This window comes from Quercus suber, unplaced genomic scaffold (genome assembly GCF_002906115.3).
Source record: "Quercus suber isolate HL8 unplaced genomic scaffold, Cork oak 2.0 scaffold_177, whole genome shotgun sequence".
NCBI lineage: Eukaryota > Viridiplantae > Streptophyta > Magnoliopsida > Fagales > Fagaceae > Quercus > Quercus suber.
Genome location: NW_027069637.1, coordinates 672,867 through 733,949, shown reverse-complemented (window position 1 = coordinate 733,949; position 61,083 = coordinate 672,867). Strand labels below are relative to the sequence as shown.

Here is a 61,083-nt window from a genome sequence, read left to right as displayed (position 1 = left end):
AAAAAAAAAAAAAAAAAAAAAAATTATGAAAGTCCAAATAAGCATTTATTTAGTATTAACAAACATCCAACAAAGACAAAGACACAAAATCTTCGAAATCATCTATGATTGAATCTGTACTAATAAAATAATTGCAGCAATGTCACTTTCAGTGAATAACATCATAATGTTTATCAAGAACTCATCTTCCATTTTGTTGTGAATGTTAGTTTTGATGACATTCATTGCTGAAATTACTCACTATATAGTTGCAGTAAAAACAAAAGAGTAAGCACAAGTGTGAAAGCTCTATAAACAAGCGGGTAGTATTATAATTTTCTAGTTCTCACCATCCATTGGCACAAGTCAAAAACATTATCCTAATTCTTGAACCTTGAATGTTGAACTACATTATACCTATAAAGATCAAGTTCCATTTTCAAATCTTTCCTTTTATCATTTGTGAAGTCTTTTGGATAAAACTTAACTACCAATGAACAAATATCACTAACTCAAAAATATTCATATGCCTTCTAAGGGTCTAGAGTTGAGCTAAGCGTAAGTAACTCCAATGTATGCTCACTAAACCGATGATTTAGTTCCTACAATTGATAATCTATTCCTGTATTAAAAATATCCACTCTATAATGATGCTCATTTCTAAAGTCCTCTTGTTGATGACGAGCTCGACCAAATCTCACAATATAATAATGAGCATTCATATTAGGGTTCTATGTCACATTCCTCACAAAATGATATCACAATAGCAAGGAACTCATCCCGTTTCTCATATCTAAAATTTTGGATAAGTTTCTTAGCAAATAAAACTAAATGCATAGCATTTAAAATGTCTTGAGACTAACTTTGCAAAGCTTGAAAAAGTTTGAAAGCTCAATTAGGGTAGAAAACACTAATGCTTGTTTAGACCCCCAATTTTAAATTACGGCTTAATTGTTTTTACTCTAACTTATCTAAGTGCGAAACAAGAGTAAATCAAGCACAATAAATCAAAACACTACTCTAAGCCATAAGCAAGAACAATAAGCAATAAATTTAAAGCTTAAAGAGTAGGAAAGAGATATGGAAACACAAAGATAACACTGAGACGTGTTATCGAAAAGGAAATCGAAGTACTCAGCAAAAAACCTCTTCGTGACCCTCCAAGCCGAAATCGATCCACTAGTGAATAAGTTGGAGTACACGAATATCAAAAAGACCCTCTAAGCCTAATCTTCCAAATGTACTTGAGCCTTCCAAGCTCCTGCTACTGACGAACTTCTCAGAGTCTTGTCTTCACTAGTTATCCGAATCCCGTAATTCCGCCCGATTACATTTGCCACTTAATGGCTTCTTCCAATGCTTCCCAAAGGCACCAAAACTTCTCTCAACACCTAGAATGGGTGACGTAAGTGTTTAGGCTAAGAACCTCTCAAAGATGTGTAGATGAAGAGGTGGGAGTAAATGGAAACTTTAGAGAAATGATATAGAGGATTGTGGATAAACAATCTCCAACTTTTAAGTGTTTGGCTAGGGTTTTCTCTCTCAAAAGTTTCTTGTGAATACTCCTTCTTCTTCTTACATTTTTTGGGTAATGGGTGTTTATATATCGTTGGTAAAGAGAGGGAAAAGTCACACTCAAAATGCAATCAGACAGTGACTTCTGTGGGTCACTCGTGACTTTGCATAAGTTGCGAATGACTCGTGAAATCTAGCCTGTCATGGACTCTTCAACTTCCAACATATGCTCCTCACGTGGTTTGTTTCGCAGGCCAGCAGCTGCGAGATAGTCACGAGTAAGTCGTAAAATCCACTTCTTCACAGATTCTTCACCAAACTCTCACACACAGCCCTTACATTAAATCCCACAAAAATATAGGGTAATGAGAATTACAATTAAATTTGATACAAAATTAAAGTCAACATAAAACATAGTTGTAAATCACAACTTTACAAAGTTTATTAATGATTCTTATAGTTTCTGTAGATGATAGAATCCACTCAACTTGGTTTCAACAAACACTACAACTAATTTATATGTGAAAGTGAAGGAATAGCTCACAATGGGAGGTCCCAAAGGGAAAAGACCTATAAGATTGATTGCAGAGTTGGCTTGGTACTTGAAATATGTAGTTATCAGGCTACCCGAGGTGGTTTTCTTATTGCTTGACACACACACAACAATGAAGTAAGATCCTATGTACTCCAACTTATTCGCTTGTGGACTGATTCGGCTTGGAGGGCCGTAGAGAGGTTTTCACACTGAGTACTTCGGTTTTCCTGTTCGATAATACATCACGGTGTTATTTTATGTTTGCATCTCTTTTCCCATATTCCTTATGATTTATACTTAATTACTAATTATGTATACCCATGCACCAGGTAGTAGTCCCAGTTAATTGAGCATTGATTACTCTTATCCCGCATCTTCTTGAGTAAATTAAAAGCAATTAAACCATAATTTTAAAATTGGGGTCTTAATTAGCTCTAGTAGTGTTGGTGCAAACACAATAATAATGGAAACAATACAAAGAGAAACTGAATAATATGCTGAATATTATTAATTTGAAAAGATGAACATAATACTATTTGGACTGAAGCGCGACACTCTCTTTCTTTAAGGAGATTCAAGCCCATGGTTGGCTAATCTTTGTAACCGGTTTAAACCTTCCCTAACTTGTCTCTCCTAGGATACAATAGCCCAACAAATGTTGTATGGCTAGAACAACTTCTGCATAAAGTGTTCAAGCTCAAACCTCCACCAGAAGAATACCTTTCTTTGGCCCAAAATCTCTCAAGTATTTAGGAATATTATTGAACTCACTCTCTCACACAATACTCTTTGTTTTTAACTATTTCTCTTCATTCACTCTTGATATGAAATTAGTCCATAGCATAGCCATATATATAGTCTTCCAACCCTTCACATAACCTACATGTTATTTATTAATTTAGAAAACTTTTCTTAATTTATTTAATCTAACTTACATACAAGTAACTCTTTCTTTAACAAATTTGATTCTAACTCATCTCTTTATTCTTCTTCAGTTATTTTGAGTTTCAACATATTTAATTTAAAATGTACTAACAAGTAGTTTTACTATCGAGCTTTGAAAATGATCTTGAGATTTCAACAATCACAATAACATGTTCGGTTTCTAAATTGGGCAGTTGGATTGAAAGATATTTCAATATCAAGTTTTAATGATTTGCATGCATTCATTTGGGTGGAACCTCTCACACGTGAAGAAAAAAAAATGTTATACAAAACTTTAAACAATACTAAACTGTACCTACATGAATAAATCCTACAGAGGGAAATTGCTTTAGAAATTAGTGAGAATGGATCTCTCTTAGATCTAAAGAATTGTAGCTTAATAGAAAAGAAAATCCTGAAGAAAAACTTCAAAAGGTTCTTTAACGTTAAAGGGAAGAGGGGTGCTGAATCTTGGGTGGTTTCCTCTATTTATAGAGGTGGTAATTGCTTAAAAAATAAGTCAGACCAGCTTAAAAAATAAGCAAAAAAATGTAGGGAAAAATTCGAAATAAAAAGATTTGGATAAGAGTTAAGCTGAAATTTCAGATCTAAATACGTTTTAGTATTTTGACCATATCTCTCTAGTCAACACTCCAATTAAGCTACAATTTTGACAGATAAAGGAAAATTTGATTCCCTACAAATTTACCAAAGCCTAGTATGAATTTTGATGTTTACTATGCCAAAAGTGCCCTAAACATGAATTTGAAAACTGCTACTTGATTAGCACGTTTTTGTAGTGTTTTCAACTCTAAAACTGTATTTGACAAATTTTAGAGTTATTTTCATGATAAACTTCATCCCAAAGTGAGAATTAGGATTTTAAAAATAATTATTCTGAAGATAATTATTCCAAAATCTAATTATTTACAGTCTTTAATTCTTATCAGCTTATTGTTTTAATCCCATGTAACAAATCTCATTTTAATAAAAATATTACACCAATCACAAAAATTCATTTAATTAATTAATCAAAATTAATTTCAATTAATCATGTGTGAAAGGTTTCACCCAAATGAATGCATGTAGATCGTTAAAAACTTGATCTTGGAATATCTTTCGATCTGACCGTCCAATTTAGAAACTAAGCGCATCGTTGTGATCATTGAAATCTCAAGATCTTTTTCATGATAAGTGATAAATGAGTTAGTGACTAAAATGCAACCATAATTTTCTGGGGTACATAAATTGGTCATTTTGTTATCTTTCAAGGTTAAATTATGAGTGCAAAATTGAGGGTCTACACACTCATTTACACACATAGTACACACACTCACCACTTTTGCACAAAAATTGTGACTTTTCCAAGTTGAAAATCATGAATTATTTTAGTTCAAAAAACTAAGTGAGTAACTAATCAAGCGTGTTCAATAGAAATTTCCCTAAATATATAGGGCAATACAATTTTGTTATAGCACTTATCAAAACAACGTGGCTAAGATGATGAAGCTTAGATAGACTCACTCTTTCTAGTGTCTAATGTCATTGAGATAGATCATGTACATTTATTCAAAAGATAAATATGTTTATAATTTACAATAACTCTAATAATAATAACCACAACAACAAACAAGACCTATGGTGACGAACATTTTAATCACGAAATATCCTTATTTCGTCACCTAAGACATATGGTGTTGAAACATCATTCATTGCATGATCTTGATCACAGAAAGCCCTAGCGACAAAAATTTTTGTTATTAAATTGTTTAATATTTTTTTTGATAAAAAAATTATTGGCGACAAAAGTTTTTCATCACCTAATATTTTCCTTGCTAAATATTATGTTCAAAGACGAAATAAATTCGTCACCAATTATTTTAATTTCTATTTTTTTTTTTACCATATATGGTGGCAAAATATTTCGTCACTAATTGTATTTTTGTTTTTTTAAATTTCCAATTTCAATGGATTTGGTGATGAAATATTTTGTCAATAATTTTATTTTTATTTTTTAATTTTCTAATTTCAATGGATTCCCTGACAAATCATTTTGACACCAATTTTTGTGTATATTCAGATTTCAACCTGTTAGTGACAAAACATTTTGTTACCAATCACATTAACCTAGTCTTTCCATTAAATTGCCATTACATTACACATTAACCTATTCATTTACAATCATAAACAAATTATTCATACAATCTTTTCTTCATAAGCAAATTGATAGGCCAAGAATGTATTGACCAATTTGGTAACTTAATCAAATTAATTAACCAAGTGAAATTAATTAGATGCAATTGCATGCAATAAGTTTGGTAGCACAAACAAATCACCAAATAACTAAATGCAATGAAAATAAAATTTGACACGGATGATTTGTTTACAAATGAGGAAAACCACCAAGGCAAAACCCCACTAGGTGAATTTAAGGTCACCACTCCTGAGAATTCACTATTATCAAAACAAACAGTTACAAGTAAAGGAATCCCAATATCTTATACCAACCTACAGTTGAACCCTTACCCTAATACACAATTGGACTTGTAATGTAGTGACCATCTCTCCTTTTAATGCACGGCTCTCAGTATGTAACTAACCAATTGATACACGGATCCAAGTACGTGACTAACACACCAACTTGAGAAAGATGTTGGTTGCAAAGTTCTTCAATTCGTCCAGATGATGAAGATCAGGAATTACCGGGCGTACCGGCCGGTACAGAAAAAAATGTTTTTTTTTTTTTTTTTTTTGTGAATTTTTGTTAGGGTAGAATGATAACTTATTTGCATTAACTTATTAGTATTATTTGTTTTCTTAGTATGCAATAATAACTTTTAAGCTTTCTATTTTTTATATTGTGTGTTTTTTTTTTCTTTTAAATGATACTAAAGTCTAAAATTATGAATAATTAGTTTTGAATTGAGGAAATGTTTTATGGTAAACTTTTATATTTATTATAATATATATATATATACACACACACACACACACATATATTTATTTAAAAATATAAAAAATAGCGGTAAACCCGAAACGGTACATCGGTATTGACCGGTATCCAAAATATACCGTACCGCTGGGCAAACCGGTACAGCCTCCGGTACGGTATTGACTCCCTTGAATCTTACACAAATAGCTTGGATATGCGTGAAGAACATATCTGAAAATCTGAATTTCGTAATTCTTGATAGATACAGCTTCTGTCTAGAGCTGTCGAGAATCACATATTAAATCTCGATAGATACATCTGTCGAGCTTTAATGAACATCATTTCTTCACTTGATTTTTGGATAGACTTGCATGACTTCAATACTAGACTTGAACTCTGGTTCCTTGAAGTACTAAACACGTCATAGATTTACCCAATTACAAGTAAAGTGCATTTTGTCAAAAGATTAGCCAATTCTATATGACATATGTTCTAACAAATTCTACATATGTCCTAACACAAATCATCCATACAATCTACAAAGTAAATAAAAAACTGTATTACTATTAAACTCATTGAATTAAGTTGTTCACAAAACAATTACATCAATATATATAGATGAAATGTCTTCCATACATTACAAAAACAAAAATGTGTTCAAGTAGTGCCACAAAAAAAAAAAAAAAAAAAAGTCTTCTTGTCACCAATCTTACATCTGCATAAATATAAAGAAAAATACATCAATACTATTAAGCAAAAACATTAATTATGTTAATAATATTGTAATAACCGAAAAAAAAAAGAAAAAAAAAAGGACTTTAAAAGGTGGGATATTTTGGTAATTGGATTTTGAACAAACCCTAATCACTTTTCCCCTTTCCCCTAAATAGTCATAACTCCCTTCTCCTCTTTTAGTTTTGCCGTTACTTTGCAGAGAGAGAGAGAGAGAGAGAGAGAGAGAGAGAGAGAGAGAGAGAGAGAGTCTCTCTCTCTCTCTCTCTCTCTCTCTCTCTCTCTCTCTCTCTCTCTCTCTCTCTGTTGTTACACTACATCTCTAAAGTCAGAACCCCCAAAGAGAAAATTGGACCATGCTGCCACAACTACATTCTCAACACAACAATTCTTTGCATTCAATTGCTTTGGTAACTCAAACTCAAAATTGGGTCTCCATCAACTCATGGAACAAGCTTTTCCTGGAGTTTCAACTCTTAGCCTTGCCCCCTTACCAACCCTTCGCTCTAGCTTCTTATTCAGAATTGACAAAGGTTGCATCGACAAACTTGGCTTGCCCAAGTCTAGGTAATCACCCTAGCCTTTTTCCATTCTAAGCCTTTCTTAATTAATACTATACACACCTAATTTTATTTATGCGTTTGAGGGGACAAATTCGGAGTATAACATGTATTTTTTTTTTTTTTTTTTATATATAGGATTTGATATATTGTGTTATTTTTGGATCAATTTGTTGGATCGAGAAGCCTATGGGTTCAAGCATGTATAGGGTTGGGAATGTTTCAAGTGAATTACTTGATAATAGAAGAGCTTGGGCTAAATGGATATAGATTACTATAGTGAAGGGATGAGGATTTGGACTAGTTGGACTCTAGGTTGCTTAGTGAAATCAGTTACTCTATTGAATATATTTTGAGTATTCCTTAAATTGAGGTTTCTAGAGAGGAATAAATTAAGTTTAGGAAAAATAGGCTTAAATTGGATTAAGTAGCTTTGTCTAAGTCTATGAATTAATTTGTGTATTGGATTGTAATAGGTTGAACTCCTAATTTTGGTGTCTTTTTGGTATGGCTTTTGGAGGTAAGTAACCTTTCTCCAAATTGGTTTTATTTTGCTTATATGACTGTAATTTAGCTACTGAATATTGATTTACAAATGTTACAATTTTATTTCAATTGTTTTAGCTAGATTGATTTAAAGTAAAGAATAAAGAATTGTCATAAATATATTTGATAATTGAATATATGATTTTATATGTGTATTTGAATGAGATATATTTTTGTTAGAACTATGATTTGATATATATGATTTGGAGAAATCTGACTTTGTTTTGACTCTTCATTGGTACCAAAACTAGTTCTATCTAGGGCATCACGAGCCTATCGTGTCTTTGGACCCAGCTAATGGGGATATACATTAGCATGAAAATAGTTCATCTAAATTTGATGCCAATCATGGGGGTATAGCGCATAGTCATAAAAGATTATTAAGAATATGAATTATGTTTGAGTATTTGAATTGTTTTGAGTCCTTGAAACTGCTTTTGTGTTTTTGAAACCTATTGTAAATTACAGCTTTTGATATATGGAAAACTGATTATTTTCTAATCCATCTATGATATATTTTTAATATTAAAATATTCAATCTATTTACAACTTATTATTTTACAAATCTATTTGCTTGATAGAACTTATTAGGACTTTAGTTACTTATTGAGTTGACAACTCACCCTATTTTCCCCTCCAGTTTCAGATTGTGAAGAATAACAAGTTTTTGGAGTTTTGTTGTTGTGTTGTGAGTAGGGAAAGAAACTTAGTGATTTTGGGATTTGATGGTCTTGTAATAGTTTTATATCTATTGGCCAATTGGCATTATCTACAGGAGGTTTGGATTTTGTTCCTTTTGAATTATTAAAGATCTATTCATAAAGAAATTGTTGAGGTATTTTGAATTTATTTGATGTAATTTTTTAGAATAAATTTTAGTTGCTAAGAAAGCCTTGCACACTTGTAGGGAACTTACTTAATAAGCGTGTGGCCGTTGTCATGTGCCTATCTTTGTAGTTGAATTCGGGGCATGACAAATATAAAACACATTTTTAGCAATATGTTAAAAGTAATAGCGCCCTTGCATATAAGTCACCACAACTGATAAGACAGATATATTTTCTAGTATTATGTAATGCATACTTACACCTAGCTCTCTAACCATAAGTCCTATTAGTGTGCCTAAGTTTGTACATGTTATATTGGACCTGAAAGTTACTCATCAAAAGTCACGTTGTAACATTTATTTCATTTACCTATAAAAAAAAAAAAAAAGACCCCATATATTAAATATACCCATGTTTTGAATTGGCTTAACTACCATATTGATACCTTAAAAGATTTCAGTCATGCTCCAACAATTTGATGCTCTAAAGGCATCCAAAAAACTTAAAGTCTAGGAAATATCATACTCTAGCACTATCATGCTAATCAATTTGAGAAAATTTCTGCGTAAACAACAAAGATGAGACTTACATTCTTCCCTTGTCTCTTTACTTGCACCACTACCTTTTTTACCAACTATCCGCCCTACAAGAACCCATGTTGGACCAAATCAGTAATTAAAGATTTTGAAAAAAGAATAAAACTTATTAAAATGGTTTAGCATATTTTTACAAACTCAAAGTAATTCACAGTTGTTATATCCAAAGCAAAGTAAATTGGCATATTCATGTGACCCTAAAGATTGAGTTTCACTAATTAGGCAAAAATAACCAACTTAAGAACTATTTTCCAATTCTTTTTTTGACTGTACTATTTTCCAACTCTAAAAGTGGATAATATCAATCACTAACCAAGATGTCTTTTAGCTAGTAGAGGAGAAGTTCACATCAGCCATGTCTCATAGAATAAAAATGGCTTCAATGAATTTCACACTTCCCAAATTTTTAAATGAGCCAAAACTATTATAAGTTTCAATTTGTGCATAAAAGAGACATAACTCATGACCATAAAAAGATTACATGCTAAAAGCTCATGGTTCCATTTAGCACTAAAAAACAGCAATCATATCCAAATACACACAAAAGAAATGCCAATATACTCAATCTTTAGAGATTCGGGCAACCAGCAAGTATGCTAGCTCATTGCACTTAACGACACAAATTTACAAGCACAGACTCATATATCAACATCCAGGAACATCAGTTGTACTCTCCACATAAGAAATTTTTATAAAATTTTTTTTTACACTAAACCCATCAAATATTTGAAATAGAAATCTCAAATTCCAGTCTAATCAAGTCCAAAAACACAACTAGAAACATACTAACACAATGAAAATTAGTACCCAAAAAGGAAAAAAAAGAAATTCAAATTCAAATTCATACACATAAACACATGGTGGGAAAAACATGAGCATAATTAGTATAGTGTACCTTAAACAAGAAAGGAAGATCACGACCCCCGTTTTGTAAAACCTTATCATAGTAGGATTCTCTCAATGTAGGGCAAATCCCACCTCAACTAAGAATAAAGCATTAATGATCCTTCAACGGCTACTCCATCTAAATCAATGGGTTCATATTTGGGCAAAGTTTGGGGAAAATGGCTCAGATGCAGTAATCGATGAATTTACCCCCCCCCCCCCCCGGGGGGGGGGGGAAGAGAGAGAGAGAGAGCTTACCGGTCCAAAATAGAGAGAGTGATAGGCGTGAGGTTGAGGTGAGAGAAACCGATTGGGAATTTAGGGTTAATGTAATCTTTTTACTCAAAAAAATAATAAAGGAAAAAAAATTCAGTACTTTGGCGTCCAAAATTGTAATGGGAGCTTTTATTTTTTTTACCAATAGTGACGAAAAATTATTTCCTCACCAATGAAACCTAAATCTTACATATTGGTTGACGAGATTAGTATTTCATCACCTCGGGTATGTTTTTGGTCATGAAAACCTTTTGTCATCATAGATCTCACTTTTGGAGACGAAGTATTCCGTTACCATAGACAATAGTACATCTCATGCCCTTTCCATGAGCTGTAGTGACGAAAAACCTATTTCGTCATCAATATGAACATCTTTAGTGACGAAATATTGATTTCGTCACCATAGTCCATGTTTGTTGTAGTGTTAACCATAAACGTAACCATTGCAATCATTTAATTATTGTAACAAAATCCAAGCAAATAAATTTATTGTGTTTTATTTAATTATTTTTTTCTTACCACTGAAAAATAAAATGATTATAGATTTTGTTTTCTGTGTTAATCATTATCATGCTGATTGTTTAGTACTAACAATAGATTTGTTTGTTTATTTTTTTTATTTAAAAATAATTGGGTCTTGCTCTATGATTTCTTTTTAAGTTCATTTGCTATTTTCATCTTAAAATAAAATAATTGAATATTTGTTTGTTTATTGTGTTAATCACTATCATGTTGATTGTTTAGTATTAATAGTAGATTTGTTTTTTTGTTTATGTTTTTAAATTGATTGGGTCTTGCTCTTGCATATATATATATATATATTTGTCATTCTAAAATAAAATAATTGAAGATCCATTTGTTTTTGGTGTTAATCACTATAATGTTGACCATTTAGTACTAATAGTAGTTTTTTTTTTTTTTTTTTTGGTTGATTTTAAAATTATTTGTTGTACTTTATGATTTCTTATCAAGTTTATTTGTTTTTGTCATTTATCAAATTTGTGTTGACATCTACTCCTTGTAAAGTTTGTTTGATATTTGATTTGTGGACTTCTATAGCAATTGATGGCTATATGTGTGTTATAGCACATTTTATTGATACTAATTAGGCCTTACAAAAAAGGGTGTTGAACTTTTGCTATACGACATAATGATGTATATTTATTTGAAAAGATCTATGAATTGCTATCTATGTGGGGAATTGAGAATAGGATATTTTGTGTGATATTGGACAAAGCTTTTTCCAATGATGTTTCTGTTGACATGCTAAGAACTTAGTTGATAAATAAGAAAGCACTTATTTGTAATGGTGAATTTTTTTCATCTTCATTGTTGTGCTTATATTCTCAATTTGGTTGTACAAGATGGTTTGAAAGAAATTGATGTTGTTGTCCAAAACATTATTGAAAGCATTAAGTATGTTTGAGGCTCACAAGGGATGAATTTTTTTATTTTTTTTATTTTTTATTTTTTATGAATCTGTTAAACAAATGGATTTGGATGGTAAGAAAGGTTTAAGTCAAGATGTGCCTACTAGATGGAATTCTACCCTTCTAATGCTTTAAAGTGTCCTCTCTTATCGACATGTTCTTAAACACCTAGAGTTAACTAGGTGATGAATGGGAAAAGGTAGAAAAAATTAAAAATTTCTTGGCCAGTTTTTTATGATTCTACATTGGTTTTTTTTTTGGCACAAAATATCCAACAGTCAACTTATATTTTCCACAAATTTTCATTGTTTATTTTACTTTGAAGAAAGAAAGTGATAGTGAGGATGAGTATATGAGAAAAATTGGTAGAGCAAATGCTTGTGAAATTTGAGAAGTATTGGATAGAATTTATGTTGAGTTGTCCATAGCAGTGGTCTTGGACCCTAGGTATAAGTTTCTTTTCATAGATTGGTGCTATTGGAAGCTTTATGGGTATGCTAGTTCACTCCAATATTTGAAGGTACGTGAAAAATTATTTTCCATGTTTGGGGAATATGTGAGTAATGTTCTTGCACCTTAAACATCTTCTGGAAGGCTTGGTCAAGCTACTCAAGAAATTGAAGAACAATATGCTAATGGGGGATCTTTGATTAAGATGCAAGTATGTTATTTATTTATTTTTATATCATGCTATTTATATTCAACTTAGATTAACATTTGTTATGTTATTTTTATATGTAGGAATTTGATTCTTTTCACGGAATGGATATGGGTAAGCAAGCACAAAAAACTCAATTGGAGCTCTACTTGAATGAACCAAGAGTAGAAAAGAATGCAAAACTAGACATACTTTCTTTTTAGGAAGGAAATGAATTTTAGTATCCAAAACTTGTTGCTATGGTTCATGATGTTTTGAGCAATCCTGTTTCCGTTGTTGCTTCAAAATCCACCTTTAGTGTTGGGAGATGAGTCATTGATAAATTTAGAAGTGCACTTAAACCTAATGTTGAGGCTTTGGTTTTTAGCAAAGATTGGTTATATGCAGATACAGGTAACATATTTTTTATTTACATGTTGGCATAAGTTTGATATTTTATAGATGTTATTATTTGGCAAACGTATTAGACATTACAAGTTCATTACCAATAATAAATTAAAAAGGTGGCTTTAAGTTTATGGCCCACTTGTGTCCTTACCCATCTAATCTCAATAGTTTAAAAAATATTTCTTATTGTACATAACTGGATAACATGATAAGTAAAATGGATGAAAAATATATCATTGGCTTATATCTGTTAGTATCAGAATAGGCTTTGGATCTTCTTATCATTGGTTGAAGGAAATGAGAGCATCATTATGCATGGGTGTTACTATTTTCTCTGCTTTGTATTGATAATTCATTCAACTATATGTTGCAAATGACTACTATTTATTTAATTAATTCATTTGCTTCATTTGCTTGATTACTTACAATTTCTAAATTTCTTATTTATAATGCTTTAATAAGTCTTTAACGTTTCATTAAATTTTTTGATAGAGAACTTGCACAATCACAATTGGAAGAGCTCACTCAAGATATGATGAACATGAATATCAATAAGGATGAGTACAAGGGAGACACATCTTCATTGGAACCCCCAATCTCTTCTAATCCAATCTCTTAATATGTGATGTCTTTTAGTTTGTGATATGGCACTTGGATGGTTGGACTTAGATTTTGCCATCATGGATATTTTGATGTGTCATTCATTTTGGCTTTTTAATCTCTTAATTTGTGATGTTTTTTAGTTTCTTGATATGTCACTTGGATGCTATTTAATAATTTTGATTTTGATTTATTTTATTTTTAAATTATGAAACTTTGATATATTATTGAATTTGATAGTATGAATGTAGGAACCCTTTGAACTAGTAATTTGATTTTGAAGGAAGGAAAGGATTATTTGCTTTTGTTATTATTACTAGATTAATGGTTGTAAGTTGTAATTGAGTGTTTATTACTTGATTTATGGTTATATTATAATTTTAGATATATGAGAATTGATAAAAGGTTATTTGTGTTGATCCATATAACATAATTCTTACAACTCAACTCAACATGCAAACACAAATTGCCACTCCTACTACAAATCATTGTGGCACTGTGCACACAGTACAACACAGAAATCAACTTACTTTATTAAAACCCAACAACTAACCAATTAATTTTAAAGTTGAAAATAGTCTCAAATTTAGCCAATTAATTCTAAGCACCCATTTGCAACATCCAAAAGAATATAAAAAGTGAGTACATGAACTATGAAAGAAACCCCTGAAAAAATTCTCAAACACCACGAAAATATTAAAAAAAAAAAAAAAAAAAAAAAAAAAAAAAAAAAAAACAAGCATTGGCATGTGATCCATAACTATAGAAGCTAAGCAACATAAAATCAAAAGATTGAAATAAAACTCACTTACATATTTAGCTTAAGTACATGAACTATGAAAGAAACCCATGAAAAAAAAATTAAAAAAAACTTACCACCAAAGAGCTAGGCGAGATTTGAGAATAGAACTGAGAAGCCTAAGGTAGAGAAAAACAAAAAGATTTGGGAATAGGTCAGATTTGGGAATAAGAGGTGCATAGGCAAAGACATATGGAAATAGGTTAGGGAATGAGGAGGCTGAATGGCTAGTTGTGCGTAATGTGTGTTCATGTGTGTGTGTGTGTTTTTGGATCAAATTTGGGTAATACCCAAACCATTCCTAATCATTTCTGGTTTCTGGTATTGCCTTGCCCAATTATATTTACCCAAGATATATCGGATAATACCCAACAATTTCAGGTACAGTAGGGTTGAAATGTGATGGATTGTTTGAGCCTTGAATAAGTTTCTTCTAATGTAGTTTGCTTATGTTAAATTTATGGTTCAAGATGAGTAATCGCTAACACTTTTTAATCTCCACTACTTTTAGGAGTGTGGGGAGCTTGTCTACGTGTCAAAAGACTTCTTGGTTAGCATTTCATTTTAGATTTCTACCATCTTAATTTCAATTAGTAAATATCCAAATTGTATTTGTATAATAACACTTAGGCTTCGTTTGGTTGGAGTGATCGTATGGAGGATGGAAAATGAATGAGAGAAAAGCAGTAAAAAATGGTGTTTGTGTTTGTTTAGTTGAAAATGGAAAAGATGAGAGATTTTGGTGGGGCCCACAAGTTTTCTCTCCTACCCCACCAAACCACAAATTCCTTAAATTGAAGAGAAAATAGGAGAGAAAAGTGAGCAAAAATTTTTGGACAAAATTGGCTGCATTTCATTTTTTACCTTTTTGCTTAACTAGGCTTACATGCATGTGTTGCAGCATCTTTTTTTTTTTTTTTGGGGTTTAATTGGAAGACATTATTTTTTTAGCATGATACATGTTCACCATACACTGCCATTTTTTTGTGAATGTTTTNTATCAAGTTTATTTGTTTTTGTCATTTTGGAATTACTAATATTTTTATCAACAATTTATTTTCTAATTGGTCTAGATGGAAAGTGATGAGATGAAGCTTATTGACACTAAGTATGAAGTAGAAGACATAGACTTAGAAGATGAACTGGCTGAACTTCCTCCGCCAAAGAAGCGTAAGTCTAAGCCTAATAGTAGGACAAAGAACAAAAACTACAAAAAGGAGGACTTCAAGTGTTTGGCATTTCTTTCATATGCTTCCTACAAAAGGTGGAGAAAGTCTACTTGCAAATGAAAGAAGTGTGGAAGGAATATATTGTTGCTGGAGCATATGATACAGGAAATTTAAATCGCCATTTGGAGTTATGTCCTAGAAAAGGCACAAGGGATGTTGGCCAGCTTATATTTGGCCAAAATACAATGTCTATAAGTTAACCTAAATTTGATCCTACAAAATTTAGGGGGTTGTTATGTGCTGCAATTACAATGCATGAATTACCTTTTTGGTTTATTGAGTATACTGGTATAAGGGCAATATTTTCATACTTGTGTGTTGATGTCCTAAATATCTCTAGAAATACTGCTAAGAATGAATGGTTAAGATGTATAAGAGGGAAAAAGAGAGGATCAAATTTGTGTTGACATCTACTCCTTGTAAAGTTTGTTTGATATTTGATTTGTGGACTTCTATAGCAATTGATGGCTATATGTGTGTTATAGCACATTTTATTGATACTAATTAGGCCTTACAAAAAAGGGTGTTGAACTTTTGCTATACGACATAATGATGTATATTTATTTGAAAAGATCTATGAATTGCTATCTATGTGGGGAATTGAGAATAGGATATTTTGTGTGATATTGGACAAAGCTTTTTCCAATGATGTTTCTGTTGACATGCTAAGAACTTAGTTGATAAATAAGAAAGCACTTATTTGTAATGGTGAATTTTTTTCATCTTCATTGTTGTGCTTATATTCTCAATTTGGTTGTACAAGATGGTTTGAAAGAAATTGATGTTGTTGTCCAAAACATTATTGAAAGCATTAAGTATGTTTGAGGCTCACAAGGGATGAATTTTTTTATTTTTTTTATTTTTTATTTTTTATGAATCTGTTAAACAAATGGATTTGGATGGTAAGAAAGGTTTAAGTCAAGATGTGCCTACTAGATGGAATTCTACCCTTCTAATGCTTTAAAGTGTCCTCTCTTATCGACATGTTCTTAAACACCTAGAGTTAACTAGGTGATGAATGGGAAAAGGTAGAAAAAATTAAAAATTTCTTGGCCAGTTTTTTATGATTCTACATTGGTTTTTTTTTTGGCACAAAATATCCAACAGTCAACTTATATTTTCCACAAATTTTCATTGTTTATTTTACTTTGAAGAAAGAAAGTGATAGTGAGGATGAGTATATGAGAAAAATTGGTAGAGCAAATGCTTGTGAAATTTGAGAAGTATTGGATAGAATTTATGTTGAGTTGTCCATAGCAGTGGTCTTGGACCCTAGGTATAAGTTTCTTTTCATAGATTGGTGCTATTGGAAGCTTTATGGGTATGCTAGTTCACTCCAATATTTGAAGGTACGTGAAAAATTATTTTCCATGTTTGGGGAATATGTGAGTAATGTTCTTGCACCTTAAACATCTTCTGGAAGGCTTGGTCAAGCTACTCAAGAAATTGAAGAACAATATGCTAATGGGGGATCTTTGATTAAGATGCAAGTATGTTATTTATTTATTTTTATATCATGCTATTTATATTCAACTTAGATTAACATTTGTTATGTTATTTTTATATGTAGGAATTTGATTCTTTTCACGGAATGGATATGGGTAAGCAAGCACAAAAAACTCAATTGGAGCTCTACTTGAATGAACCAAGAGTAGAAAAGAATGCAAAACTAGACATACTTTCTTTTTAGGAAGGAAATGAATTTTAGTATCCAAAACTTGTTGCTATGGTTCATGATGTTTTGAGCAATCCTGTTTCCGTTGTTGCTTCAAAATCCACCTTTAGTGTTGGGAGATGAGTCATTGATAAATTTAGAAGTGCACTTAAACCTAATGTTGAGGCTTTGGTTTTTAGCAAAGATTGGTTATATGCAGATACAGGTAACATATTTTTTATTTACATGTTGGCATAAGTTTGATATTTTATAGATGTTATTATTTGGCAAACGTATTAGACATTACAAGTTCATTACCAATAATAAATTAAAAAGGTGGCTTTAAGTTTATGGCCCACTTGTGTCCTTACCCATCTAATCTCAATAGTTTAAAAAATATTTCTTATTGTACATAACTGGATAACATGATAAGTAAAATGGATGAAAAATATATCATTGGCTTATATCTGTTAGTATCAGAATAGGCTTTGGATCTTCTTATCATTGGTTGAAGGAAATGAGAGCATCATTATGCATGGGTGTTACTATTTTCTCTGCTTTGTATTGATAATTCATTCAACTATATGTTGCAAATGACTACTATTTATTTAATTAATTCATTTGCTTCATTTGCTTGATTACTTACAATTTCTAAATTTCTTATTTATAATGCTTTAATAAGTCTTTAACGTTTCATTAAATTTTTTGATAGAGAACTTGCACAATCACAATTGGAAGAGCTCACTCAAGATATGATGAACATGAATATCAATAAGGATGAGTACAAGGGAGACACATCTTCATTGGAACCCCAATCTCTTCTAATCCAATCTCTTAATATGTGATGTCTTTTAGTTTGTGATATGGCACTTGGATGGTTGGACTTAGATTTTGCCATCATGGATATTTTGATGTGTCATTCATTTTGGCTTTTTAATCTCTTAATTTGTGATGTTTTTTAGTTTCTTGATATGTCACTTGGATGCTATTTAATAATTTTGATTTTGATTTATTTTATTTTTAAATTATGAAACTTTGATATATTATTGAATTTGATAGTATGAATGTAGGAACCCTTTGAACTAGTAATTTGATTTTGAAGGAAGGAAAGGATTATTTGCTTTTGTTATTATTACTAGATTAATGGTTGTAAGTTGTAATTGAGTGTTTATTACTTGATTTATGGTTATATTATAATTTTAGATATATGAGAATTGATAAAAGGTTATTTGTGTTGATCCATATAACATAATTCTTACAACTCAACTCAACATGCAAACACAAATTGCCACTCCTACTACAAATCATTGTGGCACTGTGCACACAGTACAACACAGAAATCAACTTACTTTATTAAAACCCAACAACTAACCAATTAATTTTAAAGTTGAAAATAGTCTCAAATTTAGCCAATTAATTCTAAGCACCCATTTGCAACATCCAAAAGAATATAAAAAGTGAGTACATGAACTATGAAAGAAACCCCTGAAAAAATTCTCAAACACCACGAAAATATTAAAAAAAAAAAAAAAAAAAAAAAAAAAAAAAAAAAAAAAAAACAAGCATTGGCATGTGATCCATAACTATAGAAGCTAAGCAACATAAAATCAAAAGATTGAAATAAAACTCACTTACATATTTAGCTTAAGTACATGAACTATGAAAGAAACCCATGAAAAAAAAATTAAAAAAAACTTACCACCAAAGAGCTAGGCGAGATTTGAGAATAGAACTGAGAAGCCTAAGGTAGAGAAAAACAAAAAGATTTGGGAATAGGTCAGATTTGGGAATAAGAGGTGCATAGGCAAAGACATATGGAAATAGGTTAGGGAATGAGGAGGCTGAATGGCTAGTTGTGCGTAATGTGTGTTCATGTGTGTGTGTGTGTTTTTGGATCAAATTTGGGTAATACCCAAACCATTCCTAATCATTTCTGGTTTCTGGTATTGCCTTGCCCAATTATATTTACCCAAGATATATCGGATAATACCCAACAATTTCAGGTACAGTAGGGTTGAAATGTGATGGATTGTTTGAGCCTTGAATAAGTTTCTTCTAATGTAGTTTGCTTATGTTAAATTTATGGTTCAAGATGAGTAATCGCTAACACTTTTTTCTTTTTTTAATTTCTTATTTTTTACTGGGCATAAATTTTCTTTTTTTTTAATAAACTTGGGTGAATTTTTTTTTTTTTTTTGGTTGGTTGTTTGCCTTTTATTTTTTAAACTAGGCATCATTTTTAATAAGGATATATGAGTAAAATTATACAAACTCTATTTTCTATCATCTCATTTCTCTTAATCAAACAAAAAAAGTTTTTTATCCCTGCACTTTTTTACTCTTCCAACCAAACACAAACAGGAGAACTGAATTCTCTACAAGCCTACCACTTTTTCATCTTCTCTCCATTTTCTATCTTCCAAACCAAACGGGCCTTAATCTTAGAAATGAGTTCCCAAAGGGAAAAAAAAAAAAAAAAAAGGCCCATAGACCAACACAAATAGCACCCCTGAGTCCAAAGTAACATGTAAGAATTTACAGCACACTAATAGGACTCATGGTTAGAGAGTTAGATGCAATCATGTATTACATAATATTTGAAAATATATATTTGCTTTCTACAACTTAGCTTTGAGGAGCTACAACACAAAAGAAATTACGGGACACCAATAGGACTCCTGGTTAAAGATTTAGATGTAATTGTGCATTACATAATAGTTAAAAATATATCTTTGGTCTTTACAACTTAGCTTTTAGGAACTGTAGTTACTTAAATGCAATGATGTTATTAGTTTTTACATGCGGTTAAAAATGATTATTCTATTATTAATATAATTAATGTTTGATCTATGATCTTAATGTAATTTTCTTTATATTTTTGCAAATATGAGATTGGTGACTTAAAGATATTCTTTTTTGCACTACTTGATTTTTTTTTTTTTTTTTTTGAATTGTTATATGACAACTTTGTTCTTTTGTTGTTGGGAACATCTTACTTGAATGGATGGTTTTGTTAGGGAGATAAACACCTCAAGGCGCTTCTTTGAATGATTAATATAACATATTGAGACACACTTTAATCCAAAAAGCTTTAAGCCCAAAAAAAGGCCTAAGCCCAATGAGTATTATATTATATTAATCACTCATTCTTCGCATTATTATTCAATTTGGGACTTCATTTACATGTGTATACCAATAATCTCCCCCTCACGTGTGAGTTTTTATCTCTCTATGGGTTTCTAGATCTTTCCATGGGTCATGAACGAGTCCTACTTGCTCCCCTTTGCCTAATGGGCTTTTCTCTTCACTAGTGCATCATCCATGGTCCTCCACGTGTCAACCCCACATGTCTTTTATCCTTCATGGGAACCTCGCATCTCAGTGTTGTCTAGCACCATTGGCAATAATACTTTTTTGTTGGGCATTTTCCAAGATCATTTGTGTGGGTTTCAAGGGCTTGCTTGGTGCAATATTCTATCCCCGCTCCAACTACAGAAGAGACCTGCCCTGCTCCATTTGCAAAAGGGCTTCAAGTACACACACCTCATTCCTACTCCAGTTGCAAAAGGAATCTTGATAACCTTACCACCCTTGCCTCACACAATGAACACAAGAATTTACATGGTTCAGCAAACTGCCTACCTCCACAGTAACGACGATGAAGAAATTTCACTATAAAAAAAAGGAGATACAATAGTGCTAAAAATCACTCTCAAGAAACCCAAATCTCAATTCCAAACCTAGTAGCCGCAACATATAATATAGAATAGGAGTACTCTATTCTTTTTTGTATGAGAGAGTGGCAGCCACATAAGAAGAAATAATAGCAATTTTCTTGTTTTATGTGAAAGAGAGCTAGGGTTTAATTGGGTTTTGAGTTTCTTGAGAGTGTTCCTGTGTATTATTGTATCGTCTTATTTTTATAGTGAAATTTATCCATCGTCGTCGCCATAGAGTTAAGCAATATGTTGAACCACATAAATTCTTGTTTTCATTGTGTATTCTTATTATTTAATTTCCGCTTATTTACCGTTATTGATTTAAGTCTTGAGGTGCTATTTTCACAACAAATTTTGAGTATTATAATTGATTCTTATTTACTTTTGGATTTTATAGATGGTTTGATTATTAATGTGATGAAAATGAACTTGTTAATAAAATATGATGGCAAGTTAATTAAGTGAAGATAAATAAATAATAATAGAAAATAATTAAATTTAGAAAACAATTGGTGACAAAAGTTTTTGTTGCCAATACGTTGCAACAATTTTTTTTTCTTAATGGTAACGAAATGTTACGTCTCCTAATAGGCTAAACGAAAAAAATAAAATAAAAAGAAATTAGTGGCAAAATTGTTCGTCACTAATAGGTTGAAGTATGAAAATAAACAAAAATTGGTGACAAACAAATTTGTCGCCTAATCTATTGAAATGAGAAAAAAGTATAATCAAGGACGAAACATTTCATCTCCTGATATGGTTAAATAAAAAATTAATTTGGTGAGGAAATTAATTTTTCGCCAAAGACAACGTTTAGTGAGAAAAAATACTAGGCAACAAAATTATTTCATTGCCTATGTAATTATTATTTTTAAATAATCAAACGATTTTGTCCCCATGACATTTTTTTTTTTTTTTTTTGAGAGAGTTTCAACCTATAGCGTCCGCTCTTGATAATAGCTCTTTATCATCAGACCAAGGCACCAATCAGTTTTTGGTGTAGGAGAGGATTGAACTCTAAATCTCTTATACAACCATCAGAGACTTTACCATAAGTCTTGGGCGATGGAAGTAGGAGATTTAGTGACAACAGGTTTTGTCACTATAGGTGTGATTTATTGTAGTACTTGGAGCTTTGCACTTAGCAAGCCACTTGATCCAAACCCTCTCCCTCAAATATAAACTTTGACCTACGGAATATACATAGAAATTAACTTTAGCTGTACAAGAAATGCCGGAAACACAAAAGATTAGGAAGTTCTCAAGTGCTGCATTTGCAATCTGCTTGGGTTTGCCTTGTGTCTTGTGCTGTTATAGATTTAATTTTTTGGTTAATCTCTTACACAATCCAACAATTCTTCAAGTACCTAATAGTTGAATAAGCTTGTAATCAAAATAAATCTGACACTCGCATCTTCTTGAGACAGGGAGATGAGCCCAGTTTCCTTGGGCTAGCGTATGAGAGAGAGAGAGAGAGGTGATCCACACAAAAAGGCCCAATATGAGGAGAAATTATAAGGTCCTTATAGTAGATAAGTGATGTGGTTCATTATTCTAGTAAAATGCTCCCACTAGTTTAAAATTGTGTAGTTTTAAATAAAAACTAAATATTGACTTAGTAATTTTAAATAAGTGGGAGTCTTTTACTAGAATAGTAGACAAATAATATGGTCCACCATAAATACCGTATAATTTCTCCAATAAGAGAAACTTTTACTCTCTTTTCTGGGTCTGAGGCCCAATGAGTCGAGCGACATTAAAAATGCAGTCATGTGGTACTGGATGCAATCAAGCTTTCTGGCCAATGGTACATTCAACTTCTGCCATTTGTTAATGCAGCCACTGAGATTGGTTTGCTCGGTATAATTGTGAAATGATGACCTGCACTGCTTATGCGTACTTTTTTCGACGAAGCTACATATAGTACTTCGAATCTTTAAGTAGAAAGATACAAATTTATTATTAGCAATAAACGCAAGATTAGGAAGCCCTCATCAAGTGGTGCAACTGCAATATTCTTGGGTTTGCCACATGCCGTGTGCTCTTATAGATTTAATTTTGTTGAATATCTTAAACAATCTAACTGTATAACCAGATGAAATGATGAATATTACTCTAATACAACATCTAATAATATATTCCTTATTGTTAGAGATATATATTAGTCATATTAGCCCAATGTAATAGGCCCAAGCCCATTCCTGCTTGTACTAGTAGTCTAGGGTTTGTCGCCTATATATACTCATGTTAGGGTTCATTGTAACACAAGGTTATTGTACTACACTCCTACACAATAAAGATGTAGCCCTTAAGGGATTCCTCCGTGGATGTAGGCCGTCAAGGCTGAACCACGTAACCCTCGTGTTTTTGATGTTCCTATTCTATGCTTCCTCTTCCGCATCCACTCTAGCATACACAACATGGTATAACACATTGCGTTTGATAATATTCTCCATTTAACATGGTATCAGAGCTAATATTCAACATGGTATCAGAGCTAATATTCAACATGGTATCAGAGCCAAACTCCGTTCTTGGCATCAAACAAAATCTCTGACAATCAAAGAAGATTCTCATATGCACACCACCATTAGAAGTCACACATGCTTCTCTGCTGGATTTAGACTTCATGACATCTCGCAGCCACCGTGGCTCAGTGCTGCGTCCAAGATCCACAAATTCAAGCAAAGCCATGACTCAACTTCTCAGATCTGTGCAAATCCAAGCCTCGCCTGATGAAACCAACACCACAGACGTGATCCAAGACCTCCCGCGACCAAAACCCAGTAACACGGCCACCAACGGCGGATTCACCCGCCGCCACGCGCCGCCAACAGCTCCGGTAGGCCTACCACGCGCCGCCTCAGATTCCTATTTCCAGTTAGTCTTATTGGTACACGCGCCGTCCCTACGGCCTCCACGTCGACCGATCAACAGAACCTGAAATTTCGGCAGCCATCTGACATCGCACGCGCCCTCACGCGCCACTGGATTTCGGGCTTCTTCTCCACGCGCCGGTGAACATGCACGCTCCTGCCACGCGCCGGAAAACTGCGGCTGATGTCATCTGACGTCACCTGATGACGTCATCACTCCACGTCAGCGGCCACGCAGCACGTCCACATCAGCCCTAGTCCACGTCAGCGACACGTCATAGGATGACGTCAGCGGCCTTGCTACTCGATCCGTGACCCGACCCGGAAACCCGGAACCGACCCGGACCAGTATCCGTTGACTTTGACCTGGACCAGTTGACTTTGACTTTTTGCGTTGACCTTGACCAAAAGTCAAAATTTTCGAAAGGGCCTATCTTGCTCAGTTTTTCGCGTAGATTCCAATTTTGGACTCCGTTTCTTCATTTGAAGCTCCGAAATTGGTCAATTGGCACATTCTTCATTGTGGTTTCTTCAAAGGCATTCTTCAAGGCATCTCCAAGTGATCTTCTCATGCTTATCCAACCTCAAGCCTTCATCGAGCTTCCGCCTTGAGTTTGAGGGAGGGTGTTAGAGATATATATTAGTCATATTAGCCCAATGTAATAGGCCCAAGCCCATTCCTGCTTGTACTAGTAGTCTAGGGTTTGTCGCCTATATATACTCATGTTAGGGTTCATTGTAACACAAGGTTATTGTACTACACTCCTACACAATAAAGATGTAGCCCTTAAGGGATTCCTCCGTGGATGTAGGCCGTCAAGGCTGAACCACGTAACCCTCGTGTTCTTGATGTTCCTATTCTATGCTTCCTCTTCCGCATCCACTCTAGCATACACAACATGGTATAACACATTGCGTTTGATAATATTCTCCATTTAACATGGTATCAGAGCTAATATTCAACATGGTATCAGAGCTAATATTCAACACTTATCACCCTGAGCCCCATCAGAATTTGCGGCCGAACAGTGAATTTTGTAACAAATCCCGTGACTCTTCCACTCAAAAATACATCTATCTTGGTAAAGATAATCCACAAACTACAAGATTCACTATTCCACTGTACATTATGATCATTAGTCTCTTATGTTATGAAGCATGCTTCATTCCCTATTAAGAGCCAAAAGTGTATGCGTTTTGGAAGTAGAAAGATAACTTTGACATCTATATAGATGTGGTAGCGAAGTAAATTGCACAGCTTGGATTTTGACTCATCACTCGCACAAAACAAATATAGTGGTCAGGGTTGTGGTGCATGGTAAATAATTGCATTGGCGAATCATTTTGTTTTGATAAATTTTTGAAGATGTTACAACAAACAGAGTAAAGAACAGAAATGAGTCAGAACGCTAGCAAGCTTTCCCACAGAAACATAAAAAACTTTCCATGTTTCACCGCAACATGGCCCTTCAATTGGACTTTCTGTAATTCTGTTCTTCTACATTGGAATCACAAAAGCCTCCAAATCAAGACCCCACTACTTGTCAATCTGCTATAGGGCTATACCAATTTCCACAGTGTCTCCTTGCGCAATCTGCCAAAAGGACTCTTCACATGTCTTTGTTTGTAGTGAATAGAAAAAGCAATTTTAACTCTATGATTACAGTTGGTCCTAACACCAAATACTCACGGGCTCATAATATGCAGAAAGAATATAGTTCCTCAGCTTTATAATAATGCTTCACATGCCATTCATAGAGTGTTAGCTATAACTATTGATGCCCTCCTAAAAGTTTCTCTCACTTCTCTAACACTTGCTCTCATGGATCCAATAATTCTCCTTGTTCTTGCATCTCTCTTCATTCATCCACTTTCTCTAATAGCTCAACCAACAAATCTCATCTCTCGGATTACTGTAGTGGGTGTTGTTTATTGTGATATCTGTTCCAGCAACACTTTATCAAGACACAGCTACTTCTTGCCAGGTAATTAACCCCTAATCCATATCTAGTCTATAGTTTCATTCAATCTACCAAAAAAAAAAAAAAGTCTTGAAAATTGTTGTTCCTATAAACATGTTAGAAATTAATCCTAAAGACTAATTTATAGGTTTAGTATATTAGTGAGTTACCAAAAAAAGAAAAAAAAGGGGGTCAAATAAATATGAAATAATGGGTAAAAAAAATGATTTTAACATGGTTAATTGTAATTCTCAGTTAAAACTCAATCAATGAGTAATTGTCAAATTTTTTACTTTAACCCAACAAAAATGAAACCTCTTCTTCCAAGTTATAAGTGTGGTGTTTTACTGATCAGGTGCAGATGTTCAAATACAATGCAAATTCAAAGCAAACTCACCCAAAACCGCAGAACAGATCACATTCTCAGTCAACAGAACAACAAATAAGCATGGAGTATATAACCTGGAAATACCAACTGTTGATGGGGTTAACTGTGTAGAAGGATTAGCAGTAACAACATTGTGCCAAGTAAGCTTAATAAGGAGCTCATCTGCAGCCTGCAACGTGCCAGTTTTGAAGACAACGTCAAATGTGATTACAGTCAAGTCTAAGCAAGACAATCTCTGTATATACAACTTGAATGCACTGAGTTATAGGCCATTGAAGAAGAATGCTACTCTATGTGGAAATCAGCAAGAATTTTCAAGATCTTTGAATGCCTCAAAGTGCTTTCTTCCTTACTTCCCACCATATGGATTCCCTCTGCCTCCTTTGCCTCAATTTCCATTCCCTCCATTGCCACCACTCCCTCCATTACCCTTTCCTCCACTACCACCTTTTCCATCTTTGCCCTTCCCATTCCCAAGATTCCCTCCTTTTCCTCCAACTCCCTCTCTTTTTCCCCACCTCCTCCACCTGCATTTAATATAAGAGACCCAAGAACTTGGATCCCTAATTTCCCTTCACTTTCTCCTCCTCCACCACCAACATTTAATCTTGGAGACCCAAAAACATGGATACCATATATCCCTCCATCCCCTTCTAACAACCCTCAAAATCAAAATCCATAGTAAGTGCTTTATTTTATTTTTTCTTCAATTGTTCCAAAAATATGTTTAATGCTTAAAGGTTACAAAAGCTTGTATGTTAATGTTGGAAGACAGATGCATATAGAAACTACAATATAATTTGCCTAATTAGATTGGAACTATAGAAAAAATTTTCCAAAATTTTCCAATTTTTTTGTATGATTCTCCACAAAAAAAAAAAAAAAAAAAAAAAAAGGAAGAAGAAGAAGAAGAAGAAGTAGTACCCACATATATGTTACAAATTCTCTATTAAATTTGTAATTCCCTCACCCTAGCAAAAATACAAACAGGAAGAAATTATGAATCTAAAGGTACAGAACCTTCACAATTTAACAAGGATTAGATTTATACAAGATATCTAATGCTTACTAAAGAAACCACAGTGATTGAGCTAAAATAACAGTCACTCTTTTCAAGAAACAAAGTAAAACGGTTGGTACATGAAAAATTTGGAAAGCCTTCAATTTAGGTAGATGACCATGAAGGTCTTCCATATAAGAAGACGTCCTTCCACCGTCAATCAGTCCAGCAATGAGTAATACTAGGGCACATAATTTGGTACAACTTGTGTCACAACTTACTACATGACATATTGTGGTTGGTAAACGTGTGTCTCCACATAACTCACTATCACATATTTACTAATCACAATTCACCACGTGGCGAGTTGTGCCACAAAATTGTGCCAAATTATGTGTCCCTAGCGCGTTACTCGTCCATAAGTACCACACACCTCATTTGCCAAGGGATGAAACACTTAGATTAGACTACTTTGATTCTCTAAGTTATTTCTCTGGCTCTTTGTGGGGCCCTAACTTAAGCGTTAGAGACCTTTAAGTTGGTGCTACACCAACACTACACCCCTCCGATTAGCCCCCTCTTTTCTGTAGGCTCGCTGAACCTTCCATTGCCACTCCTTTGAGAAGACTTTCCATTGACATCTCTAAGACAAGCTACCCAATTAGTGGTGAATTTCTACATCAGTTTCTAAATAGCTCTTTATACAAAACTTTTTTTTTTTTTTTTTCTAAAAATGATTTTCCATCCTTTTTGTGATTTCTTTCATCAAAAATCAATTTTCTCAAAACTCATGAGAAAGTCCCTTTCTAAATACTCCTTTCAAAAACTCATGAGATTTTCAAAAATAAAATACTCATCTTTTCAATTTATCAAAGAATATTAATTTTTCAAAGAATTCTAGGAATATCTCCCTTTAAAAAAATAATAATAAGAACTCCTGCTCTAAAACTCAAGGGTTTTTAATTAAAAAAAAAAAAATGATCTTTAAACAAATCTTTTTCAAAAATGATTTTAAGAGAGTGAGACGTGTCCAGAGTTCACATAAATCGAACCCTTGGCATCCAATCAAACCAACAAATCCTCCCCACGGAACCCAAAAACTACCAATCTGGTTAATGTTGTTTTTATGTGAGAATGAAATTGAAAATAAAATATTTTTTTAAATTGCTTTTAAAGGATCTTCTAAAAAACAAATTGCTTTTAAAGGAGAAAGGTAGCCTCTTTTGCCCTCTAACGTGCTATATAATACGTAGTAGGATAATATTTGCATGTTAAAATATATAAATATATATATATATATTATTAAATATTCACATGTTAGCTATGTATATATTATTTATGCAACATAGTAAATAATATTCACATGTTAGCTATGTAATGTGATAAATAATATTCCTAGAATATTTATATGTATCCTCACATGTTGCTTGTATGCATATTCATATGTAATCAATACCACATGTTATCTATATGTCCAAAAACCCTTCCGTAAAAAACAAATGTCAAGTATCTTAGTTATTTCTAAAATGTGAATTTTTTTAGATTAAATTAAAATGAAGAACTATCATTTGGATAGACGTTGGAGGATGTTTAATCACTTCCTCACATGTAACCAAACTTTTGAGTCTAAGGTCTTTGGTTTAAGACTTTATCTTGCCCTAGTAGTTTAGGAATCCTTAAGATAGCTTTTAACTAATTAGATAACTAATTAGACAATAGGTGACCAATCACAACTAGAAAAACCAATAGTTGGTGGCAACTTCTAAAATTATAAAAAAAAAAAAAAAAAAAAAAATCCATAACATGCATTTGGAGAGGCAAGTGGATTCCTCCCAAGGAAATTAAAAAGGGAAAAAAATCTGGCATCCACAGCTGCTCATCTCACCTATCTCTTACCTGAAAATAGAGGAATCAATAGCCTAATTCCAAAGGAGTTTAGACATGGGCGCTCATAACCCCTAAATAATAATAATAAGCTTATTACAATCGATTCTACCTTAGCATAACCTTATAAATTCCATCATGAACACAAGCAATCATTTTCATGCACAATCAAGGAAACTAGATTGAAAAGATCTTGAGATTGAATTGTAATCATTGAAAGAATTCTTGAAATAACTAGACAATTCAAACAAGATTTTACTGGAAATGACAGAATATGAATAGAATTCCGTAGCAAAAGATCAAACAGAATTTAGAACTCAATTGTAAATCATGTTCAGGGGGTCAAGGGTGGTTGATTTGATTTACAAAATCAATATCAAAAACAAAAACAAAAAAATGTAAATTATGTTCTTGCTTGAAGCTTATGTCAATCAAAATTTACTCAGTTGCTCTAGAAATTGAATTTGCAGCCACGTAATTCAAAGAAAAAGGGTAAGAATAATGAGCCATTGAATATTTTGCATAACATGACTAAGACTAGATATAGCCAAGGGAAAATCATGCATGAAATCAATATTTACTCAAACTAAAACCATAAACTGTTTAAGCTGAGGGCAGATTCTGTATAGAACACTTGCTGCATAGTTTTGCCAAGATTTTAGTTTCCTCAATTACTTCGTCCCTCTCAAGTAAATGTATTACCGAATGGAATCAAAATTCTAATGTTTTGACGAGGAAAAAATATTTGTATGCAATGGAAAGTAGGAGGTGGCACCATGGGATGCATGAAGAGAAATGAAAGTAGAAGGTAGCAAAGTAGGTGATGGCACGCGTACGACGGAAAGATGAGATGTTATGTTGTGGAGGCCTAAAAATTTTATTTGCAAAAAATTCTTCAAGTTCTGCCCAATTACAGTAAGTCTCTACTTATAAAAATTTCATGCATCAACACCCTTATGAATCTCCTTTTAAGTAAGTGTCCTTTTTTAAAAAAAATTATTTTTTATCTCCATTTAATTAAGATATGATATGTAAATAAAGAAAATAGCCTTGGATTTTATAAAAATAGCCTAAAATCGAAATTCCCAGATGGTGAAAGTTTATTTTCACTCTAAAGAACAAAATCGGACAAAATGGGCTTCTGCCATTTTCGGGCAAATTATATAGGAAAATGCCCCCCTTTCCCAAACTAAATAGGAAAATGTCCTTCTTTTAAAACTCGATTTTTGATAAATTGAGTTAGAAAAAAAAAAATTATGAAGCCCTATAGTGGAGTTTTAAGGAGCATATAGTGATGTTTTAAGGACCTATAGTGACGTTTTTTAACTCGATTTCAAAGAAATCGAGTTATAGGTAAAAAAAAGCCACTATAGGTCGATTTCATTGCCCATAACTTGATTTCAATGAAGTCGAGTTAAAAAACGTCACTATAGGTCCTTAAAACATCACTATAGGCTCCTTAAAAACGCCACTATAGGGCCTAACTCGATTTATCAAAAATCGAGTTTTAAAAGAGGGACATTTCCTTATTTAGTTTGAGAAGGGGGGCATTTCCCTATATAATTTGCCCGAAAAGGGCAGAAGCCCATTTTGTCTGAACAAAATCAAAATTTTGGTTTGAATCCCAAAATTTGACTCTTAATCCGAGGGCATATGCACAATTATAGAAGCTTAAAAATCATTTTATACCTATTGCCTATCAAAACATCGAGAACTGGTAACATGATTTTTGCAACAATTTATTGTACCGAGTATAGACTTATAAATTATAATGGTGACATAACAACATAAAATTCCTTCGAAAATTTTTAGGCTTACAAGCAAAAGATATATCTCAACTCCACGAATAAAGGCTTTAACTTCACTATCAAAACTATTAATTTTCCATGAATATCATTATTATGATCAAAACAAGTAAGACAATCATTGATAAAATGATGCATGCATAGCTAGTTGTTAGGGTTATTGTTGGGATCACAATCTCCTAACTTAATAAAATGTTCCTACATTTGCGAGGCCTCCTTGGAAGACTTTCAAGTATCAATATCAAGTTTGTCAACTCCAACTACTTGGGTTTGGTTCATCATCAACATTATAGGGTCATTTAGGGTGTGTTTGTTAGGAGGTGAAATAGGGTTGATGGAAAACTTTGAAGAGAAAATGGGAAGAAAAACTTTTTTGAAGTGTGTTTGGTTGGATGAGGAGGAAGGAAAATAAATGGTGGAGCCCGAGTGTTTTCTCCCCAGGCCCACCAAAAATTTTTCTCCCCAAAATGGAGAGAAAACTAAAGGGAGAAAATGAGGTTGCTTAATGGACAAAAATGCCCATGTGCACTTGCACATGGACAATTCGTCCAGTTCCTTTTTCTTTTCTTATTTTCTTTTTTCCTTCTTTTTTTTTTCTTTTTTTTTTTTGGGTGCTTTCCTGGGCAGTGGGCACGTTGCCTCTTCCTTTTTTTTTTTTTTTTTTTTTTCCCCATTCCTAAGCGTTGCCTTTTTTTTTTCTTTTTTTTTTTTCCTGGGTTGCGAGTGTAATAGTTATGAACTGAAAGCAAGGATGTGGACTTCATCCCTGTTGATGAACCTACAGGATCTTTCCAGTCTTATGAGTTAGACCTACCCAAGACAAACAAATCCAAATCAATGGCTCTTAAGTCAGTTGATGATGTTGATGTGAATTGATTTGATGATGAACTCTTTACTATAGAGATTGCATATCTTGCCAAGAACTTTAGAATTTTTTTTAGGAACAACAACAGAAGGGCAAGAGGTAAAAACAATGCTGAACCTAGAAATTTTAAGAGGAATGATCTCACTAAAGTGAACAATACTAGAAAACCTAAAGAGAAAGTAGGTCAAACCTCTAATAATTCTATGGGTCAACAATGTTTTGGTTGTCAAAGGTGTGGTCAGAAATCAGAATATCCAACATTCTTGAGATCAAAGGGTAAAGTTATGATTGTAACCCTTAGTGATAATAAAGTTTCTGACCATAAGTCTGGTAGTGATGAGGATGAAAACTTCATTTCTTTCACAGCTATTGCTGTAGTTGATAAAAGTTTTGTGGTTGATGAGAACTCTTCTAATGAGGAACTCTTTGAGAATGTTGATTTGCAAGAAGCCTATAATAAGCTTTGCAAGGTTGTTGCAAAAGATGCTATGAATGTTGATTTAGGCTTACAGAAATTGCTCCTCTTGAACTTAATAAGAAAAATTTGCTCTTGAAATTGTTTGATGCTAATGAATTTCTTGATAAGGTGAAGACTAAGAACATGCTATTGCTTGATAAAGTGAAAATTTTGGAACTTGAATTATCTGTTGCTAGAGAACAAACAAATAGGTCTGTTAGTTCTAAACTTGAACACATTCTGAGTATTTAGAAGTCCCCCTTAGACAAAACTGGTTTAGGTTTTGAAGATAGCATCTCTGTGCCTAAGAATCATTCCACAAACTTTGTTTTTTCTTCTGAGCCCCCCGTGAGTGAGAATGTCAAACCTATAGAAGTTACACCTCCTAGGAAGATTAGGGTTAATCTTAAAGAGTCTAACCCTAAAAAGTCCACCCTTCCTAAGAATAAGTTGGATGATAGACCTGCATGGGTTTGTTATTTTTGTGGAAAGTCTGGGCACATTCTTCCAAATTGTTTCAAATTGCAAGCTGCTAAGCAAGCAAATAAGCTAAAAGTACTTGTGTCCCAAGTGCAAGATCTCATGGTACTATTGGTGAATTGGTAAAGGTTTTGAACCTTTATTCCAATCCTGGAGTTGCTCAGCATTCTAATATGCATATAACTCCAATGCAAAAATTGCATCTAAAAAGTTTTGGATGCAAAAGGCTCAATCTAATTGAGTCTTTCTGACATGGTCATTGTGCTTCATCTCTCTATTCTTTGTGACCATTCTTCTTTTTTGTTTTTTGTTTTCTTTGTTTCTAGGATTTGCATTGCATAACATTCATGCATTTCATACTAAATTTTTTTTGTTATTATTTTCAAAATTAAAAAAAAAAAAAAAAAGGAAAAGAAAAGAAAAATGTGTTTTGCATTATTTTTCTTGGATTTGAAATCAAGGTTGGCCATATTATCTTTACATAACATGTTTATGTACTTTGTTTAGCTTGAATGAGCTTATTTCATTGCACTTTACTAGTTTAAACTTTGTAGTGCATGTTGCATGGGAGTTGTTTATAGTTTTTGATCACTTGATCTTAATCTTGAAGTCACATGCCTTTCAATGTTGGACTTGAACTTAATGAGAAATGCATAAATAACCATCTCACCACTGTTTAGTAGCCAATCATGAACACCTTAGTGCATATCATAAGATTTTGTACTCGAGAAAGTGTAGCATATGCACAAAAAGAACATAAGATGTAGCCTCGGATTAAATACTAAAATTGGTGTGTACATTATTGGATTATAATTACTTAACAATCAAATAAAATCGGTGTATATATTATCTTGGCTATTTTAATAAGTTTCAAATCAAATCAAATTGGTATGTACATTATAAGGCAAATTAAGAAATTTACATGATTGCAAACTTTTATTCTAAGAAATGTGAGAGTTATATGATGTAACTCTTTAGGTTATTCTCTCTTTCAAACTTATGTGATGAATTTTGTAGAAATTGTGATTGATCACTATTTACTTATCACCTCACATGTATCTCAAGCTCTTACTAGTTTCACACACTACACAAGTTACTCTTTGTTAAACTTAGTACATTATATTATGTGTGATCTTGTTGTTGCCATCCAAGATTAAAAGTTCATTTATTTTAATGCAAAATGTGTTTGAGATTTGAGGACAAATTGATTAAAAATTATGTTTTTGGAAGATCTGGGTTAAATTCAAGGGGTTTTGAAAAACTTTTCATCTCATACTCATACATTTTATTCATAAAACATTGTGCTTTAAAGAGTTTCTGCATTAAAATGCTCTTTTTTTTTTTTTTTTTTTTAATTTTGATTTTTCCAGATTTTCGATCAATCGAACCTGTTACTCAATCGATCGAAATTGCAATTAAAAACTTAATTTGAATATGCCTGGCTTGATTGATGCTAGATCGATCAAATATGTTTTTCGATTGATCGAACCTATTTTTCGACCAATCAAAAATTGGTCAGTGAGTTTTTAAAACATAAGCTTTTCACATGTTCTTCACTACTTCAAAAGTTTTCAAAAAGCTATTCTCTCTCTCTCTTCGATCGATCCAGATCTAGAGTCAAATTTTTGTCGTTTTTCCTCAATTCTTTCTCAAGGATTTTGTCTTCTAGCGTCGGTAAGACCATTTTACCCTTTCTTTGTCAGTTTAATCTCATTTTTCATGCATTTTAGGGAAATTTTCGGACCTAATAATTTTTGGAGTTTTTGATGTTTGAGATGATTTCTTTCAAAATTGATCAATGGGTTTTTGTTATTGGATGATGTAAACATGTTTCTCATGGTTTATTATGATCAATTTGGTGAATTGGGAAGAATTTGAAATTCTAGGGCTTGTAACTCAATGAATTTGGGGATTTTATTCAATTGAGATTAATTTGATGAAATTGGCTTGTGTAATTGATTAATTATGCAATTATATACTATTATCTAACTTGTGTAATGATAAATTGATCAATTTGTTGGGATTTTTGAAATAGGGTTTTTCAAAGTTTGGGTTTTTGTTCTAAAACTCTATGTTCAAACCAATTCTGTGTTTTTAAAGTATAATTGAATTGATCTCAATGCATTAGAGCATGCATCATGTGTTTATACTATTCATGCATGATTTAGATTGTTCTTTTTTTTTTTTTTTTTGCTCTAACCTTGTCTGATGCAGTTTGCCCTTGGGTTTTCTTTGATTTCTTTTTTGCTTATCCTTTCCAACCCTTAGCATCATGGTTAGGAAAACTAGAGCCTATAGGACATCCACCTCCACCTCTACTCCAACTTTTGATAGTGAGAGGTTTCGAAATGAGAAAAACCAAGAGACCTATGAGAAGCTGAACATCCTTAGGTTTGTGTGGGTTGAGAGAAAAGTTGTGTTAGATGAGTTAGATCTAGATATTAGGAGGACCTTTAAGCGTAGGGTCTGGTTACCTTTGTTGGATATAGATCATCCTCCTCTGGCTACCTTGATTAGAGAGTTCTACTTGAACCTTTCTATCCACTCCAATGATTCCAACACTCAATTTGTGAAGAGTTGGATACGGGGCGAAAAGTATGTCATTACTCCTTCAGTAGTGGCCTCTGCTCTTAGGGTGCCTAACGTCCAGCAGCCTATATACCCTTATGGTGAGACCTCTCCTCTAGATGACATTATATCATATCTCACTGGTACTTTGATGTGCATGAAACATATATAATAAATACTCTCATATTTGCATTTTTTTTGCCATACTTTTAAGCTATCTTGCTACTGATTATAAATGATCTTTGTTGAATAGGTGATAAAGGCTTTACATGCTAAGTGGAGCTAGGTCAGTTGCTAACCCAACCTGAAGGACCTGGACGGCATGAAGTAAAGAAAAAAAAAGCAACACGAGCTAAGCAAGTAGAAAGAAAATTAAAGAAAGGAGGTCCAGGCCTATTGATTCAAAGCCAACATGAACAGGAAGGACCTGGAGATACATGAAGGAGCAAATAAAAGAAATAATTGGTAGGGAGCTTATTCACGTGTAAGAGATACATGGGCTTGAGGTTTAAATGAACATTTGTTAATTGTTGGTGGGCCTCTCTATTTCTTATTGAAACACAAACACTCTTGGGCTAGTCTTTGGTTTTGGCTGGGCACAACTTGAGGTGTAGCATGTGGCTTACAATCCTAGTTTCACTTGTATTGGGAATTTTCATAGAGTCAGGCGGCTTCCCTTTGAAGTGTGCGTGTCTTTGTGTGATATAAATAGGAGCAAACAGAAAAGTAAGAGTGGCGGCTAGGATTGGAGCGCAGGCAGTAGCACAGAGTTTCTTTTATGGCTTTTCTCTTTTACTGTGACTATTTCTTTCTCTATTTTATTTGTTTAACTACATGTTTAGTATTTTATTTTTATGTTTTATCTCAATTACTATGAGTAGCTAAATTTATAATTAGGGTTAAGGATGAAACCTTGTTAAAGATGATCAGTAATATTTATGTGATTGAATTTTTCCCACAATAGTTGTTCTTTAATGATTTAAATTGTTCTTGCTTCATATTAATTGACTAAGATGAGATTCTTAGATATGAGTTCAATCATATTTTTCTCATGATTTAGGATTTATCTTAATTAATTGAATGCTTGGTTTATTAATTCTTGATTATAAAATTGGATATCGCTTGTGATTTGTTTGTCAATGGATACAATTTATGATTTGATTTTTAAAATTGGATATATCTTGTGATTTGTTTGGCTACAGATACAATTGATGATTTGATTTTATACGTAAGAAGTGAAGAAGAACATGCTTTAGATATTTAAATAGAAATTTTAATGACAATATTTTCCATGGTAGCAAGATTGATTTCTAGATTATCATGTAGTAGTTGAGAAAAATTAATGATCATAAATATATGTTGATATGACTTATAAGGTAGATTCCAGAACCTTAATTCATTTCTCTTGATTGTTTACATCTTTTTATTGCTTTATATCTTTTGCTCAGTTTAACCATTTTCTTAATTTTATTATTTGCTTAGTTTATTTAATCTCAGAAAAACCAATTTTTATTAAACTAGATTAGGATTAATTTGGTTAAGGTTTAATTAATTTTCCTATGTTCATTCAAGTCCCTATGGGTTCGATCTCGTTCTTGTCAAACTATACTTCGGTACGGTTCGTACACTTGCGAGTACTTTAAAACTTCACATCAAGTTTTTGGCGCCGTTGCCGGGGACTTGGTTAGGAAAAATAAATTAGGTCTTAATTGAATTTTTCCCCCTACTAGTTGTAGTTAATTTTTTTTTAATTAAAAAAAAATTATTTCTTTGTGCTTGGTGTATGAGAACTTGGATACGTGATAAAGAAAATCATCTCGTTAGTTTTTGATTATTCATCCACAATGGGAGAAATAGGAGATGATTCAAAGACTCTTAGGGAGTTGTTCTCACCCATAACCACCAACCCTTCATCTTGCATAGTATTGCCAGCAACCACTGTTGCACATTTTGAGTTGAAACCACAGATAATCCATCTTCTTCCTACTTTTCATGGATTGGATAGAGAAGATCCTTATATGCATGTGAGAGATTTTCTTGAGATTTATGCTACTTGTAAGTTCTAGAATTTCACTGATGACTCAATTCGCTTGCGTTTATTCCTTTTTTTCCTTGAAGGATAAGGCAAAAGCATGGCTTAATTCTTTGTCACCTGGATCTATCACTTCATGGGAACCATTGGTCACAAAATACCTCTCTAAATATTTCCCAATGGCCAAGACTAATGCTTTGAGGAGAGAAATTGCAAATTTTTATCAAGTGAACAAGAGAAATTTTATGAGAGTTGGGAGAGATTTAAGGACTTGATCTTAAAGTGTCCTCATCGTGGTTTTGAAACATGGAGACTAGTACAATATTTTTATAATGGTTTGACTCAAATAAATCATAACATGATTGAGTCTATGAATGATGGTGTATTTTTTAGTCTTGTAGATGATGAGGCATACAAATTTCTTGAGAATTTTTCTGAAAGTTCACAACAATGGGATTTTTCCAACCATAAAGAGAGATCTACCCCTGTAATTAAGAAATGAGGATTGTATGAAGTCAGCGAAGATTTAGACATAAAAGCTAGGTTGGACAATCTCACTCGTAAGGTTGAGGCTTTAGCTTTAGGTAAAGGGATGAATTCTGTCAATCAAGTTCAAAGTGAAACATTTTCTATTTGTGCAAGTCCTATGCATACAACACAAATGTGTCCTTCCATAGCTGGGTACCCTGATTTTTATACTGAGCAAGTAAATGCACTAAACAATAATGAAAAACCATTTGCTAGTCCATTTTTAGAAGCATACAATCCAAATTAGAGGAACCATCCTAATTTCTCATGGAGGCAAAATCAGCCTCCCACAAATGTAGGTGGACAACAAGTGCATCAACAAAGTCAATTTCGTCCACCTACTCAAGCATATCCTCCCATTCCTCAATCAACACCTCAATTTGTAGCACCACCAAGACAACAACCATCTTTGGAGGAGTCTCTCAAAACTTTCATGCAATCAACTGGCCAAGCCATCCAAGAGATGAAAAGTTCCACCCATTTGAATACTCAATCTATTTCAAAGTTGGAAAATCAAGTTGGCTAGTAAGCAACCCAAGTTGGAGAGAGGGAAAAAGGAAAGTTTCCTAGTCAACCTATCCAAAATGACAGTATGCCATCAATGGTTCTTTTAGTTCTACTCATGGACAAGAACATGTTCAGTCTATTACTACCCTTAGGTCTGGTAAGCAAGTTGATAATTAAGTGAAAATACCAAAAGTGGAGGATGATGAAAATATTGTGTAAAAGGAAAAAGGAAGTCATAGTTCACATGATGATTATGGAGAAAAGAAGGACAACCAACCCGCCACTCCAATTCAGGATCTTAGTTCCCCACTTGATAAGAGGTTTGCTTCTAAAGCTCCATTTCCTCATAGGTTAATCAGTCCTCAGAAAAGTGCACAATTTGGAGACATTTTAGAGGTGTTTAAGAAAGTGCAAATAAAAATTCCATTTCTTGATGCAATTCAGCAAGTTCCTACTTATGCCAAGTTTCTAAAAGATCTTATGACAATGAAGAGAAAAACAAATGTCCCTCAAAAGGCATTTTTGACAGAGCAAGTCAGTTCAATCATTCAAAATAAATATCCAGTGAAATGTAAGAACCCGGGATTCCTTACAATTTCATGCAAGATTCGGGATCATCTCATTGAGCGAGCTTTGCTAGATTTGGGGGCAAGTGTGAACTTATTGCCATATTCAGTATATTTACAGCTAGGTTTAGGGGAGTTAAAACTATCAACTATGACACTTCAATTAGCTAATAGGTCTATGAAAATCCCTAGAGGTATTGTTGAGGATGTGCTGATTAAGGTGGATGCATTCTATTTTCCTGTTGATTTTGTTGTGTTAGACACTGAGCCTATTCTAAATGCCAGTACACAAATTCATGTCATTTTGGGTCACCCTTTCTTAGCCGCATCCAATGCTTTGATCAATTGTCGAAGTGGTGTAATGAAGATTTGTTTTGGAAATATGACTGTTGAGCTTAATATCTTCCACATAAGTAAACAAGTGCTAGACAATGAGGATATCTGTGAGGTTGACATGATTGAGAGTCTAGTCCATGATACTTTCCTACAATGGAGTTATGAGGATCCTCTAGAGGCTTGCTTAAATCTTTTTGGTTGCAATTTTGATATTGAACACTCAATTGAAGAGGTCAATGCATTGTTAGATTCTGTTCCTTTCTTAAGTACTGATAGTTGGCAACCAAAAGTGATCCCTCTTCCACTTTCTTCATCCTAACCCCCATCTGCTGTGTAACCACCAAAGTTGGAGTTGAAACCATTACCTGACACACTTAAGTATGCCTTTTTAGGTTCTTCTAAGACCTTACCTGTCATTGTAGCTTCAGATTTGGATGACCTTAGGGAACGCCAATTGATAAGTGTACTTCAAGAGCATAAGGAAGCTATAGGTTGGTCAATTGCTGATATCAAAGGTATTAGTCCATCTATGGTTATGCATAGAATTCACTTAGAAGAGAATGCTAAAACTTCACGTGAACCACAGAGATGTCTAAACCCTATTACGCAAGAGGTAGTGAGAGCTAAAGGTTTGAAGCTTTTGGATGTGGGTATTATTTACCCAATTTTTGATAGTAATTGGGTGAGTCCAGTTCAAGTTGTACCAAAGAAATCTGGCATAATAGTTGTTAAGAATAAGGATGATTAGTTAGTCCTAACTCTTGTGCAAACAGGACGGAGAGTACGCATTGATTACCGTAAGTTAAATGCCATGACAAGAAAAGATCATTTTCCTCTTCCTTTTATAGACCAAATATTGGAAAGGTTAGCTGGTCATGCTTATTATTGTTTTTTTGAAGGATATTCTGGATATAATCAAATTCCCATTGCACTAGAAGATCAAGAAAAGACTACCTTCACCTGCCCCTTTAGGACATTTGTCTACCGTCGCATGCCATTTGGTTTATGTAATGCTCCTGGTACATTTCAGAGGTGCATGATTAGTATTTTTTCTGATATGGTGGGACAATTTTCGAAGGTACTTATGGATGACTTTTCAGTATTTGGGTCCACTTTTGAAGAATGTTTGTACCACCTATCCTTAGTGATAGTGCAGTGTAAAGAGAAGAATCTTGTTCTTAATTGGGAGAAATGTCATTTTATAGTGAGAAAGGGAATTGTTCATGGGCATACCATATCAGAAAATGGTATTAACGTTGATAAGACCAAAATAGATTTGATTTCTAACCTTCCACCTTCTCGATCTGTTAAGGAAATTAGATCATTTTTGGGTCATGCAGGATTTTATCGAAGGTTCATCAAGGATTTTAGTAAAATCTCAAGGCCCTTATGCAACTTACTTGCCAAAGATGCCCCATTTGTGTTTGATGATGAGTGTCTCCACGCATTTAAAAGACTAAAAACTGAGTTGACTTCTGCACCTATCATTTAACCACCAGATTGGAAAGTGCCTTTTGAGATTATGTTTGATGCCTCCGATTATGCAAGTGGTGCAGTTTTAGGACAGTGGGTTGGAAAGGTTCCCCATGTGATTTATTATGCTAGTAAGACTCTAAATGAAGCTCAAATGAACTACTCTACAATGAAAAAGGAGTTGCTAGCAATTGTTTTTGCCTTGGATAAATTTAGGTCCTATTTGTTGGGGTCTAAGGTCTTAATTTATTCGGGTCATGCTGCACTGAAGTATCTTTTCTCCAAAAAAGATGCTAAAGCTCGACTTATCCGATGGATTTTATTGTTACAAGAATTTGATCTTGAGATTTGAGATAAGAAGGGAACCGAAAATGTAGTAGTTGACCATTTATCTAGATTAATCGTTGAGCACACTGATGACAATTTACCTATTCTTGAATCTTTCCCTGATTAATAGTTGTTGCATGTATTCCAGAGACCTTGGTATGTTGATATTGCAAACTATCTTGTCACTAATCAAATTCCTTCGCATTGGACTAAACAAGATAAGTCTAAATTTCTGGCTGAGGTTAAGTATTTCTTTTAGGATGATCCCTACTTGTTTAAGTACTGTTCTGATCAAATAATTAGGAGATGCATATCTGAGAGTAACCAACAAAATGTTATGTCCTTCTGTCATGATCATGCTTGTGAAGGCCACTTTAGTTCAAGAAAGACTGCTACTAAGATTTTGCAATGTGGATTTTATTGGCCTTCCAGTTTTTGTGATTCCCATGCATATTGTTCAGCTTGTGAGAGATGCCAAAAGTTAAGGAGTATTGGAAAAAGAAATATGATGCCATTGAACCCTATTTTGATTGTTGAGGTATTTAATGTTTAGGGTATTGATTTCATGGGTCCTTTTCCTAATTCTTTTGGTAACTTATACATCCTTGTTGTTGACTATGTTTCTAAATGGGTTGAGGCCATTGCATGTAGAACTAATGATCACAAGGTTGTAGTCAAGTTTTTGAGAGAGAATGTGTTTGCATGGTTTGGTACACCACATGCCATTATTAGTGATGGAGGAAAGCACTTTTGCAATAAATTTTTTGAGCAACTAATGAAGAAATATGGCATCACTCATAAGGTTGCAACACCTTATCACCCACAAACAAGTGGTCAAATAGAGATATCTAATAGGGAAATCAAGATAATATTGGAGAAAACAGTTAAACCTACTCTAAAAGATTGATCATTAAGACTCAATGATGCATTGTGGGCATACCATACAACATTTAAGACTCCTATTGGAATGTCCCCCATCGAATTGTGTATGGTAAGGCTTGTCACCTCCCTGTTGAGTTAGAGCATAAAGCTATTGGGCTATTAAGTTAAATTTTGATCTTGACAAAGCAGGTGCTGAAAGGAAACTCCAAATCAATGAGTTAGAGGAAATTCACAATGATGCAAACAATTGTGTTTATCAGGATTGATCCCAATTGTGTTTTTCAGGTTTGCAATTTTTTTTCTTTCTTTCTTTTTCTCTTGTTTATTTTCTACTTATAGATTAGACTTTGTGCTTATTTTCTTGTTTAGTTTTATTTTCTTTTGTTCTAGCTGATATTTGACAGAAATTGAAATTTATAACAATCAGCTTGAACAAAGTACATCTCCTCCTTCTCCATACCTTACTTGTTTTTACTTGGTTCTCATGTTGCATATTAATATTTTGCTCTCTTTTAATTCAAGACATATATTTGAGAGTATCATTTTTAACATTGAGGACAATGTTAGGTTTAGGTTTGGGGGGGATGCATATAGATTTCTATCTTTTTGTTTTGTTTTGTTGTGTTAAAAAAAAAAAAAAAATTTCTTTTGTCTAGCTTAAGGTTTATGTTTTGAGTTTGTTATACTACTCTTGCTTAAAGAATTTCATTACTTTCATGCTCAATTCATTGCACATGCATGTAGCCACTTAGACAAAACTTGTTGTTGAAGGATAAAAGTGATTAGAAAATCTTGAAGATAACAATGTGGAGACTGTAACTCTTGTGAGTTTTGAGCCAATCATTATTTTTGGAGGGTTATTTATTTTTTTTCTAATCTTAAAGTTCATCTGGAAGTGCATGACAGATTTCGCTTGTTGTAGTCTCATTGTTCTTTCTTTTGGCCAAGAAAAAAAAAATTTTGATTTTATGCCACACTTGAATCTTTTGAAATCATTGATGTTGAATGAACTATACTAGTCTTTGAGAGATGAGATTAGGCCATTTTTGTCTACTTTGTGTCATATATGTGTTTTTCTTTTTTTGATACATTATCGCTAGTCACCTCATTGAGCCTTTTAATTAGTCTTTCTTTCTTAAAGTCCTTATCCATAGTGTTTTAAGATGAAATTTGATCTGTTTGTTTCAATGTGGTGGTTTGTGCAAGATTTCAAAGAAGAAGAAAAAAAAGAATTAAAAGGAAAAAAAAAAAAAAAAAAAAAGGAAAAGTTTCAAAAAGAAGAAAAAAAAAAGGGTTCTTATCAAATTTTGAGTAGTGAAATGGAAGGAAGGAGTACTGATTTGAAGAAGAAGAGGTGAAAAAAAAAATAGTTGAATGGAAATTCCAAAAAAAGTTGACATTCCGATAATCTTGAAAACACTTCTTATATTTACCTTCGCCCATTTTTATTTCATTCCCTTTACTTTTACCCTATATTACATCCTAGTAAAGTCCTTATTTGATCTTGAAGATTGTGTAATTCAGATATTGATATAACTGAATAAAAAGTGTTGTATAAATTCTTTTTGGCATCCTTTCATGAGACAACTTGTTCTTTCTTGATTAAGTTTTTTTCATGTGATTTATATGTGAGGTGTTTGATTTTGCTTACATTAAGAAGTGACGAAGAACATGCTTTAGATATTTAAATAGAAGTTTTAATGACAATATTTTCCATGGTAGCAAGATTGATTTCTAGATTATCATGTAGTGGTTAGGAAAAATTAATGATCATAAATATATGCTAATATGACTTACAAGACCGATTCCAAAACCTTAATTCCTTTCTCTTGTTTGTTTACATCTTTTTTATTGCTATATATCTTTTGCTTAGTTTAACCATTTGCTTAATTTTATTATTTACTTAGTTTATTTAATCTCAAAAAAACCAATTTTTATTAAACTAGATTAGGATTATTTTGGTTAAGGTTTAATTAATTTTCTTACGTTCATTCAAGTCCCTGTGGGTTCGATCTTGTTCTTGTCAAACTACACTTTGGAATGGTTCGTACACTTGCGAGTATTTTAAAATTTCACATCATACTTCCATTCAATGGAGTACTGGTCCTCGGATTACCTCTCATGAGTTGACCGAGATTCCTTACTTGTTTTTCCGGATTTCTTGTCATTCCATCAGGCCTATCTCTCACTTGCACACCATTCCTATTGAGAGATGTGGAGTTTTGCTACTCTTTTTATTTGATCCTTGGTTGAGGTTCATAGGAGTAGTTCTACTTCATATGGTCTTTTCTTCCCTATTTTTATTCATCGGATTTTGTTACATCTAGGATTAGAGGATTTCCTGCTTCTGAACCCATATACATTATAACTCCCATAGGTGCCATCTTCCTTCGGCAGAGAGCTGCTCAGATGAGAGCTAACTCTAAACGCCCTAGAGTAGAGTCTTCTATTGGTGCACCTACTCCTCCTCCTTCTTTAGGTGATCCCACAGCTGAGAAGTATGTTGATTCGATGGCCGCTGTTGATCCTCCACCTTCTATTTCAGATGATTATAATATTCGTTGTATGTTGGACACTGTCATGGCCGTTCAAGTAGATCATTGTCAACTTTTAGAGGATGTGCTTACAGAGCTTCAGGCCCTGTGTACAGATTTGGCGAGCATTAGGCGAACACCTCCACCACCTCCTTTTGATGATGAGTCTTGATTGCCCTTTGGCAATTCATCACAAAAAGGGGGAGCACATATGGATGGAGATAGGAAGAGTTTTTTTTTTTTTTTTTTGGGAGCTTTGGAGCTTTAGATTGTATCTAGGTGCTTCATCTTGCACTTATTTTTTTGGCTCATGATGTATTTATTTTGATATCTTTATTTTTTATAGGTTGTATATGTTAGGAAGAGACATTATGTTTTTATTTCTGTTTCTTGTTTCACATTGTGCTACATTGGCTATTGATTTATATTTATGAGGTTATTCAGATATCTGTCTTTTATTTTATGTTATGTGAAATCAAGAATTTATTTTGTTTTACTTGTATTTTCCACACATGTGTTTATGTGTTTGTTAAGTGTTTTAGGAATATACAGGTTAATTCAGTAGTGCTACTGTCTACACTTGCAACTGATAAATAGTAGTTAGGTTGAATTGCTTTTGGTTGGGAAATTTTATTATAATGGGCTGTTTTTGTAACTTTGAGCATTTTGTTTTATTATGTGTTTTGTCATGGATAGCCAAAGGGGGAATTTGTTAGGTTCTAAGGATTTAGGATCTCAATGTATTATAACTTTATGTGTAATGTTGGCAAACCATGATCAAAATTTAGAGTCTACAATTAGGCTGCTCAAAATATGTTTATTGTAAAGTTGAAATCGAGTAATTGCAGAAAATTAGTATTCAATTTTTGCAAGGCTCGATCTATCGAAAATTAGACTCGATCAATCGAAACTTGTGTAGATTGTTTTTCTGCAGAATTTTCCAATTCAACCCAAGCCCATATGACGTGTAGGGTTTTATGTTTTGTCTTAAGTATAAAAGAAAAAATCTTAGCCACGTTTTTATATTGTTGTTTATGCTGTGTGTGTGAATCTCTTGTGAGATCTAAAGCTGTTTGCCTTCATACACACTTAGGGTTATCAAGATCAAGATTGATATCGAGAGCTTGGTGATCACTTTAGTTGCTGCATAAAGAGCTTAAAGAAAAACACAAGTGAGGGTACTTGTGGTTGCTATGAATCCAAAAAAGTAGTCCGTGGACTCAGAATTGTCACGTGGTCGTTGTAGTAAGTTTTCTACTCGAGGTAGTAATAGGATGTTATTGGTCTAAGTTGCTATTGTAAAATTTCAATTCTTTCATGGTGGACCTGTTTTACCTTAAGGATAGCTAGGTTAAATCCTCCTTAGGTTTTTTACCGGTTTGGTTTTCCTGGGTTATCATATCGTTGTATTCTTTATTTTTCGCATTATTTACATGATATGATTTACTTGTATTAACCTATATTTGAATAATTTACCTAAGTTAATCACTTGGCTAAATAACTAGGTTAATCTGTTTATGTTTAAGGGGTCTAAAAACGTACATATATATATATATATATGTAGAGAGAGAGAGAGAGAGAGAGAGAGAGAGAGAGAGGAAATGCACTAAGTAATGAATTGGTTTATTCTTCAATGAAGGAAAATGTGATTATAAGTAGATATTTATAGAACATAAACTATTTTGTTCGCCCACATGACCTTATTCTAATAGTTTTCTTATTCCTCATATGCATTAATAATTCCAACATGTGTTAAATGTGATTAACATGCTATAAATTGTAACTAACTAACTAAATGCAATATTACAACAATTATTACCTATATGGCTATAGGGATTCCTAACACATACACTCAACTAGGCATCATTCTCTTCATTGACATATCGTAATATAAATAAGAACTCACAATTAGCCTCAATTGTTCACAGTAAGCTAGCTTGCACCGTTAGCCTTGTCACTTTTCCGTTAGCCATGTAAGCAATACTTCTAATAGAATTTAATAGAAGAACTAGTATGGCTTATTTTTAAAAATTGAGAGACAAATAGAGCCCACTTAAAACTTGAGAGACCAATTACGCTTACAGGATAAACTTCAGGGATTAATAGTGTAGTTTTGCCTAAAAGTTATATCTCTCTAACCACAAATAGTGTCGGTGCAAACACACAAAAAAAAAAAAAAAAAAGAGTAATACAAGAGAAACTAAATAAAAAATACTAAACAATATTTATTTAGAAGAGATTACACAACACTATTTGTACTGAGGTACGATACTCACTCTCTTTAAGAAGATTCACCTTGCCCCTATACACATATCTGACTCAATATCTACTCCAATACATTTCAACCCATTAATCACCATACTTATAAATAATAAAAGAGGGTCTCTCATTTTCAATATAGGATTACACATTTGACTAACTCCTTATCTTGCATATTGTTAATACCCCTTTTTTTATAAAAGAGACCTAACAGTAGAAAAGCCCAGTAACGGGCAAAAAAAGAAAAGAAGAAAGGGATTAGAAAGTAATGGCAGGAACAATAGGGTTATAAAAGCCCAAAGAGAAGGCATCCCCATAAAGAGCAAGGAATGAAATGCATTGGCCTATGGGTCGTATGGAAGAGCCAAAGACGGTAAGACGGCCTTCTTCAAGAGTAAAGAGAACATGCCTTGGATGGGCCCAAAGAAGAAGTGAAGAGAAAGAGGCCCAATGGGCCAGCCCAACAAGAATTAGCAGCAAGTATTAAAACTTGGAAAAGCCCAACAAGCCCACACTGTCTCTTATAAGAGGCTGAACATGCATGGAGAGCAAAATGAGGCAAATAGCAGTGGCAAAAACTGTGTGAGGAAGGAAGAAGACAAAATGTGAAGAAACCAAACAACATTGCCATAGTCAGAGCACTACTAACCTGTACCTAGTTAATGCAAGGGGGTGGGCTTATAGTCAAGGGGATTACAAAGGGTGTGGTTTGGTGGAGGAGGGAAAATGGCTTATTTCCAGTATCTAGCCACGACCTTTTTTGAAAGGTGCTCTGTTGGGAAGGTATCTTTACCCAAAATTTGTAGCAGATGGCTAGGACCACTTGATGCATGCTAGAGAGAGAGGTAGAGAGAGATCCAAAGCTTTACCCGTTAAGAAGAGAGGGAAAGACTTATGGCAGAACCAAATGGATAAGAATTTGTCATAGGATGGATAGTGGAAGAGAGAGAAAACATTGGGCATGCTTAGGTGTAGTGGAGGCCGAACAACCAATAGAACAATGGGCACTTTTGAAGGGGTATTCACAGCAGGCAAAAATGATTGGTACGCAACGAGGGAAATTCACATAAGATTAATTTAGTATAAATAGGAACAATAGCCATAAATGAGGAGGGAGGAACGACTAAGGCAAGAAATAGAGAGAATTGAAAAGGAAATAAGAGAGAAAAGAGAAAGAGTGAAAAAGAACTTAGAAAGGAAAAAAGGAGTATAGAAGAAAAAGCATGCATCAATAGGCAATCTTTTCCCTCTCTCATGGCAAACCCACTCTCTATAATCTTGGCAAAATAAGAAGTAGCTATCTAGACCCATTCTCCAAAATGTACAACTTTAATGGCATTGTCCAGTAATAAGGTTGTCCAAGTTGGGGTTCGAGTTCTCTTTAGTCCACTTTTTGTGGAATGCCCATCATTTATATTATATCGCTCTAAATATGTTAACTGTCTCCTCTAGCTAACCTTTTTGCCATAATTCATATATCAATACCTTTATATATACGTGTACGGATATATGCATATTCACACTTATGTATTTATTGTTATTTGTTGTCTTTCTTTTGGGATGTTTGTCTTGTGCACAGAATGACTCCTTAGTAAGGTCTGGCTAGGATAGTGGGTCACGCCCAACTCTCCAACCACAACAGAAAAGACTTTAGCCTAAGAGCAAAAAGAGCCCCTACACATTAACTTCCATATCTTTAAATTTAAATTGCCAATTTTTTTTAAATTATTTAATATGAAATATTACTTTTTCTATCTTACATACTCATGTTTCAAAATATCCCATATTAGTTTATCTATTTTACTCTACATTTCATTAAAAGATTAATTTTTCTTGATTTTTTTAATTATTTTTCTTTTTTCACTTACAGCAACCATCATCTACTTTCTTTATTTATTTTAATGATATGTAAAGTGAGAATAAAAATCTAAATGCAAAATGAATATTGTCAGTGTAAATTTATACGACTACTGTAGCAACCATATATTTTTACACAACTTTACATAAGCAGATGTGGGTGAATTTTGAGATTGTCCTAAATGTGATATATATATATATATATATATTTTTCTATTATAAAAGCACTTATGCTAGTGCTCTAAAAAGAATCTTTTGGCTTTTTTTATTTATTACCTTGGTCACCACATGCACTTCTTCTTTTTTTTTTTTTTTTGAGAAATAATTACAACATGCTACTAACCCCGCAGCTCGAACCCTTTCCTACTTAGACTCCCAAGCACTTTGTATATGGGGAGGTGCCAATTCAGCTATAAGGCCTTTGGCCACATGCACTTGTGCATTAAGATCAATAATTCTGAGGTAATAATCTATAATCAATAAATGAAGGTTAGGTCAAAGTCAAGCAAAATTAAAATTTTTTTAAAAAAAATCGTTGAATTTACTTCAATTCTTAAGATTATAAAAAATTTTACGTCTAGATTGGTCGAAATTTTGAGAATGGAAGGCCCCATTTGTTTCCTCTCTTGCTCGATTATTTGATTCTCTATCCAATTGGTTTTAGTAAAGGCTCTCTCTCTCTCTCTCTCTCTCTCTACACTGTCCTATTTTATTTTTATTTTTATTTTTTTAGTTTAGTATTATAGACAGTAGAATGTAGAGTCATAGGTCATAAAGTAAATGTTTAATTTGGACACCTTATCGGTAATGCATTGGGGTGCATGCAAAAGATTTAAAGGTTACTACCAAGTTTTTGTGTTTTGTGAATTGTAATCTTCATATATGGTGTACTTTGTTTGTTGGGTTTTTTCCATAGGCAAAACTATGCTTCCTTTTCTACTCTTTTATTTTCAATTCTTATTAGATCATCATCTATTTCTCTCATATTAAAAGAGTTTTAACTTGCTGGTGGTAGTTACAAGCTACTTCATTCAAGTACATTCATATAATAACAATAAAACAAATAAATTTTATGTTGGTAGTCTACTTACCACAACCCCTTTTTTATTATGTGATTGGTACTCACTATGAACAAAATATATGCCTTTAAGTACATGCTCCAGAATGATTCTTGTGGAGAGCAATTGAGAGATTGTCTTATGGTTACACTTGTTTCTTGGAAAGGGTGATTTTGTTATTTGTATCTCGACCATTGTGGTTTCTTTTGTAAGCTTGACATTTTTCTAGTAAATTTATTCCATGTTAAATAGTGGAGGCCTTATACATTTAGATGCATAGACGATTCGTGTTTGTAGTTTTGCTAGGTTTACGGATGTACTATCATAATTGAAAATCCATATAGGCTGGTGCCTAACGAGTATATAAATGCATAATAATAGTTGAAAGAAACTCATCTATTTGTTGTAGCAATCTAAATAGGTGAAATTTATTGTAGTTTCTATATGCATCGATCTGTCTTCCAACATTAACATAGAAACTTTTGTAACATTGAGAAATTATTTTCAAACATAATTCCGATATCATTGAAGAAAAAATAAAGCAAAGATATTCTTATGGATTTTGGTCTTGAGGATTATTAGAAGCGGTTGAAGGCATATATGGTATCTAGGTTTTTGGGTTCAAGAATGGAATATTGGTGGTTCAATAGGAAGATCTAAAGGAGAAGTAGGTGGAGATTATGGGGATTCACCGGATGGAGTGGGAGGAAAGGATTGGGGAGGCAAAGAGGAGGGAGGAAAGGAGGGAGGAAAGGACTGGGGAGGCAAAGAGGAGGAAGGAGATGGAGCGGGAGGAAAGGACTGGGGAGGCAAAGATGAGGAAGGGGGTAGTGGAGGGAAGGGAAAAGAGGGAAAAGGAGGGAAGGGAAAAGAAGGAAAGGGAAACGAGGGAAAAGGGGGAAAAGGAAAAGAAGGAAAAGGAGATCGCGGGGGAAAGGGAAATGCGGGAAAAGGGGGAAAAGGAAAAGAAGGAAAAGGAGATCGTGGAGGGAAGGGAAAAGAGGGAAAGGGAGGGAAGGAAAATTGAAGGGAGCGAAAGCGAGAAGAATGAGATAGATAAGGTGACATATAAGGAAGAAAGGATTTTGAAGCATTAAAAGATCTTGACAATTCCTGTTTGTTTGCACATAGAGCAGTATTCTTCTCCGATGGCCTGTAACTCAGTGTATTCAAGTTGTATATACAACGATTTTCTTCCTTAGACTTGAATGTCATAACAGTTGATGTGGTCTTCGAACCAGGAACATTGCAGGCTAAAGATGAGCTCCCCAACAACGTTACTTGGCAAAATGATGTTGCTACCAAACCTTCTACACAGTTAACCCCATCAATATTTGCTATTTCCACTTTATATACTCCATGCTTATCTGTTGTTTTATTGATTGAAAATGTGGTATGCTCTGTGATTTGGGGTGAGTTTGTTTTGAATTTGCATTGTATTTGAACATCCGCACCTAATCAGTAAAACAAGAGTACACACGTGAGAAGTTGAAAGAATATTTTTCAATTCATCATCAATTAAATGACTAAATTCACCATTTCCAAGCATGTTAAGTTCTAAGACAATCATTAATTTATCTTAGTATTAGAGTGTTTGTTCTAAGTTTGAACCATATCTCCTCTTACCTCCCATTAATAATCTGACATTGAAATGATTAAATTCTTTATTCTTTTTCTTTTTATTTAAAAAGTAAAAATCTCACATTTAAATAATTATATTCACAATTTCAATAGTTTATCTCCTAAATTGAAAGAAACAATAGACTAGATAAAGATAATAAGAGTTATTTACCTGGCAAAAAGGAGCTGTGTCTAGAAAAAGTGTTGCTAGAGCAGATATCACAATACACAACACCCACTACCGTAATCTTGGAGACAAGATTTGTTGGTTGAGCTATTAGAGAAAGTGGATGAGTGAAGAGAGATGCAAGAACAAGGATAATTATTGAGTCCATGAAGGCAAGAATTTGAGAAGTGAGAAGAAGGTTCTAGGAGGGAATCAATACTATAGCTATTACACCATGAAGGGCATGTGAAGTATATATAGTGCAAGAGATATTAGTCTAAGGTTCTAATACGTGGCACATTCATTGAGAGGGAAAGTAAATTATTTTCGTTTTAGCCTTCCACCCCTCAAAATTTTGCATTAATGTCAAAATATTAATTGATTATCATATGTTAATGAGGTTAATGGATTTATTTCTATATATTAATTATATGGAGATGTGCTCTAATTATTTTTATCTAATTATATATTATAATTTTTTATTTGAGGAACAATATATTATAAAAATTGGATCCTATAAATGGAGGATGAATATAATGATGACATGTATAATTTTATCAAACCGTAAGATAATGACACATGTCAACAACTTACTCTTCTCAATTAAATTAAATTATTACTTATTACCTTATGCTTAAAAAATAATTACTTATTTAATTATTAGATCCATGTGGATTTCTATCTTTTATCTCAAAAAAGATCCATTTTGGATAGAATAAATGTCAATTGAATTATATTGCCAATTAAATCGCATAAAAGGTATAATATATAAGTTTTAATAAATGTTAAAAGTTGGATCACATAATTGGAGTATGCATACAACCATGATATGTGTTATTGTACGAAAGCATAAGATAATGACACATGTCAATACCCTTTAATCTTTCTTAGATTTATTTAAATTATTACTTATTACCTATATTAGATGCCAAGTTGGATACAATAAATTTCATTTTACTTATTTTACCAATTATATACCATAAAAACTAAAAAGGATGATAAATTCGTCTCAATAAATTTTATAAGCTTGGACCCCATAACTAGAGGATGCATGCAATGATGATGTGTCATTTTACCAAAGCCTGAATAAAAATAATAACACATACCAATACCTAGACATGGCAAAATGGGTCATGATTCCCTAACCCGACCCAACCCGAACCCAAAGAAAATACCCAACCTGATTTTTACCCAAACTAAAAATGGGTTGACTTATGACCTGACCTATTTTTTACAAATCAACTTAACCCGACTCGATTACCTAGTGACCTGATCCATTTTTTCCAAACTTTTTTTTGTGTAAAAAAATAATAAAATTAAGACATTATTGGTTTAATTGTTTGTTGTGAGTTTTATTGTTCACGTTATTATTATTTTATTTATTTTTATATTAAAAAAAATAAAAATTGTTAACATTTTTCGGATAACTTCATTCAAATATAATATATATTTAATGTCATTTAAATACAATTGATACCTATATGTAGGTGCATGAAAATGAATTGAAAGATGAATGGTTGAGGTATTCTATTGCTTAATAATGGGATAAGTATAAATTTTTAAATATCACATAACAAAATACATGCCAAGATAAATTATGAATGCTTAGACCTATTTTCTAACAATCCATGACCAAAATAAAATGTTTTTCAAAATAAAAGATGATATTTCTTGGAGTTTGTGTTGTTTAATAATAACATGATATTTATAAAAGAGACCATGTATAAATAAGTAAACATTCAAACTTTGATGTATATTATCTAGTTGAAACAAAATGTCAACCATAGTTGATATTAAATTATGAAATTATTTTTCAAGATTGTAAATTTCTTAGTTGTTTTTATTCTTTGTCAAATTAGTTATCAAATAGGGCATTTGAAATTTTTTATTCGTTTGTATGTTTGTTTTAATTAGATGATCAAAGGGTAGACTAGACTCGTTTGTGCTATTTTGTTTTCGTTAGGAATGTTAGGATTTGTATAATTATTGAACAAGTATTAGTTTGTTGAGTTGAGCTCATTCTTGATATGAGTGGTGAATTCAAAGTAATATATTTTACAACACGTTTGAATGTTGACTCGACCCTCAACTCGAATGACCTGATACGTTTCCAACCCGTTTAAAATAACCTTTTTTTTTTTTTTTTATCTAAACTCGTTTTTGACATGAACCCAATTCACTCAACTCGTCCCGTTTTGCCATGTCTACCAATACCTTTTATTCATTCTGAATTTAATTTAAATTATTAGTAATAACTACCTGTCTATAATTTATAGATGAATTCTCATATATATTTTTTAATTGTATATGAATTATATTCAGTAATTAAACCCTCCATTAGAATATTGGTGTATGATATTTTCCTTAAATAATAGAATATATAAGTGCATTTATAAATATAATCATATTAAATGTCTAATGATATATAAGGAAAAAGTTAACAAATGCCCTAGGGACATTGATTTAGGAAATATTTTTAGAAACTTTTTATGAAAAAAGAAAAAGAAACTGACTTTTTTTTACAAATTTTTATATTTTTCATGAAAGTGGTATTAAAAATTTCTTAAAATGGTCAATTAAGAAATACCCTAAGTACACTCATTAACAGGATCCAATATATAATTCTATATAAAAATACAATCATAATAAATGTCTATCAATAACTATCATATTTATCAAATTTAATTTTTAGAAAAATAAAATAAAATAGAAAAAAAATTCATTTTATGTTAAACAGTGGCGGCTCCAAGAATTTTTTTTTCAAAGGGTTCATTAAGAAATTTAAATTAAATAAAATTTAATACAAAAAAAAAATTGAATATATTGAATCATAAAATATGTAAATATATGAAATTTTACAATTTCTACGAGTTTTCATTATCAGTTTTTATCATCTATTGTCAATGTGGCTTGGTGTGACATTTTTTTATTTTTTTGCAATTGTCATTATTTTTATAAAAATATTTTAAACTAAAATGACAAAATGCAACCCACTAACACCATATCATTTATTAACCCAAACATCCATATTCAGCCATACATAAATATTACACAAAGTGTCTACTTAGCCAATCAAATATTTGAACAATGGTTAACTTTACTATTTTTTTTTCTTCAATTACTTACTAACATAAATAATACACTAAATGTCTAATTGTTGTTTAGTTTTAGGTTGTATTGATTTATGATCAAGGTGTGCAAGATTTCAGCCAATGTATGCAAAAATACTTTTAAGCATAAAATAAACTAATAAAAATGATTTTTTTATCTATAAATTATTATTTTTTAAGTCAAGGGGTTCATTTGAACCCCCTGAACAACAAGTGACGTTTCTTGCATTGCACAAGTTACTAACTAATTATTACCTCAGCTGGTAAAGTTTCTTGTCATCAAATAAGAGATTTACAGTTCAATCATGGAAGAAGTGCACAGTGGGAGCAGACTTGAATTTAAAATATCCATTGGCAGTGCTTTAAGGTTTAGTACTAGGCTTTGTGTGCCTAATTATTCATTAATTAAAGTAGAGATATCGGAGGCATTCACCTTACACAGTGCTTCCGGGTAGTACCGAGATGTATCATGATCTTCAAGAAGTTTATTAGTGGAATAACATGAAAAGAGAAATATGATCACCTTTTATGGAGCAATGCCTAACCAACCAACAAGTCAAACTAGAACATCAAAGGCTCTTAGGGTTGCTATAAACTCTCTATGCCCGAGTGGAAGTAGAAACACATCTATGGAATTTGTGTCTAGATTACTGAGGTCACCTAAGAGTTATGATGCTATTTTGGTGGTGGTGGAATTCAGAGGCGGACCTACACTAGGGCAGAGGGGGGCCATTGCCGCCCCCCCCCCCCCCCCAAACACACACACACACACACACACACACACACACAAATTAAAAAAAAAGTATAAAAAAATTAAGATTTGCTCTTATATATATATATATATATTTGTCTCTCATTTTCTAAAATATTTAGATATTGACCTACAAGAAAATATAAAAAATAAAATTTATGCCCCTTCAACTACAAAAACAAAATAAATAAATAAATAAATATGGACTAAACAAAAATCGCACACAAAATAAAAAAATACTTATTTTGTATGTTATACTTTGTTAATGTGTTTTATAATATAAAATGTTTAAGAATTACTTATTTTGTATGTAGTATTTTGTTGAATATGAAATAGATGTTAGTTTTTATTTTCATAACTTTTTTTTTGGTTTTAAGCTTTGGCCCCCCTCAGATATGAATCCTGGTTCCGTCCCTGCACCTGGTGGATTAGTTGAAAAAAGTTGCTCACTTTATTCCAGTCCAAATGAACTATTCTCATGATAGGCTTGCATAACTGTTGAAAAAATCAAATCTCATAAATAATATTGATAATCATTAACAAGTATTTGTCCACAACATTAATAAAAAATTTAGCTACTTATGGTAATTGAAATAAAACACTAAACATTAAAAAAAAAAAAAAAATTGGACTGAAGGAGAGAAGTCATTGTGTTCTCTTGGGGAAAAGTCACAGAGAAAGCAACACATGCGGCAGCCCCATTCCCTCTTTCTTTCTTTTTTTTTTTTTTTTTTTTTTTTTTTTTTTTTTTTTTTTTTTTTTCAGCTTTCGTTTCACATTCAAACCTAGCGCCTTTAATATCTCTAGGCGTTGTCGAGAAACCCTATAAGAGTAAGGAAATTCAGATAGTGATATTTGTCAAATTTTCAGGCCCATGTTGTGAGGTGATTTCGGCCGAGTAAAATTAAAAATCTGGGCTTGACCTAAACTACAGCGTTCTAGCCCTTTGACTTATCTTTCCAGCCCAACTTCAATCACCACAATCCAATATTTGAGCCGAGGGTTAAGCCTAAAAAACCTGAGACATGCACAAAAATATCTTGATTCCAAGTAGGACTTTTTCTGCAATTGCCTTCTTTCCGTAATTGACCAGGCTTCTTCACGTATTTTACTTCTTTGAATCTAAGTTGGGTTCAGCCTACTGAATTAGATTCCATCCTTCTGCCTTAAATAAAGCCCATTAGCATGTAAATACTTTATTACCTATAAACCAAAGATAATATATACTTAGTCACAAAATAATATCAAAGTAAGGCTAAATATGCAAAGATAAGAGTACATTATTTTATATACATCATGCATATCACTAATTGCTTGGCAAGTCTTGATAAATCAAATTCTCTAAATTAATGAATTCCTCCTTACGTTAGAAATTATTCTCAAGAAAAGGTCTGAATGATCAACTTTTCAATCAGTTGTTAAAATCAATAGGTCTTCAAATCGTTGATTTGAAAAAATTAAATTTGATTATTTGTCATAGTAGTAAATAGGATAGGAGAGAAACTAGAATTTGGTTCTTCATTTAAGATGCTATCCTTTCACCTTAAATATATTACCATTCTTAGAATTCTCAATCTCTATGACACCACAAGGGAAAACCATTTTTTACAATGAAANACTTCAATCACCACAATCCAATATTTGTGCCGAGGGTTAAGCCTAAAAAACCTGAGACATGCACAAAAATATCTTGATTCCAAGTAGGACTTTTTCTGCAATTGCCTTCTTTCCGTAATTGACCAGGCTTCTTCACGTATTTTACTTCTTTGAATCTAAGTTGGGTTCAGCCTACTGAATTAGATTCCATCCTTCTGCCTTAAATAAAGCCCATTAGCATGTAAATACTTTATTACCTATAAACCAAAGATAATATATACTTAGTCACAAAATAATATCAAAGTAAGGCTAAATATGCAAAGATAAGAGTACATTATTTTATATACATCATGCATATCACTAATTGCTTGGCAAGTCTTGATAAATCAAATTCTCTAAATTAATGAATTCCTCCTTACGTTAGAAATTATTCTCAAGAAAAGGTCTGAATGATCAACTTTTCAATCAGTTGTTAAAATCAATAGGTCTTCAAATCGTTGATTTGAAAAAATTAAATTTGATTATTTGTCATAGTAGTAAATAGGATAGGAGAGAAACTAGAATTTGGTTCTTCATTTAAGATGCTATCCTTTCACCTTAAATATATTACCATTCTTAGAATTCTCAATCTCTATGACACCACAAGGGAAAACCATTTTTTACAATGAAAGGTTTAGTCCATCTAGATCTCAATATTTTGGGAAACAAATGTAATCTAGAATTATACAAAAAACAACATTTTAGAGATTGTTCAAAAGATTTCCTTAAAATATGTTCGTCATGAAAAACCTTCATTCTTTCTCTATATAAATCTTAGAATTCTCATATGCATCACGTCAAATTTCTTCTAACTCATTCAATTGCAATTTTCTCAATGGACTAACCTTATCTAAGTTAAAGTTTAACATTTTTAGTTCCCAATACGATTTATGTTCCAATTTTGTAGGCAAGTGACAAGCTTTACATAGAAGAGTTGATAGGGTGACAAACCAAGAATATTTCTATAAGCAGTGTGGTATGCCCAAAACGCATCATTCAACCTCAAAGACCAATTTTTATGATTTGGTTAAACTGTCTTTTTCAAAATTTGTTTGATCTCCCTATTGGCTAACTCAACTCTCATTTAACCCCACTTGCATTGCATATCACTTCACAGTGATGAATTGTTATTTTGACTACTTGCTTTCCAATTGATTTACATGATTTAAATCTTCAAGTCATAGTGATCAAAATGACAGTTCATGAACCTTAATCAGACAACTAGATTGAAAAATATTAAAGAAACGAGTTTTAACAATAAAATGCACTTGCATGAAGTAAGTCCCGACTATATGTGATTAAGAACTCTTAATTCTAATTGGTATATTTTTAGCCCAATTTAAATTAAATGATGTGTAATAATACTATTCATTGAGGATATAGTTTATGGTAAGGTTGCATGCTCCCAATTAAATCCTGAGATAGTATTTATTGATTCCAAGCAAAATTAGTAAAAGTTGATTAATTAAATAGTTAATTGGTTAATTTGATATATTTGGTTAATTTAAGTAAATAATTAATTAGTTAATTTAATTAGTTGAATTAAATGATGTGTCATAATACTATTGATTGAGTTTATAGTTTAAATAATTAATTGGTTAATTTGATATATTTTTTATTTTATTTGGTGAGCTTAAGGACCAAGGAAGTTAAAAAAAATATTCAAAATTCGGAAGAAATCAGATCACAACTGAAACAAAAACAAAATTCAGAGGAAAGCATATATTAAGTCTCAATTAATCGCCATGTGTCAAGCTTTCAATCAGGGAAAAAAAAATTCATTTTCTTCCGCTGATCTTAAGCCTTCATCTTAGGCTTGATAATACTTACCTTAAAATCAACAAGACTCAATATTTTATTCATGGCTTGCTAATGGTCAAATTCTTTACCCTAACAATATCTATTTAACTCAAATAGTAATTAGTAAAAAAAAATTCCACAAATATTACAATTTCAACTAAGAGCCTGGTAACTTAGTAGTGTATCATACTTTCCATTATTAGAAGAACCAAAGTTCAAATTGCTCATTCGTACTGTTAAAATTATTGAATATATATATATATATATATATATATAATTTCAACTATAATTTAGTTATTAATTATTAGTTTAATTTTTTTTTTGAAAGGGAGAGAAAAGAAAAATTAGTTGTGGTGTTTACTATTTATAATATTGTTTCTTTACTTGTATATAACTTGCAAAATTTGAAATGTTTGAAAGTTGTCACATTCATTATTTATTTTTTTTCAAACATGCCATTTTTGCAGGTGCTTAATTTCTTTGGTTCTATTTTTTGTTAAAAAAACTTTTATTGCAACGATATATTCATTGTAATAAATAATTATTTCATATTTGTCATTGCAATAAATATTAAAATAATATTTAGGTTATTTAGGTTTATTCATCCAATTATATATATGCTCTGACTTAATTAATGTTGAATTTTGACTGTAGAACTCCACTCTCAAAGCATTCTTTTCTACGAACATGGGTTTGTTCTCCTTAATCCTTCTAGTCACACACTTTGCAATGGAAGAAAGATTCCATGTAGAATTTCTGGGATGGATTTGCATTGCGGTTTCTATTAGTATTTTTGCAGCACCCTCAAGCATTGTGGTAGGTAAAATAATTAAATTATTTGAAGTCAAGAGGTTTGGATACTCTTCTTTTTTCTTTTTTCTTTTAATGAAAACTACTCACAAGCATTTTACTTTTCTTTCCTTTTTGAAGGCACAAGTAATTCGATCTAGGAGTGTGGAGTTTATGCTATTTAATTTATCATTTTTCCTCACATTGAGTGCCATAATGTGGTTTGCATATGGTTTGTTCCTCAATGACATTTTTATTGTTGCATTAATCTTCATTTGCAAATTCTCTCACTATTTCAAATACTTTCAGCCATTGAATTTCTGCTTAATTTCTTCCTGTTGTCTTAATTGTCTAGATCCCAAATATTGTGGGTTTTGTCTTGGGGCTACTTTAGATGTTGCTATATGTAATATACAGAAACAAAAAGAAGGTTATAGAGGAAAATGAACCACTTAATCAACAGTTGAAAAATATTGCCATCATATCCGCTCTAGGGATTGCTGAAGTGTTTCTAGTTGATGCTCAATCATATGCTAATGGTGAGAGTATGAACAACGGTGCAAAAGAGCATGAACAACCTAGAGGAGCTTGAGAAAAGCATGGAAACCCAAAGTGATCTCAACCCAATTGAAAACCCAATTTAATTCACATGTACTGTCAAAATCTTGTAATTTATTAAGTTTATTATTTAATGTTCAAGCCAAAAGTGCCTTTCATGTTACATTTGTTGTTTTCCTCTCTCTTTGCATGCATGCATAGCAAATGTTGGTATTGTAATAGTACATATATGAATCAAAGAAATCTGTTCATCATTGTTGATCTTATTCCACAAATATATGCGATGTCCAATTTTAACTTGAACTTTTATAAGTCACTACAAAATAAAATGTTTATTACAACAACAAAAAATCATTGCAATAGCATCAAAGTTATTGCAATAGTTGATACAAATTGTTGCAACAAATTTTGAAGTAATAATTTTGTGTAACATAAAATCTCATTGCAATAATCACTAGATATTTTAATGATAACTTTGATGCAATGATATATATGTTGTTGCAATAAACAATTTATTGCAATGATATATTCGTTGTAATAAATAATTGTTTCATATTTGTCATTGCAATAGATAGTAAAATAATATTTAGGTTATTTACCTTTATTCATCCAATTATATATATGCTCTAACTTAATTAATGTTGAATTTTGACTGCAGAACTCAACTCTCAAACTATTCGTTTCTACGAACATGGGTTTGATGTCCTCAATCCTTCTAGTCACACACTTTGCAGTGAAAGAAAAATTCCATGTAGAATTTCTAGGATGGATTTGCGTTGCCACTCAGTTGCCCCCTTGTCCTTGTGTTGTCCGTCATTGTTGCTTTGATTTGTGGTGATTTGATGATTTTTTTTTTTTAAGACCTTATCCCTGATGCTGACACGTGGTGCAATCTCGAGGTTCATTCATAATATCATTTTGTTCTTCAGGAGAAGTGCCACATGGCTCCATTTGGTTGGTTGCATCATTTTAGTGACTGGGTCTGTCGCCTATAAATAGTGAAATTCCTCTCCTACCCTTTAACATTTCCTATATTTTCTCCTCTAACCCTTGTCGTCCAGCTCCTCGTCTAGGAGTTTCCGTCTTTAGTCATCCTCATTTAGAGCCAAGTATCCTCTTTTTCTCGTCTTTAGGTTTTTCTTCAGTTTTTTAGGATGTCTAAAATCATAGTGTCTTCATCTAGCAATAGTAATGATAGAGAGATAGACGAGTACCATGATAATAGTCG

The 61,083-nt window shown here is 32.6% G+C and overlaps 1 protein-coding gene, 2 long non-coding RNA genes, 1 other non-coding gene and 1 pseudogene across 4 annotated transcripts; 3 read left to right on the top strand and 2 right to left on the bottom strand.

Annotated features, from left to right (window-relative positions):
• Positions 1-6,557: 6,557 nt before the first annotated feature.
• Positions 6,558-10,227, bottom strand: LOC112016558 (uncharacterized). Its single transcript, XR_002883334.2, has 3 exons — positions 10,042-10,227; positions 9,140-9,193; positions 6,558-6,600 (listed from the first exon to the last, which is right to left on the bottom strand). It is a non-coding gene; the product is annotated as an uncharacterized LOC112016558 (long non-coding RNA).
• Positions 6,874-15,852, top strand: LOC136069560 (uncharacterized). Its single transcript, XR_010630775.1, has 3 exons — positions 6,874-7,184; positions 7,654-7,697; positions 15,255-15,852. It is a non-coding gene; the product is annotated as an uncharacterized LOC136069560 (long non-coding RNA).
• Positions 15,853-25,391: 9,539 nt separating this feature from the next.
• On the top strand, positions 25,392-26,816 carry LOC112016568 (pollen allergen Che a 1). The gene is made up of 2 exons (XM_024049122.2): positions 25,392-25,644; positions 25,976-26,816. The coding sequence occupies exons 1-2, from the start codon at positions 25,482-25,484 to the stop codon at positions 26,548-26,550; spliced, it is 738 nt and encodes a 245-aa protein (XP_023904890.2). The 5' UTR covers positions 25,392-25,481; the 3' UTR covers positions 26,551-26,816.
• A 10,095-nt stretch (positions 26,817-36,911) lies between these two features.
• LOC136069570 (uncharacterized) lies at positions 36,912-41,984 on the top strand (annotated as a pseudogene).
• LOC112016572 (small nucleolar RNA R71) lies at positions 37,292-37,399 on the bottom strand. The gene has a single exon (XR_002883335.1). It is a non-coding gene; the product is annotated as a small nucleolar RNA R71 (small nucleolar RNA).
• Positions 41,985-61,083: the final 19,099 nt, after the last annotated feature.

Bases quoted from the DNA above. Each gene is read 5' to 3' on its own strand.
- LOC112016568 (XM_024049122.2), top strand. From the start codon at position 25,482: ATGGATCCAATAATTCTCCTTGTTCTTGCATCTCTCTTCATTCATCCA. The intron at 25,645-25,975 runs GTAATTAACCCC...TTTACTGATCAG, and splicing joins ACACAGCTACTTCTTGCCAG to GTGCAGATGTTCAAATACAA.